The sequence below is a fragment of the Amblyomma mixtum genome, chromosome 9 (genome assembly GCF_055824585.1).
Source record: "Amblyomma mixtum isolate Tamu chromosome 9, ASM5582458v1, whole genome shotgun sequence".
Lineage (NCBI taxonomy): Eukaryota > Metazoa > Arthropoda > Arachnida > Ixodida > Ixodidae > Amblyomma > Amblyomma mixtum.
The window spans coordinates 18,698,413-18,770,501 of NC_143020.1; the positions used below are offsets into that span (position 1 = coordinate 18,698,413).

Here is a 72,089-nt window from a genome sequence, read left to right on the forward strand (position 1 = left end):
TCAGTCGCTATAATGATACACTTATTTCGAGATGTTGACTTCGGGAAAGGGCCAAGAGAGTCCATGCCGATCTGCTGAAAGGGCCTTGATGGGGGTTCAATGGGATTCAGAAATCCGGCTGGTCGGCTTGGAGTGGTCTTTCGTAGCTGACAATCTCGGCTGGTTTTCACATAATGTGCGGCATCGGCAAACACTCGTGGCCAGTAATACTTGCCTTGAATTCGGCGGAGGGTACGAGAAAACCCGAGTTGTCTAGCTGTCGCCTCGTCGTATGAAGCCTGAAGAAATTATTCGAGCAGATTGCAGGTACAACAAGGAGGTAGGCGGTTTTGTTCGCTGTGAAGTTCTTCTTCACGAGGACATTATTCTGTACACAGAACGAAGACAATCCTCGCTTTAACGATACGGGAGCTTAAGAAAGCTTGCCTTCCAATTATTCGATAAGGCGTTTCACGTTGGGGCCCCAGCCTAGCTGCTGCACAAAAGCGCTGGATCTGATGGGTCCCAGGATAGCGTTCTCATTGTCGTCCGGCGGTGGTGCATATAGGGGTGCTCGTGACAGGCAATCGTCGTCAGAGGGCTTGCGTCCGGACTTGTAAACGATGGTGACGTCAAACTCCTGGGGGCACAGGCTCCATCTAGCGAGGCGGTCGGAGGGGTCCTACAAATTTACAAGCCAGCACAGGGCACGGCGCTCGCTCACCACCTTGAACGGCCGTCCGCACAGGTATGGGCGGAATTTCCACGTAGCCCAAAAGATGGCGAGGCACTCCTTTTCAGTTGTCTTATAGTTAGCCTTTGCATTGGACAGGGAACGGATAGCGCATGCGATCACCTTCTCCAGACCTTCAGTTTTTTTAAACGATGAAGGCGCTGTAGTGCACGCTGCTTGCGTCGCTATGAACTTCAGTCTCGGCGTTTTCTTCAAAGTGAGCGTGGATCGGTGGGGACTGTAAACGGCACTAAGTTCCTTGAAGGCTTCTTCTTGTGGCGCTTCCTATTTAAATGGCAGGTCTGCCTGTGTCAGGGAAATCAGAGGCTCGGTGAAGTGTGAAAAGGTCTTTGCAAATCGTCGGTAATACGCGCACAGTGCACAGAATCTGCGCACAGCTTTCTTATTGGCCGGTGGTGGAAACAGTCGTTCTGGAACATATGGTTAACTCCAAAAAGGCCGCCTTAGTGTGTGTTGTTGGGTCTGAGAACCGCGTACTGCAGCGGCGTAGGTCAAGGCTCGAGCTTCAGCTGGAAGCGTCAATGACGGGGAGCCAAGGACATGCTGGACTTCTTCGCGGACGATTTCCTCATGTGCCGCTACTTGAGGCTGGTTGGAAGATAGCAGCAGGCGATGCAGCTCTTCCTGTACAGTTTCGCGTATGACACCCCGCAGGTTGCCTCCAAATTCTGTTCCATCCGAGAGGGCAGACGAGTTCACTTGGAACTGTCGAGGGAAATGGCGGGCTCTTGCTTCCAAAACTTTCTGAATGGTGACTGCTTCGCTGCTACATTCACCGACCGTCTCCGGTGGATTTCGGGTCAGACAACCGATAAACGCCTCTTGAGCCCCACGCATCAAAAGCAGCACCTTTTTGTCCTCCGTGATGTCAGGATCGACACGCCGAAAATGGCACTGCTTGTGAATGGGATGCTTGTGAATGCCTTCAGGAACTCTCGCTTGAACGATTACCACGTCATCAGATAAGCTTTGTGGTTCTCGAATCAAATTCTGCCTGGGTCTTCCCTTAACGAAGAAAACATGGCTCACTTGTGGTCATCCCAACTGTAGAATACGGTGACAGGGTGAAACTGTTCCAGCAATTCTTCCGAATCTTCGCCTGGAGAGCCGTCGAAAGTGGGAAGCAGTCGGGGCTTGTGCAAATTAAGGAAAGCTGGGGGGGGGGGGGGGGATATGGCTCCAAACATCATTTTTCTTGTAATTGCAAAAGTGGTAATTTTACCCTTCTTAGATGAGCTATTTTTTCTCTTGAGAAATGCAGTCTTTCTTGAAAATTACGATCCATTCCACTATGCCGAAAAATTTGCTGATATTGTATCAAAATTTAATTCAAAACGAAAAATAGTTCTTGGATCTCGATGGCTCTCGTTCTTTAAGCAGCCGCCACGTTTGTTCGGTGGTTATTTTTCTCGGCTGCTGACCGAACTACGGGGGTTGATCCCGGGCGCGGCGACCGCTATTCCTTGCAAAGAAATTTCTTGGGACCACTGTACTCTGCGATGTAAGTGCACTTTGAAGAAGGCGGTGCCGTTGAAATTATCCGGAGCCCTCCCTCCACTACGGTGCCCCTCACGACTTATGTCAGTTTAGAACGTTTAACACCTTAAAACAAGAGGTTCTTTGAACAAACCATGAGAAACTTTTATCTTTCCCGTTCTCACATATGTTACAGAGACCTGGCTCCTTGAACCGTAGCTGAGACCTAGCTTAGACCAAGTAGATTATATGGATATTGACGAGCCATATCTATAACTGACGGGTAAAGCAAGGGTTTCCAAGAAACGTCAAGGGTAACAGTGGCCTGCCAACACTCACGTGGGCCAAAGATATTTCAAAGCCTTTTGAACGAGAGTGGCCGCAGGTAGGCCAGATCGGGAATTGCAGATGAATGAAGGGGCGTAAGAAATTTCACGCCGTTGCGCAAGTACACGAATTGCAGCTCATTTAATAGCCCTTAATCATTATAGCGGTAGCTTAAAAGTGAGGTTTCCTGGAGCTGTAAACGTCATCACTGTCAAAGTGTTATCCATGTGTGGCATCAGGAACCTCATCGTTCTAAGCCCTCTGGATTCGGATGATTCCATTCAGCCAAAGGCGTCTCACCAGCTTGCGCCTGTAGAAAATGCGCCACCCCAACGACCACAGTCGTCAGCCTGAATGGTCAGTTTTCAGCAACCTGCGCTAAGGAAATGAGACCTCTGGAGTTCCCCCGATTAGCACCGACCGGTAAGCTTCCACTGCGATGTGCCCGGTCACATTATCCCGCACTGCGGTTACAGAAGAAAAGATCCGGGCTTTCGCCTAGGACGGACCGCAAAAACCCGGCCAGAGGCATCGGGGTATAGACGAATTGTTGCGTCACGCCGACTACACGCAGAGCCGCTAGATGACATCTCTGTCGCCGTCTTCTGCGTGATTTCCATAAACACGTTGCAGCTGCACAATGACAGCTCGAGGACGGTCTCCCAGACACCGCAGGGCACACTAAAGACAGAAACCTCTGGAAGTAACGCTGCTTACGAGCGAAACGCCGAAGATCCGCCACTAGCCAAGTCGCATGAAGGTGCAGTACCCACTCCGCCAACGTCGCACTCAAAGACAAGCTGGACCATTACGTCATCTGGCTAGAATGACGCTGATACCCAGTGAAAACACCGCGAAGTATCCCAGCGAAGATCACAGCACCCGAGGAAACCGATACCGGACTCTAAAGACAACCGGTAATGCGAGGACACGAACCTTCAACCTTGAAGTGGCTGTCGACAGCCGCTCGGTAACTACGTTAGTCGACACAGGAATGGACTATTACGACATCAGTGGAGCATTGGCTGCTCAGTCTTTTGTGCTTGTTCGTTCGCACTGTTTATTCAAGATGCTTAGCCAACTAGCCCACAAAAACGTGTTAACGCTCAGCTGAATAAAGTTACGACCACTTGGGCTGGCTCACAGTCCTGAACTTCTGGAGGCCGCTTATTTTCAACATCAGTACAATGCACCGCACGACCTGCGGTCAGGAGGCATATCTACCCTACGACCTTCGCAGTCGTGCAGTAGTGTTCTTGAGATGTGATCTTAGGGACTGATGTTTTGACTGAGCATTCAGTGATCAACGGCCTCCAATCCGAAACCACCACGAATGCACGAATGTGAAGGGGGCAGCCCTCCTTCGAAGAAAACATCGGAGAATCTCGCCACCTTGAGCATGCTCGATGAAAGACTGAGCATTATACCTCACTGAGCCGTCATCGGCCTAGTAGATGGCGGGCTTACCGAGAACATGCTGGGCACCATCAAGAGAAACACTGAGTTGCTATGCGATTGACGGCATCTCCCGTACCCGAAATGGAGCCGCGGAGCTAGCGACAACCTTAGGCGAAGAATACAAACAAACAGATGCATGAAGACTGCTTTCTAGATGAACTATCCGACGTTCGTGACGCCTTTGCCCCTTCTGACTGGTCCACCGAAGACTGGTGCAACTAAGAGAACTCGTCCACGCTCGACGTCCAATTAATCCAGCCCAGGAGCAGGCAAGACCAGATACGCAGTCTTCTTCATATTCACAGTGAGTCCTTCTCGCCGTCGTAAAAGGTCCCACAAACGCCCAATTCTATACATTCGCCTTGAACCCGATGGACGTACCCGACCTCTCCAAAGCCTCTGCCCTGTGTGCCCAGTCATCCCGCACCAAGTGGAAGAAATCCTCCACGATGTCATAGGCCATCGAAGAGCACGTGGGCGGCACCGCATGTTCTGGTGAGGAAGAAAAATGGCACACTGGATTTTCTCGATTGCCGCAGCTGGAACAACATAATGAAGCGCAATGTCTACCCCATCCCCCCATCGACGACACACTCTACAGGCTCTGTAATCCGAGTACTCTTCGCTGGTCCTCAAGAGAGAGCGACTACTAACAAATCGAAGTCAATTAAGCAGTCTGTGAGAAGACCGCATTCATCACGCCGAATCAAAAATCAAATCAAATCAAAATTTTATTCGTCTGTATAGGTACACATTCATAAATTCTGATCTGCCTAAGCTCATTTTGCTTGTTGGCTGATCAGACAGCAGGTGGAGAAATACCTCCATATGCGTACATTATTTGTCTAAACACTCATACTAACATAGAAAAACAAAAACAAAGAAACTACAAACAAAAAATTTTGAACACAAAATTGCACATACGAAAGAACTCAAGAATGTCCGCTTCGAGTTTAAGATAATGCCACTTGGAATCTCTTCTTTGCTAAAGATGTTCCAACGGGCAGTGCATAGAATACTGGCACGTCTGATAATGCAGATCTGTCCAGTACATATAGATGATGTCGTATCCTTCGCCTGAACCTTTGATGACCACCTGAATTGCCTTCAAACTGGGCTGGAAGCAATCAAGTCCTCCGGACCACACTTCAAGATAGAGAAGGACCACTTCAACTATGAAGAGATGCTTTTTCTCGGCCACATCGTAAGCCAGAACGAAGTGTGGCCGGACCCGCAGAAAACAGCTGCTATCGCAAGGTTTTCGGCGCCGGCCGATAAGAAAGTAGCGCGCAGATTACACGGACAGTGCGCCAAACACCAAGTGTTCTCAAGAATATTTTGCGCAATGCTCGACTTCTAAATTCCGACAATTGCAGACGTGCCAATTCAATGTCATCATCTCATCATCATCGTCAGCCTGACTATACCCACTGCAGGTCGAAGAACACACCAATGCTTCTCCAATTAATCCTGTCGTTTGTCAGTAGCGGCAACCCTATTATCATCAAAATTCTTAATCTCATCGGCCAACTAACTTTCTGCCGGCTCATGCTACGCTTGCCTTTTCTTGGAACCCCTGTGTTATCCATAAGGTCCAGCGGTCATCTTGCCTTCGCATTACATACCCTGCCCAAGCCCATTTCTTTCTCTTGGTTTCGACTATGATGTACTTAACCCGCGTTTATTACCTCACCCATTCTGCCCTCTTCAGATCTCTTAACGTTACACATATTATTTTCATTTCCATAGCTCGCTGCGTGGTCCTTAACTTAAACTGAACCCTTTTAAGTAGCCTCCACGCTTCTTAGCCATAGGTGAGTACCGGTAAGATACAAGTTGTATACTTTGCTCTTCGGGGGTAATGGCAAATTGCTATTCATGCCAATTTGCTATGCGGTATGCGCTATGCACTCCACTCCATCCTTATTCTTCTAGTCATTTCCCTCTCATCATCCAGATGAGCTGTCATTACCTGCCTTAAGTAGACGTAATCCCTTACCACTCCCATCATCTCGCTACCAATGGCGACCTGATGTTCCCTTCCTAGACTGTTGAACATAACTTTGGTTTTCTGCATGTCAACTTTGAAGCCCACCGTTCTCCTCTGCAACTATCAATGTCTTTAGCAAAATGGATAAAATAGCTAAAATAGCCGAACAGTTAGACATTTATTGATTACAAACATCTTTATTTCTTCAATATGCTCAGAACATGTGGGTTGGCCGCCTAGTCCGGTAGTCCACTGGCTGCTGCTGCTGCTGCGCTGGCCCTCCCTACCAGCCAGTGCTGACGGTCAGGATCATCGCTGAGCAGAATAGCCTTCCACTGCTCCTCCGAGGGGTTGGGAATGGGGTCAGCTAAGGAATTACATCGGCATGCCCACACCATATGGTAGAGGTTAGCTACCTCTCCACAATGTGGACACGGCGGAGAGTATAGTGTAGGGTATCACTGGTGTAATTTAGCTGGTGTTGGGTATGTGTTGGTTTGTAGTCTCCTAAGGGTGTTCTCTTCTAACTTATTGAGGGATTTGTGTGGTGTTGGGTACTCCTTTCTGGCTGTTCTGTATGGCGCGAGATTGTCAGCATACACTGCTAAACCTATTAGGTCGCGGCACTCTTCATGGTCATCAGGGGGAGACGCCGGGTATAGAAGAGCTTGGGCATGCCTGTGGGCGGCTTCGTTTCCTCCTGGTAGTTCCGTGTGACCGGGGAACAAGATGACTGAGACTTGGTTGGATGGATGCTTAGTCAGCAATGACAACCCTGACTTGTGAATTATTCCGTTATTGAAGTTGCGACAGGCGTTCTGGGAATCAGTGAGTACAACGGCGTTGGGGTTAGATGCTACAGCTAATGCAATAGCTGCCTCCTCTGCGTGAGTGGGGTTAGATGTTTTCACCGAGGCGCAGTTCACCATCGACCCTGAAGGCGTTGAGACCACAATAGTCATGGCTCCATTCTTTGGTCCTGCTGCGACCACGTAAAGGGTGTTAATTTGCTTGTCCCAATTCTTCTGCAGTGCTTCACCTCTTGCTTTCGTCCTCTCGATGTTATATGCGGGATGCATATTCCGCAGAATGGGGTGCACGTTTATGCGTCTTCTCACATAGCGTGGGACCTCTTCCCTTTGGTCAATTGTATAGGGCTGATTAACATGGATTTTTTCGAGCGGTTCTCTGCCGGGTTTTGTAAGTGCGAGCCTGTTCAGTTGTGAGAACCATTGTGATTCTCACATCTCTTTGAGGGTATTATGTACTCCTAGAGCCATGAGCTTTGCCGTTGGAGTGGAGTTCGCACATTGTATGCGGATGTTATCACTGCCTGGTGCAACTCGGGGAGCGACACCAAGATCGAGGAGCGTCTTCAAGCAGCAGCCGACACGGTGGACCGGTACGCCAGGGAGAGAGGCCTCCAGTGTGCGCCGGAAAAGTCCGAGTTGCTCATCCTGAAGAACCCGAGGACACCCCTAGCGCAGAACATCTCGGTGTATATACAGAACCACCCAGTACAGAAACCCACGAAGATCAAGATCCTAGGGCAGTATATCCCGCAGGGGCGACAGAACACCACAACTATCAAGAAGCGTACAACATCCACCGAGAAAATCCTCCGCATGATAAATCGTATCCGAAATAAACACCATGGTATGAAGGAAAGGGACACCATCCGCTTAGTGCAAGCTTTCGTGATCTCTCGGATAATGTACGGGACGGCATTCCTTAACCTCTCCAGGACGGAAATTGAAAAGTTGGAGGTACTCATCAGGAAAGCCTACAAGACGGCACTGGGGCTACCGAAAGAGTTAGACAAAAATCAATACATACCCAATGCAATCAGAACGTTAATAAAAGAGACAGTAGCGCACAGCAATGGTACATCCCGCCAGTAATGAAAAAGAATGCAAAAGGATGCCGTAGGAGTATTGAAAAGGGGGAAAGCAGTTGGTGACGATCAGGTAGCAACAGTTTTCTTAAAGGAAGGAGGGGAGACTGTACTAGAGAAGCCAGCCATCCTGCATACAAAATGCCAGGTGACCTCGAGCTCCAGATACAACTCTCACAATTTGATGCATACTATTGGAACAAAGACCCATTCTCCAGATAGTTTCATAAACGTCGTTACTACGGTTCTAATGCTGCTAGCCTGGCTAGCCCAATGCGAGCACTTAGCTTTCCAGTAGTCCTCCCGTCTTTGGTATCGGCGATTGGTATCGTGTCGGTTACGCAAGCATTCCATGTAGCAAAGATATAAACCTCTTCGACAGCTCTTAGTTCAGGGGTTCTAATACATACCAACATGTTTTGTTGACTGTTTTATTGACACTAAACTTTGAATTATTTTTCATTAAATTTGAAGTAGTGCAAGTAGCAGTTGTAGAGTCATAACTCTTGGCCCAGTCCATAGTACGATCATGCCAGGTTACAGACGCCAGTGCTTGGATTTGGCCGTCTGTACATAATGGTATTCTGTCTTCACGTGAAGACTGCAGGGGAAGCCTGGAAGTGTCATCAGCTGCCCAACTAGCAGTATTTTTAGTCCAGAGTTCAACAAAAACTCGTCTGCTCAGGCATAGATTAGAGAAAAAAATGAATTGCAGTCACTGACCAAGTCAAGCAATGAAGAATGACGCTGAGAAATCGCTACGGGTTCCTTGTTTACAATGAGGCGGACAAAGCAAGTACGTGTAATTGAAGCGGAAACTTTTTTTACGTAATGACTGGAAATAGATTAATGGCAAGCTTCCGGCAGTGCGGCTCATGGTCCCAGTTGTCGAATGGACGAATGATGATTGAAGGAAAGGCCGCGTTGTCATGTTTCGTTCTTTGGCTAAAACTGCTGCGTTTCCCCAGTCGATCTGACGTCCTGACTCGTGTGCGTGCTCAGCAAGCGCACTAGAAGTGATATCTTTGTTTTCGATGTCACGCTGGTGCTTTTTGAGTCACCGTGTGAACTTGGCTGTCTCGCTGACGTAGACCTGGCGGCAGCCGCCACAAGAAATCCGATGAACAACTCCAGGGAAGTTGATATCCGGTAGCTGGTCCTTAACGTTGACGAGCATATTCCGTAGCTTGCGGGTTGGCATGTGCCCAATACGCAAATCAAACTGCAGATACGCGGGACAGAGCTTCGCTTATCCCGCGAACATATGGAATGCCTGCACTGGTGGAAACTTTTTTGGAATAGCTGCCCTCGGTTGCAATGCTTTCTTTTCAATTCTTGCAATAAAATGGGGAGGGTAACCATTTCCAGAATGTTCCCGCCACACAACTTTAAGCTCGGATTGCAGGCGCTCTTTCTCAGTGCAGATCCGCGTGGCACGTGTCAATAAGGACGAAGCAATGGAGTTCTTGTGAGCCACAGGATGATTTGATTGAAAGTCAAGGTAACGGCCAGTGTGTGTAGGCTTGCGGTACACTGTGAAGTACTACCTTTTCAGTGCACGAGGACGTCAAGAAACGGCAGGCAGTCGTCTTTTTCAACCTCCACAGTGAATTGCAAACTGGGGTTTGCCGCATTCTGTTCTTGTAGAAGCTTAGATGTGTCTTCTCTTTGTAAAATACAAAAAATACATCCACATACCGGCAGAATTTCTAGGGTCTTGGTGTGAAACTCGCGATGACTTTCGCTTCCAGAGCCGCTATTACCAAGTTGGCAGTTGTGACCGATATGAACGCACCCATATCGGTACCGTGTATCTGCTTATAAATCATAGAATGGTAGGAAAAATAAATGTTGCAGAGGGAAAATTCCACCAATGTGCAGACGTCACCAACGTCAAACGGCGTGAGTTCAATGAGAGCAGGGTCCTTTTTTAAGACGTCTTCATATGTGCTGATGGCAAGATGGATGGGAACACTGGTGAACAGCAACACGTCTTCCAACGACATCATCACGTCTCCTGCGTCCAATTTCAAGTTGCGCAGCTTTTCAACAAAGTCCGAAAATTTTGCAACATATGCGTATTCGATTTTCCGGTTAAGGGGCTCAGTACTCCGTGCAGATATTCTGATAGCTTTTGTGGCAGAGACCTGGTGAAGTCCACTATGGGTCGCAAGGGGACGCTGGTCTTATGGATCTCGGGTAAGCCGTAAATTGCGGGGGCTGACCCGTTGGTGGAGACAAGGTGGTAGTACAACTTTTTAATTTCTGGGGGTACGAACTTGAACAGGTCGGCCAGAAGTTCTTGGAGCCTCTTTTGTAGCCTGCTTTTCGGATTGTAAAACAAAGCAACGTCGGTTTTCCGGTCGTAGTAACCTCTGTCAAGTAGCACAGTTGCAGTGCCTTTGTCGGCAGGTAGAACCACGTCTTCCTACCACTTTTCCTACCGCTTTCGCTTCCAGACGAATTTATTAGAGTATTTCAAGTGTGCAGCCAACGCGAGTTCAACTTCTTCGTCGCCGTAAACTGTTGTCCGAAAGAAAAGTCAGGCGGCATTATCAGTAGCAGTAAGAGAAAACTTCGCCCTGTAGACAATTCGTACCACTCTGTGAAGATATTAACGGCGGAGAGGCGCGGCTCGAAGCCTCATTTTATTGTGCGGCGCTTCCAAGCTAACCGCAGCTAAGTAGATGTCAGAAATAGGTGCTCCGTACGAAATGCGAACTAGGCATGCGAACCTGTGTATTAACTTTCTATGACAGCCTGAAAACAGGGCAGAGGTGAGGTCAAAAAAATGCGTTATTTTTGTTAATATTGAATCCTTGCTACTTTGTCCTAAGCTGAAAGCTCTAGCCTGTGAAAAACAAAGTGACTTGCGTCCAAATATATTCGTTCAACTCGCCCTACCCTTTATGTTTACGGTTATGTGATAGTAACTCGCCCTGACATTGTGCACCTACGCGTATGTCATTTAGAGCTGTTTACCTTGCTCTGAAGTGTCCTCGCTCGTCGCTACAAACTTCCACAACAGCCTACAACAAGAGAAACGCAGCTGTAGTCTGCATTCAATTCTGGACGATCACAATTATCTGAGTGGCATGGAGTTCCAAACACAGCACTATGCTCACAAAATGTGGGTGCTTTTTTTATGTTATGCTTTATGGCGCAGCAAAGAAATTCTACAATACAAACAAAACTGCACACCACTGGATGGCCTTCTTTGAAAGCGAATATTTTGTTACATATTCTCATTGTTAATGAGCACACAACTTTGCGAATAAAGCCCCCTTTTAGTTTGAACCCTTTCAAGCATGCGCATATGTTACCTGCAACAAGCGTTAGCCTCACTGCCAGCGTAGTGTTGTATGCGAGCGTGATGCAATGGGGAGAGTGCTAGCCCCTCCAGTGGGACTGGCAGCTACTGTAAATATTAATTTGAATACAAGCCAGCCCGTGGGAGCACTACTGTAAGTGAGCATTTCGCAGCATCATCTAAGCATTTACTCAAGTTCCGGCCTAGCATTTACACAAACCGATTGCGAGACAAAAAACATCACGCCTATAGAAACTCAAACTGGCGTCCTAATGGGGCCTCCTGCCGTTTATTTTGCAGAAATCTCGTGTCCGCAGTGTTTTTCCTTTAGATTTATACCATTGTCTTCAATCTGAATCAGTTAACCATGTGATTATAAAATTCAAAGCCTAGCTATCACATTGTTGCTGGCCTTTTCTGCCTTTACGTCGAGATCGTGAAATTTCTAGTAACATTTTTTTAAGGCCCGGCTGCTGTCGACTGTGCTCATCGAAGGCCATCATAACTTGGCATCAGTCTTCACTCGTTATGAGAAAAGCTTGTCTTTTCCTCTTCAGACTGTACAAGCATGGGTCATTTGTCATCGTTGTCAAACCATACGACTCGGACTCCCCAGGCTCTCTGGCTACGATCAGGTTATTAGCTGGGCGAGCTTGTTGGATAAAATTGCAGGGCTGCAACAAGAACATCGGCGCAGTTAGGAAACAGAGCACGAAAGCGCCGCCTCTCTAATGAACTTTTGGTCGAAAAACAAGAGTCGCAAAATACTCTCACAAAAAAACTCGATTATCAACATTAGTAGATCCAAAGAACGGAAAAACCCCTACACCGAAAAACCACTAGACGACTACACGAAAAACCACTGCACTACACGACAAAACCACTACATGACAGTAAATTCCACGGCCCACAAAAAAAAATGTGAGTGCATGCAGAGTAATATATTTTTGTAAATCTGCCCAGTGCAGTTGTTGCGTTGCTTATCAAACTGTCCGCGCCTTTAGATACCGCCTGCACAACCAAAACAGTCAGTTCCCCAACACCTCTGAAAGAATCGAGGCTGTCAGTCCGTCCCCAACTCTGCCCTTCTCGCTTGTCATCGCATTACGATGCCTGCAGACGCAAGGGTGAATTGCGAATCAAAACTATTTGTTTCAACAACGTCGGCCCCTGGCTGGAGTGACCACTGAAACATTGGATGCTGTTCCGAAAGGAGGGAGACTGTGTAGCCGTCCTTGCTACAACACAACAGTCCAAGTATGGACACGTGTGTCCATACGTTTTTGTCTGCATGCGTGCGTGTATTACTTTGCAGTGACATTTTTCTATATGCCTCTCCTCTCTTTGATGCTGACCTTCTGAAGGCATAATAAGTGTGCACGCATTGATGCATACACGCTTATTAAACTCAACCGCACCTCTCGTGGGGCGATATAAAAGGTCAATATACTTGCGCCCCCAAGATACGAGTAGTAAAGGCATGCCCGTGTGCGCTCAAAGCAGCGTGACATTCGAATGACGCGCAAGATGAACATTCTCTACAGCGCCGCAGTGGCGAGAACAATCGCATTTGCGAAACTTTAAAGCCTCATATGGCTGTTACTGCCCCGCAGCTGCAAATCTCTTATCGGAACCAGGCGTTCAACTATAGTACTTGTAAAGTGAATTATTCTAATTTTCATACTACCTTAATAGCTTAAAAGATTCACATTTTTTTCTGACGTGCTGCACGACTGTTATTATTCTGCCTCAAATCAATTTCTATTACCGAAATCTAACTTGAACAGTTATTCATGGTATAATCTGTCATGGGCAGCATAAAAAATCCGATAGAGTGCACTTTTTCAAGTCACAAGCTCTCTTTCAATCTCGCAGTGTGAATTGGTGCAAGACTTCGGCTACTCCTGCGAGACACTCACGGCCACTACGGACGACGGCTACGTACTAGAAGTGGACAGGGTGGGTGCGAAAACCCAGGACAACGGAACCACGTCGACACAAGGTGCCACACGTGGAAGGCCCATTCTTCTGGTGCCAGCAATACTTGCCGACTCTGGCATATGGTTCCTCAACTTCCCGTCCCAGTCCCCAGGTGAGAAAATAGTGGAATATAGAGGAAGTAGCGCCTCTACGAATCTTAAGATTTCTCAAAACTCATGGGCGAAAACCTAATGGTTCATTAGCCTAAATGGCGCCCATTCATTCACCATTCAAATGCGAAATCTGTGGAGTGCCTCTTTTGCCTCTTTGTGCAGTTTGCTTCCTGCGTTTTCAGAACCCAATTCAGCCTGCTTCAGGCGTGTTCATGTCTGTTGTTCGAATGCCGAGAGTGAATGGATATATCATGAACAAGTCTTGGCTATTTTGTCATAGGAAGTAGGTTTTGTATGCTCGCTCATTTATAGACCTACACTAAGTTAGCATCAGATAACAAAAACACTTCTTTTCTGAACCGGCTGTCTTTCATTGTTAAATGGGACACATAAGACCAATTTTTTAAATGCGTTCACAAGGCAATGGGACGCATGTGTCCCAGTTTTCTCAAGAGAACCCTTAACACTAGAGAGCTCAAATTTTGCATGCCGCCGATTAGAGGTGGCATGACCATGCCGTCTTTAATAGGCGGTGTGCATCACTAAGAACCTCTTATCCACTAATTTATATATTAATTATAGTGCATCATAAAGGTCACGAAACTAGATATGTATTCAATATATACATGATTTTAGTTTCGATACCTGGGTGCCGCCATGTTTGTTTTACTCGAGCGCCGCCTACCGCCGACGCCATCGTGGGCTGATAATTTTCAGCCCATGGGCTGCAGACGAAGCAGTGTGTGGTCTCTGGAAGTGTCATTCGCCCGTTTTATTCCTTCCAAGCCTAGAAATTGTGCGTGGGGGTTCGCCTCGTGTTCATCCACGTGTGTGCTATGCTATTAGCGACTGAAACAACCAACCGGGAGCAGGCGGCCATTCCTCGACGGAGCGATCAGCATCGGTGAGTGCCATGCTCGCAGTTCACGCGTGTAGTTTCTGCCGGTTGCCTTTAGGGCGAATGTGGTATGATGTTGCATGCTGGAAAAACGAAAGAAAAATGTGTTCAAACTAAAGATCGCGGAGAGCAATTGAATATCTAGTTTTTCGTGAAGGAGTTTCTTATGAACGCTTTCGTTGTCTGCTTGGCCATGGTGAGTGTGACAATTTAGATTCAGAGCTTGCGACAGAGTACCCCGCTCACAAACTGAACATTACGGAAACAACATCGAGTACAGCACCGGGACGAGTCCACGTCTGATCACTGTAATGTTTGTTTGTGGAGAAACGCGCAATGAAACTGAAAGTTTTTTCCCCCCTGTCGCTCGCGCGCGGTGGACTGTTCGTACTACCAGCGATACAAGCCAGATCACTGAAAGCAATTAGCCTTTTCGCCTACTGCGCTCCCGCCAGTACTCGCTGGTTTTCAAATACCAGAAAATGTGCAGTTGTACTGTCTGATAGGTTGGTACACTAATGGAACGCTATTACCGCTTACCGACAGGCTGAATCGCCGCACCTGTGTTGAGAATTCCGATCTCAATCGGGTAGGGGCACTGCTCAAGTCGTTGCGTTTGTTGTATCTCTGGTACGGTTACGCATAGTGGACTTTTTTACTGTACATTCTATTTGATTTCAGTCGAATAAATTAGTACAATGCATGACAGAGTTTACCGTCACGTGCATACCGTGTTTTGTTTTTCTTACGTTGCCGTAGCTGCATTTTTGCTCACTTTGCAGTTGGGTAAAATTTCCCGTCGCCGCTTCCATTCATGCCATGCTCTGAAAATTAAATTACTATTTTGGTACTAACGACATGTTTTTTTTTTTTTTTCAGGTGGCGATGCCCACACGCTACCGACATTGGCGATCATGTGGGGTGGCAAAACGAAGTTGTGGGAAATTTGTGCTGTCCTTGCATCGTGTACTGTTGAATTAAAACAGCTTTGCCAAGAACTTCAAAAAGCTTCATCTCTTAAAATTATACGCAGAGTATAGTTTTGGCAAGCCAGGCTCAGCGCTTCGTTCCGCGCCCGATATTAAGCACTGGCAGTGAGTTTGTTTCTGTATGCATTTCATTCACAAAGTGCGCTGATGCGTAAGCTTGTTGTTCGCGCAGGTATTTTTTGTTCAACTACGTCCACTGCCAATGCAACTCGAGACCGGCGAGAAAGCGGTGAAGAAATAGACGTCGCAGACGCGCTCAGACCTTTCCTTCGCATAGCATGCTGCGCGTACATACTGGGGGCGTTTTTTTGTCTACTTTCGTTGACAAATGTCGCTACCGGCAATAAAACAGTGATGCCTAGAGGACGTTGGCGTTCCGTACAACATTGCTGCTTTTGTTGTACAGACGGAAACACGGGCTTGACCGGTGGCTAAGCGGCCGGATGTCGCTACGCGCGCCGGGTTATCAGCCCAGGAGAGGACGGCAACAGTGGGGTGTCGCGCAGCGCACGTGTTTGAGAGTGTTGCTCCCTCCCCTGCCCGCTCCTCGTAAAATGGTGTATAGCTTAACTTTATTTTGTTAAAATAACGGTGGTGTGCCACCTTACCACAAACAAGCGCCACACTAACAGGCTGGTCTAATGTTTTCATTTGGCTTGCTCGGCCGTGGCTTATACTATTAATACACATGACAACTCAAAAACGCAGTGATTCGTGGAATTGTGCAGTAAAGAAAAAATCAAGAAATAGAGAACGCCACGATAAAAATTGGTAAGCGTGCATAGAAAAACAGGAATGAAAAAGCTAAACAAAAAGACGGCAAACAAAATTTCTAAATGGTAACTGCATTTAACTATTCGTCCTTCAAAAAGTGTTTCACGTTCCCTTTAAAAGTCATGAAAAAATGTCTTTCGGTAACATTTTGAAAAACATCCCACAGCCACATTATACCCACAGCTCCTAACCGCACCACGCTATGGCTGAACGATGCACAACATAACAAAGCTGCTTTCTAAGTTCCCGCGTGAATATAGTTTCGTGTTTAAGCTCGGATTTCCAGAAATGTTTAATTACATCAGTTCCAGTCACGAAGAATTCGAAAGCCGCAGCTGGTGGAATAGAATTGAAGCAAGTGTTACCTGAAGAACTGTAGCAAACATATTTAGGAAAACTTTTCGGAGACACTTAATTACAGTACGCAGAGCACGATTCATTAATGCTTGTTATGCAGCTTAATATGTGTCATTGCATTCTCATAATATTGTTTATTTTCTCATCCTGCTGATTTCTTGTCTTCTTTTAATTGCATGACACCACAGCTGCGCCGCCTCATTTAACCCTCGTTTGCTCGCTCGTTCGCGTGTATAAGGGTGGCACGCGATGGTTTCACTTAAATCGCGTCTGGCAACCCCTCGCTCTCGTTTCGCGCATTCATGACGACACTTAGTTTGATTATGTTATACTCTGGAGACGGAGCAGCAATTTCTATGGCACGCACTACCGGACGCTGTGGTTTTTTTCTCATGGGGCTTTTATTGTTCCCGCTTTACTATGTTTATACTTCTCTCTGCTCAGCACTTCCAATGATCCTAACAGAATCATCAGACAGTAATACCGTATCTCAACACACTCTGTGCAAAAACGTGCACAATCATTTTCTTTACTGGTATTCGCACAACATATTTGATGGTGAACAACACCTATGCCACTTCAGTTCTGAGCAAACAAAAAGTACTCGGTGTTTGCCAAGATAGGTTGCTGTCGAAAGAAACTCCTTCATATTTAACTAATTCGCTTATTCAGAAGGTGTACATGTATGAGAAACCGAGTCTAACTTCTGTAAGCAGAGAGGCATGTTAATTACAATATGTTTTAGCGGACAGCGAAAATCGGAAGTTATGTTTTTAGGCACTGACAGCAATTTCGTATCAGTGAGCCAACGCACTGCATTTTAGGTGTCCTTTTCCGGCATGGCCGTGGCCGTTTTAGAATAAAGAGGTAACAAGCTGTAGTAACACAGTATCGTCAGCATAGTGGAACACCGAACGCTCAGAAATTGCCATAGCCAAGTCATTAATGAGAATGTTACGCAACACTGCGACAAAATTAACTCCCCAAGTACACCGACATTCAGCGGTAACTTATAACTGAAAACCCCCTTATCATCGAAGCGACCATATGATGTTCATTTCTCATGTAGTTCTCTGAACTTTGTAATAGGACCTGCAACTTTGTAATAGGAGCGATGGCACAGTGGTACCGCATACACCTCTTGCGCAAAAGGACCGGGTTTCGAATAACGGCGTCGCAAATGACTTATTAAGAAAAGCCAATTCATGAAGGCGTCTAACCCCAGAGACAAAATATAACAGGCAAAGCTATAAAAGTAATCATTAAGCACAAGGTAGCCGACATATGGAAGTTTATTATGGAGAGAATCTAGCATGCCCAAAAAAAGGACGTAGCCTAAAAGCGGTGAACCTGCAGGAAACTACGCGTAGGCAAAAACATGACATAGCCGTTATGAGACAACGAGGGCCATGTCATTAGACATATGGATAGGATAGTTAATGTAGCCGCTCTGTACATTTCTATACAATAGCCATTGAAATGAGGACTTTAAGGAGAGAGGCAGTAGAGCACAGCACTGGGGCCAGTAACAAAAAAGGAAGTAAAGAAAGTTTTAGGAGTAGTGAAAAGGGCGAAAGCAGCTGCTGAGCGTCAGGTAGCAGCAGATCTTTTAAACAACAAAAGGAAGATTTCGCTAGAGAAATCTCAGCCACCCTGTACACGTAGTGCCTTGTTATCTCGAGTATACCACAAGCTTGTAAGATTGCTGACGTCAACGTAATCCATAAGAAACGAGATGTCAAGGGCTCGAAAAATTACAGACCGATCAGACTACTGCCCGTTGCCTTTAAATGATTTACTAAGGTAATCACTTAAGTAGTGCGGATAACCTTAGACTTCATTCAACCAAATGATCAGGCAGGCTTTAATCAATTGTACTCGACAATAAACAGTATTCACACTATCAATCAGGTGATGGAGAATTAAGCAGAATGTAAGCAACCCCTATACAGAGTTTTTATTGATTACTAGAAAGCTTCTGACTCAGTGGAATCTCCAGCAGTCACGCAGACAACGCGAATCCAAGGTGCAGAAGACTTATGTGAAATTACTGAAAGATATGTATACCGACTACACAGCTACTAATGTTTAGGAGGGTAGATGTGTAGGCCGGTTGGCGAGACATGAAGGAGCTAGACACCGCAGCGGACACGGGACAGAGAAAGAAGACGACACAGGGCGGTACTTGCAACTAAAATTTTATTTGAAACTTCATGGCTTTATAAAGACAGAGGCACGTGTGATCTTGCAATCGGGTAAAAAAGGATGAATGAAAAGCAACAGATAACAACACCTAACTGACAACAATGCACAGGAAAGATATGCGAGTCACAATGTACAGAAATCAGACTTTAAAACGTTATGCAATGCTCATCATGCGAGTCACAATCTACATATACCAGAAGTGTTAAAAACCGTCGACCGCATGTGGAAGCATGAAAACCACAAGACAAAGGAAGAAAAAGAACGTCAAAAGGAAACCACCCAACCTGTTACCTGTCAAGGAAACCCAGTTCTTTTTGGAGGATGGAAACCGAAGGCGAACTAACGCATTCATCCGGTTGCGAGCGCAAGATGGCAATGGCCTCTACAATCTCTCTCTCAAGCTGCCCCTTCCTTCTTCCAACAATCTGGGTCTGGCTGAACTGAGGGCAACAACCCCGACACTTGCGGCAATGAACAGGCAGATTCGAACCCCCCGCCTCCCGCAAGGAACGCGCATGTTCTCTCAAGCGATCATTTAAGCACCTACCGGTTTGTCCAATATAAAAACGCCCACAACTGAGGGGGATCTTGTAGATTACCCCTGTTGCACATGCGACACGCTTATTTTCTTCCAAATGTTTCTTGCCGCAAGTTCCTCGAATCGAGTCCCCTTTTCCCACTAGATTGCATAATCTAGAGAGCTTACAGGGTGCCGAAAATACAATGTCGATGCCATATTTGCCTGAAATATTTTTGAGATTATGTGAAACCCTGTGCAGATAGGGAATGACTTCCACTTTTTTCTGGCCGGCTGGTTCTTGGGAAGCAACTTTTTTCTTTTTACTGAGCTTATTGGCCAATGTTTCAGCAACCGCAGTTAACAGAAACCTCGGGTACCCTGCCTTTTCCAGCCGCTCTACTTGAAGGGAAAAACTGGACTTCAACATATGAGTGCATGATTTTAAAACTGCGGATCTAAAACAGGAGGAGGCAATACCCCGCTTTACCACCTTGGAGTGGGAGGAATCAAAAGGCAGCAATGCTTTCTTTGACCTAGGTTGGAAGGCCCAGCACACATGATCACTTCTGTTAAAAGATAACTTTAAATCCAGGAACTGAATAGATCCGTTTTGTGGAAATTCTAGAGTGAATTTAAGAAATTGTGAACAGTTTGAGAATACACTTAAGATCTTGCCAGCTACTTCTGTCAAAGAGTCATGAGAAGAAAGTTTCAAAATAATTAAAAAGTCGTCTACATATCTGATGATCTTTGCTATGAAAGGTTGGGTTAGCTTGAGCTCGAGCACTCGACATAGACGCGCAAGAAATATTTCACACAGCACTGGCGCGACACTGGAACCTATACAAATTCCTTTTTTCTGCACATACAATTTCTCGCCAAAGGAAACAAAAGTAGAATCAAGATAAAAAGCGAGCAGCTCCATAAAAGAATCAGGAGACACACCACAGGTATCCTGGAATCCAACCACGCCGGTAACGTCAATCAGTTCTCTTACTGCACTGAAAAGTTCATCGTGCGGAATCGAGTAAAACAACTCTTCCACGTCGACGGACAACGCACAGTTGGCACTTGGAACACCAGAATTCAATGCTGCAACCAAGGTGTCAGACCCAGCTATCTTGAAAGGATCCTCAGGCTTTAGTTGTCCCAAATGTGTTTTAAGGAACTTGCTGACTTGGGCCTGCCAGCTTCCTCTTTCTGTAACTGCACAGGGTTTCACATAATCTCAAAAAGATTTCAGGCAAATATGGCATCGACATTGTATTTTCGGCACCCTGTAAGCTCTCTAGATTATGCAATCTAGTGGGAAAAGGGGACTCGATTCGAGGAACTTGCGGCAAGAAACATTTGGAAGAAAATAAGCGTGTCGCATGTGCAACAGGGGTAATCTACAAGATCCCCCTCAGTTGTGGGCGTTTTTATATTGGACAAACCGGTAGGTGCTTAAATGATCGCTTGAGAGAACATGCGTGTTCCTTGGGGGAGGCGGGGGGTTCGAATCTGCCTGTTCATTGCCGCAGGTGTCGGGGTTGTTGCCCTCAGTTCAGCCAGACCCAGATTGTTGGAAGAAGGAAGGGGCAGCTTGAGAGAGAGATTGTAGAGGCCATTGCCATCTTGCGCTCGCAACCGGATGAATGCGTTAGTTCGCCTTCGGTTTCCATCCTCCAAAAAGAACTGGGTTTCCTTGACAGGTAACAGGTTGGGTGGCTTCCTTTTGACGTTCTTTTTCTTCCTTTGTCTTGTGGTTTTCATGCTTCCACATGCGGTCGACGGTTTTTAACACTTCTGGTATATGTAGATTGTGACTCGCATGATGAGCATTGCATAATGTTTTAAAGTCTGATTTCTGTACATTGGGACTCACATATCTTTCCTGTGCATTGTTGTCAGTTAGGTGTTGTTATCTGTTGCTTTTCATTCATCCTTTTTTACCCGATTGTAAGATCACACGTGCCTCGGTCTTTATAAAGCCATGAAGTTTCAAATAAAATTTTAGTTGCAAGTACCGCCCTGTGTCGTCTTCTTTCTCTGTCCCGTGTGCGCTGCGGTGTCTAGCTCCTTCAGCTACTATTGTCCTCCATAAAGTCAACAATGCAATTCCATGAGGGAAGGGCGTCAGGCCGAGACGCACGATCTCACCAATGATATTCGCCGCCTGTTTACACAAGTTTTTCAGAGGCCTGGACTTGGATCAATCGCTGATAACAGTTAATGGACAATACCTTAGTACTCTTTGATTCGCTGAAGAGTTTGCCTTGCTGAGCCACTCAAGAGATGAAGTGCAAATCGTGATCAGTGAGTTAAGCAGGCAGATCAGAACAGTGGGTCTAAAAATTAACATGCAGATAACCCAAATAATGTTCAACCGTCTCAGAAGGAAACAGCAGCTTACAATTGGTAGCGGGATGTTGTAAGTGTTATGAAAATACGGTTACTTAGGGCAAGGAGTGACCGCAGATTCGGTTAACTAAAAGTATATGCCATATTTACATTGCGGGAGACAAAACAAGAGAGGACGACAGAACGTAGCACTGTGTAACGATGGAAAATCATCAACAAATCGCCCAGCAGCTTGCTCTATTGAACTTCATTGCTGGTACAAAGGGCCCTTTTGCATGTGATATAAAAATAGCGCTGTGTTCTATCATCCTTCGTTGTTCTGTGTTTCGCGCTATAACTATGGACCGTCGTCACCAACTCACCCAACAGCTAGCTTTATAGAAGTATATGAATGGGACGGTTGCCGCTCGATGTTATCGGTACTGCTATATAGTGCAGAAGCGTGGAGGCTAACAAAAAGAGTTAAACGTAAGCTAAGGGCAGCACAGCCAGCTGTGGAAAGAAAAGTGATAGGTGTAAAGTTAAGAGTCAGGAAGAGGGCAAAGTAAGGAATAAAACACGCGTTAATCACATCCTAGTCCATATCAAGCGGAAGAAATGGGCTTGGTCAAGGCATGCAATGGGAGGACGAGGTAACCATGGTACTCAGGGGTAACAGACTGGATTTCAAGGGAAGGCAAGCTTACCAGGGGGTGGCAGAAAGTTATGCGGGTGGATGTGATTGCGAAGTGTGCTGGGTTGAGGTGACCGCAGGTGGCACAGGACAGGCTGGTGATGACGATGAATATGCTGCGACATGCTTTCTCTAGACCTAGGAAGAGGGCTTATGTGAAAAGATGTTAATGAAATGGTGAGAGCAGTTAATCCGAGAATTCCTCATGGAATGAATTCGGGCCTCGGCCTATAATAAAGCCAAACTTGTGACCAGTCACAACATAAAATTTATATGAAAGAAAGATGACAGTTTTAAAAATCTTAGTTTTCGATTTTTTAGTTTAGCTATGTGTATATATAAGCATGCCGTTCCGTATTTATCTGTCCAGGTCGTACAAAATTATCCTGCCCAAACCACTGGTCTATTTCGGCTCAAGCACATACAGCAGGCTAGCTCATCATAGCCTGCCTTTTGAAGCGAAAAGCTTCACTAGGCTAGTCAACACCGAGGCTAGCGCGGGCCCCGTTGTCAGAAAAAGCCACAGGTACGCATGCGCGAACTGTGTGACATCACGGTGGACACCCGAACTGCGCCGTAAGGGAAGGAAGATGAAAAGAAAATTGGTTTTAAGGAAAGGAAACGACGCCTGTCTCTCTCATATCTCGGTGGATACCTTGAACCGCGCCGTAAGGGCCTTAAGGAAAATGAAATGAAATAAAAATTTGTTTTAAGGAAAGGAAATGCCTGTCTCTCCTATCTTGGTGCACACCCGAGAGTTATGCACGCCACAGTACATGTCTCTAAAGCAACCTTCTAAGACAGCACCGTATTCACTACACCCGCGGCTCCTCCTCCACCTTGCCGCAGCTTTTCGCTTCGAGATATCCAGGCTTAACCTTAGCTAAGCCACAGCCAATTTTTCGATTAGAAGCTAAACATTGCAACTTGCCTCAATTGTCCGGAATCGGCGAGAAAATGCAGTCGTCTGCTCGGAGAATTTTACTCTGAGCGAGCGGAGCAGCAGCTTTGACAGGCTGCGCCATCTGGGGCACTGCAACACCTACCCCAGCTCCTCGCAGTTCGCCTGGTGGCTCAGCCTGTCAAATCGGCTAATCAATTCACTAAGAAGTGCCGCTAATGAAGTGCTCATATTTCCGAAAGACTGCACATTTGCAATAAATACCTTGAAAGACAATTTAAAATCAGTGCCAATGAGCCCCACTCTTCCAGCTTCATTTGGCGGTAACTGTGATCAGCCACAGTAGACCGCAACGCACACAAGACTGGGCGCTCTCCAGGGTTTCCTTCTCCCCAGTTTTATGGCACGCGCTGGCCAGACCGCACCGCGCGGCGCTAGTTTTTTTTTCTAAAATGCGCGGAATTTGGTGACAAGCAACGAGGCAGCAAATTTATTTTGGCGACAACACTCAGTTTCTGATCGTTGACGCTGCCAGCGGTCATTGCCACTTCTTCCTCCTAGAACAGAATGAGAAATCGGGAGCTCTCTTCTACTTCGCCTCCAAACGAGGGCAAAATTTCCACGTAATTGGAAAACGTTACTGTGTTCCGCTCACAAGGCTGCAAATTTATCTCACCGAAAGCACCCACTTTCTGATCTACAAAGATGCCAGCGGTCATTTCCAATTCTTCTCCTTAGAAATGGACGAGAAACAGGGATCTCTCTCCTACTTCTGGTCCAAATACGGTAAAATTGCCATGTAATTGAAAAGCGTTGCTGTGTTCCTCTCCTCTTTTCACAGGTTTCCTTCTGGCCGACGCTGGGTACGACGTCTGGGCTATGAACACAAGGGATATTGCATTCCGTTCCAGCCACCTCAAGCTGAAGCAGGAAGACGACCGGTACTGGCAATGGAGGCAAGAGTTCTTACGCACAACTCTCATGCTCGCTAATGCCGTGCGAGTCGCTGTCCAGATAATTTTACTGAGAATGTGGGTATCATTCTGTTCTTGTTAAAATAACTGCTTATGCCTAACATTTTCCTACCAGCCAATATCCAATGCGGTATAATATGCTGATAAGCTGAACCAGTAGTGGAGCATGTCATTCACGGTAACCAAAGATCGATGTTCATTTCGCTGAACTAGAATACAACCCTGATAAGCTAGGCTGCTTTCGTATGAGGCATAGTGGAAGTATTGTAGCATCTCTCGAAATTAATTTCCAATAATATATTAACTTTGACAATGCTGTGGTATTTTATGGACCAACGGCTTATGATTATTTTGTCCATGTTGTACTTTTTGGCTTTTAACACGCGGCCTATAACAGGAGAATTACAGCGAAGGACTTTTGTGTTTCACATTTACAAACAGCTTCATGCAACGAATCTGTCGTAGAAAGCTGTGCTAACCATTGCGCACATAGATCTGTTTTATGATATATGCATAAAGTGCCCTCATAACAACAATAAGGACTTTCGATAGGTTGGGGCAACCAAAAGGAAATAAAAATAATAAGCCCCTGCCTGCACCACGTACGTACAACAGGCTTAACAATAAGGATTGCCGGAACTCGAGCCCTCAGCTCTTCTCTCCAACTTTACCTCGTGACATTAAATTACCTTGCACGCTAGCCCGACCTAATTTCTCGCCTCTTCTAGAGGGACAAGCTATTGACGTGTTGTCCGTGCAACGTACGGTAGTGTAAGGAAAGTGGCAGATCACGTGGCATCAGACGTCATCATTAGCTGGCGGGTTATAATCCTATGACCACTACAACCTAGCCACAATCCCTGCATGACGCCATCCACAGACCCCGTGCAGTTTGTAGCTTATGAGAAGAACGCGAGCTGAGGTGAAAACATCCTAGTGACTGAGCTGAAGAAGCTATTTTGGTGAAGTATCATCATCTCTAGAATTAACTGATAAGTGAAAAAGCACAGTTGCACTCCTTATCCTGTACTAAAATAACAACTGTTAATACTTTCTGCTTGGTCGGCCACCGCGGTAGCAGGGGTGAAAAAAAAGTTTCCACAATTTGTTTTGCGTTATTTTTTTGTGCGGAAAAAAAGTACCACTGACTACTGGAAATCGCTACTCTTAACTGCGCGTAGGATTGTCATAGAATTAAAATATTCCGCACCTATACCACAAGTTTTCCCCACAGCACACGAAGGTTTATTTTCTTTTCAGGGTTTATTAGCAGCAGAAGAATGTCACTAAGCAGTAATATGCCCTAAAAACTTGAAGCCACATTGATAAAAGGAGTGACTGTAAAACGCAGAGTAGTTGCGTTCCCAAATGGACAATCACTGCACTTTTATTTGAAACAGTTTCTGTTGTGTAACTCTCTCACGCACTTGTTGCATTATAGGTAAAATCACTGCAGCAGGTTGGCACAGCGGGGAGCAGGAGTGCTGTAAGAAAAATGTTAGCTTGAAATTTTAAACCTCATTCCTACAATATAAAGCAGAGACTGGGGTTGATTGGCTTATACAGCTGTGGCATGTAATGTTGTGTTTCGGGTTTAGTCACGTTAGACAGTAATGGTTTGGTGTTCCGTCAATCTTTGTGAGCATATCGACACTTAATGAACGTCTCACCCTGTCGCCATTTGCGACAGGGTGCTATCAACTGCTACAGGCACGTGGCTTCTTTGACACAAATATTTTACGCATTTTATATTTCTCCTTTATCCACAGTCACCTTTCTTACTGCCTAGATTCTTGGGGATGGACCTACAACAGTTATATCGAGCCAATCTGAAGATTACAGAAACGATCATTAAGAGTCATAACTCATTCTAAACCGGATCATCCCAGCAAATCATTATTCGAAGACTTACAGATACTACCTTCCGATTCACTACGCCTACTGAAAACAGCTACTACCGTAAACAGCATCGTAAGATACAACCATCCTTTCCATATATCCCTATTTCAGACCTCATCACGTCCCACCAGGAATGTAACGCTTGGAAACTTTAATCTGCCACCCACCCACAACGTATATGGAGAACGACAGCTTGCTTTCATTGGTGCAAAAATATGGAATACCCTTTCCCACGAAGTAAAATACGCTCAAAATTTCACTCCTACAGCAAAAAAATTCTTTCGGCACATACATACTAAGAACTAACGCTTACTCAACCTGCTGCGCATATTCGTTTTTATTATTATTTCTTTTTTGGACATAGACGATGTTTTTCATATTATAGAGTTGTTCCGTGTAATGTTTTTTTTTATTTCTGCACTTGTATTCATACACATGTATCTACCCCGCTGTTACAAGTTCTATTTGCATTGTACTGGAGTGTCTGTATGATTGTATTTCATTTTTTGGACCCATGACTAGCCTACGGCTACGGGTCCAGACAGTGTTGGACACATCTTTGTGTACTTTTATATGTACATAAAGAATTTGAATTTGAATTTGAAGACGCAGGTATTCCCCCGGAAAGTGAGACGGTCGAAGGCGCTTTCACTCACGTGCGATAATGTACGCCCTTTCTCAGGCGTCAATAACTTAAATGTCCTAATAACGCCTTCATCGGTCGTTCCGCTTGTTTTGATCGCTTCGTGCAGTTTTGACGAGATCGGCCGCTTCGATGTAGCTGCGTTCATCGACCTCGTCCTCAACGCCACCGGTGTGGCCAAGCTGCCTCTGCTGGCCTACTCGCAGGGATTCGCAGCTACCCTTGTCCTCCTCTCCACGAGGCCCGAGTACAACGACAAGGTACGTACATCATAGGAAGAATGTACTTGAGTACATTCTTCTGAGAACGCATGAGCGTTCGTCCGTGTGTTTTTTGCGTGTTCCTTCTCTGTGTGGTTGTGCTTCTTCGCTGCAATATGCTTCAAAAACGCAGGAAGAATGCTGAGCGCCGTAAGGAAGCAGTGACCGTATGTTCATTATTTGCATTTCAGCTGTAGGGCTGCCTATTGGACGCTTTGTTCTCGTTCTTCAGACTACAAAAAACGCCATTGTGACCGTTGGTTCCCACAATGACTGCAAGTGTAATTTTAAGCTGCATATTTTACTCTTCATTCAGTTTAACTTTCCCGTTTTCTATTTATTTACATTTATTTTTTTATCCATATCGCCTCACAGGCTCCAAGAACGGAGTATTGTGTGAGGGGGATCACATATATAAGGTTAATGACAAGAGCATGAGCAACACGTTTATACAAAACTTATTGACTGTAGTGCCGGTCACTGAAAAGTAGGAACGTCATTATACAATGTTTAATAACACGTTGCTAACTTGAAAAATGGCTGCCATTTCGGCCCTAAAACGAGCTGGGTCACGAATATTCAGAACATTACCTGGACGACCGTTCCAGTGGATGATAGCCTGTGGCAGGGCAGATGAATTAAATGCAACGGATCGACCAGAATTGCGATGGAAGCTTAAAGGGTTGTTTAAAAGACGTGAGGTGTGGTTTGATACTACAAGAGGCAGCGTTCAAAGATAGGCACTGTAGACTATTCTGTGAAGTAGGCAGATTAGGGCGATGAATCTCAGTGACTTCAGTGTAGAGAGAGAGAGAGAGACCGATAATTTAATGTTTGTTATGCTTGAGTGATGGTTGTAGTTTCTGAAAATGAAACGCGCGGAACGATTCTGAATAGATTCAAGAAAATTAACTAAGTAAGCCTGATGAGGTGACCAGACGGGAGATGCGATTTCGAGTTGTGGACGAACAAATGTTTGGTAGGCGAGCCTGCGGATAGGGGCAGGAGTTTCATGAAGATTACGTTTGCGATTTCCTAATGTGCGTGATGCTTTAGCTGTTACGTTCCGTATGTGAGAGGACCAGCAGAGGTTACTCGACAAATTCACGCCGATGTATATGTATAAACACGCGTGGGACACTCCAGTATTATTCAATAAGTAACTGAAAGAAGAGTTTTTTGCAGCTGAGTATCATTAACTGCACTTTTCGCTGATAAGTGACATTTGCCATGATGTGCACCAAGTGGTTATCCGATCGAGGTCTCTGAAGTTCTAGGTGATCGGCAGATGGGCATATTTTGCAGTCATCTGCGAACAAGCGAATAGTGGAAATAATGTTTGATGGCACGTCGTTTATGTAAATGAGGAAGAGCAATCGGCCGAGGGCGCTACCGTGAGGTACGCAAGACCGGACGTCGCTAAATGAAGATCGGTGACCGTTAACAACTATCTTGCGACATGACAAGAAATTTCTTGTCCGTGAGATCGCTAATGCGTCTAGGTTAAGGCAGGTGATTTTAGCCATTATACGTGAACGCGCGACGCGGTCAAAGGCTTTGGAAAAGTCTAAGAATACGTGGTTAGTTTGAAAGTTCGCTCCTATATTATGTAGCAGTTTATCAATAAATTCCAATAGTTGAGTCTCAGATGAGAAGCCTTTTCTGAACCTATGGTGGTTAGTAAAAGATAATTTGTTATTATCGAGATGCTGCGCCACGCATGATACGATGATGTGTTCGAGGATTTTGCATGGCACAGATGTCAGTGATGTGGGGCGGTAATTGCGTGGCTGCTCAGGATGGCATATTGGTCGAACCCAGTTTCGCTTTCTGGAGCTGTGATACTGTTTAGTCATTATTTTTAAAACACATTTAGCGCAACTTAGATTGAGGGAGGAGGGGCATATCCTCCGCCGTTGCCCTTTAACGCCTGTCGGAACTGTGGCACTCGACCCCTTTTCCATTTCGCCTACATAGAAAGCCCCTCCAGTAGTTGGTACCCTATTAACATCCTCGCGGGCAATGCCAAAACGCCACAAACTCTGACCCACCGCGGCTGGCTTTAGTGCCTTTCGAGAAATCTCTACAACGGTCGGGACAAGTAGGTCGCTACGTGAAATCTGCTTCTTATCAGAACGTGACGGCAAATTTAACACAGATTAAATTACTACGACTCTGATGCTCTCGTTAAACGTACTTGGATAGTGTTGAGAAGTGTCACTGTCAACAGCATGTCTCCATTTCCGTAGTTTTTATTTCTTTCAAGCAAGCTAATTTTGATTAGTTTTCTTCTAGGCACATAATTTTTAAATATACTCACTACTCATTAATAACTATCGCTCTCTATCTGGGCTGTACTTGAAATCAAAAGAAATTCTTTCAGAGGTTAACTGTATCAATTTCTTTGTTCCCGGAAGGCTTCAAAGCTGAGCGTTGTGTATTGGGGTGAAAATTGATAGCCGCAATTCTTGCATTACATGCCATAAGAAGCCATTTGTGCAATACATTAATGGCAAAATTCTCAACCAGTCTATCCTCATAACACATCTGAGGGGTACATCTAACTAGAACAAAGAAAGTGGGCGCTTTCCTTTCACACGAGCATCCTGACCTATTTATCTTTTCGGCTTCAATGATTTCGCGCGTTACCCTTTCTATGCTTTTTCCTATTACCAGACATTTATCAAAGAAAGGCTTGCAGGTTTTTGACTTGCATGCGAGAATGTGGTCAACCAGCGATCCGTCTAGCCCGTTTCTGACGTTGCGAACGTGTTTCATTAGGCGCTCGTTCAGACATCTCCCCGTTTGGCCGATATAGTGTTTCCCACATGAAAAGGGAATCTTATACACAACACCTTCATCGCACGTGACGTAGGATTCTGGTGCCTAGTTGTGCATCCGCGCGCTTTGTTGGTGTTGGTTTTTTCCAGTTTGCACAACGTTGCAAGTTTTTTCGGCGCCGAGAACACGACGGTCGCATTCGCTCGTTGACCAATTCTTTTCAAATTGTGGGAAATCTTCTGAAGATAAGGCAATACAACAAGGTTTTTCGTTCACGAGGAACCGGGTTTGGGTGACATTGATTTTCTAGTTTCATTCTCTTAACAAGTTTTTCGGCAACAGAAACTTCAACATGGGAGGGGTACCCGGCACTACCCGGCACATGATGACGGATAGTTTTCAAGAGCAGTCCAAGAGGCTGACTAATGCCGGGTACCCCTCCCATGTTCAAGTTTCTGCTGCCGAAAAACTTGTTAAGAGAATGAAACTAAAAAATCAATTTCACCCAAACCCGGTTCCTCGTGAACGAAAAAACCTTGTTGTATTGCCTTATCTTCACAACATTTCCCACAATTTGAAAAGAATTGGTCAACGAGCGAATGCGACCGTCGTGTTCTCGGCGCCGAAAAAACTTGGAACGTTGTGCAAACTGGGAAAAACCAACACCAACAAAGCGCACGGATGCAGAACTAGGCACCAGAAGCCCTACGTCACGTGCGATGAAGGTGTTGTGTATAAGATTCCCTTGTCATGTGGGAAACACTATATCGGCCAAACGGGGAGATGTCTGAACGAGCGCCTAATGGAACACGCTCGCAACGTCACAAACGGGCAAGGCGGATCGCTGGTTGACCACATTCTCGCATGCAAGTCAAAAACCTGTAGGCCTTTCTTTGATAAATGTCTTGTAATAGGAAAAATCAGAGAAAGGGTAACGCGCGAAATCATTGAAGCCGAAAAGATAAATAGGTCAGGATGCTTGTGTGTAAGCACACCTTCCATTCTCCTCTCAGATAAAGAGCTCGTTTTTCTAAGGAACTGATCCTGATCGCACATGTGATTACTGTTTTCTGGCGTATAAATGTGATGCTTCAGGAGAATAAAATTTGTTGGAAGTTAGCGCTCGTGCTGTTCGTGTCTCGTCTCTTGTGTCCTCGTCTTTTGCTGCGCTACAGTGTATTGGAACTACGTACCAACAAGCCCAAAAAGCCACGCTACTGTACATTTCGAAGTCGAAGAGGATGTGAAACAACGAATCTCTTCTGACCGACTTTTTGATATGGCTGCAATTTCTCTTATACCCCTAATGAAAAGGACCATCGTCCGATTGAATGACATAGCAGCATTTTCAGTGAAGTAACATCATGCGGAACGCTCTTTCTTTTGCAGGTCGATATCTTCCTCGGCTATGGTCCAGTAGCGAACATCACTCATGCGAAGTTTCCTTTTCCACAACTGATCGGTGTCTCCGATCCATTATTTGTGAGTACCGTTTATTGAACGCCTATATTGCCATGATTATGGCATCCACTATGGCATAGGCGGGCTTAAAAACCTTATGAAAATGCAGCAGGAAAGCTTTGGACGTGTACCTGAAAGATGCTCTGATACGGTCAACTGACCGATTCTGTTTTGTGTTCCAGTAAATAATGCTGGAAATTCTTATTTCATTTTCGAAGTTTAAGCGCCCCAGACACGTTCTTCTTTCCGCTGCCTAAATGCAGACAGCGATCGCCTGACCGACCAAAAGCGGTCACCGAATTAAACGGTTCTTGTGACTTCATGTACCGATTGACGCAGTGATGTCTTCCACGTCGGACCCGATAAGTTGCCGCCACAAGGCACTATCAACTCTTGTAACTCGGACTGTAAATGGCACCTTCAGTGGAACCCATGAAACTCGCCACGTTTGTCAGAACAGCTTGCATACTGTTGAGCAGGAAATGTCTCCTCCTTTCGGTACGTTGATGTACGATTCGACCACCGGAATTCCCTGCGACGACGACAAGAGAATGGCTGAAACATAGTCAAAGTCACATCCACGAGGATACATTGGAAATGTTTTGTGGAACCGTTTCCCGGCTAAAGGGTGTACGTGAAAGTCTCGTAATTAAGGAACTCAAATTCACTTTATGAGAGGCTTTCAAGATTTGCAAATGTGGCTGGGTTTGAAAGCACTGCGAAGTTAGCTGCACCGCACAGCTGAATTTGCTCTGGTGCGCATTACTCAGTGCAACTCCGTAAAAACGCGCATGGTAAAACGCTTACGGCTTTGCTCATGCTTGTGTCGTCATTGTCATCTTGTTTATTTGCGAACAGGCTTCCGAACCGAGCTATACTTGCGCGTTCGCTTACTGTGTTTCATTAAAGAAACACTATCGACAACTTCTTGCAATATTTGTTCTCAGCAAAACTCTATCCTATGGGTATTTCATCTAGGTTGATGTTTTTCCGGGAGCAAAAAGAAAGGAATTAATTGTTGCGAAAATTAAATTTAAAAGTTATCCTGCCATTATATTCAAAGTCATGATGCCTACACTAAAAGGGGCTCTCTGATCGCCGTTTGCAAGTTAAAGGCGGTATAGCCTGTAGGCTCAGGGATATGCGCTAAAATTGTGGTGTGGGCGCAACGCTGCTTGCTTACGAAATATGGCGGTAATGGCAACACAGATTTTTCGTATTTTGATTGTTTCTATCTTATAACAGCTCACAGAAAGTGACACCTTTGGCATGAGAACTTGGAATGTATCAATAAAGCCCACTTAATTTGCTCTCATAGGCCCTCTGCAGTCGCACAGAGTACGCGTGTGCATGGCTTGCTAGATCAACTCCTGATGCTTAGCAAAACTCGCAGCTGCAGGAACAGCTGCCTTGTAATTTCTTTGCAAGAACCATCGCACCACTAAGAGCAATCGAAACAGCTTTCTCCTTTCCTGGCCATGATATATTTCAACTGCACTCGTTCATCTGACATCGTGGCAACTGTAGAAATCAGGAAGCACGAGGCATAGCCATTGAAATAGGTTAGATAATGCCTCCCTTAAAAAAGCTGGAAAGGAGCAGTTCAAGAGGAGACTTTGTAATCTCCATGAGCTTGAATGTAATGGTCCTGGCTCGCACCTGGAGGAAGTCGCTGGTGGGAAGTGCCATCTTCAACAGTTTGGCGCGGAACACTGGAGGGCTGCCCGCATTTGGTCTTGCACTAATTGAAATTTGCGCTCGGTGTGTATCCCCAGTTTCCTAGTCCGCCTGTTTCGAGCTGCTTTAAGGTAAGATCTGAAACTACTCCGCAGGCCTTGCTTTAAGAGTGCAAGGCGAACGCGAGCACTTCTTTAGTCTCGATGCCATGAAATTACGTCACAATCGAGAAGTACTGCGCGTCCCGCACCAGGACGAATTATTCTTAACTTGCGAAGAATACGGAGAAGTTGTATAGCTTTACTTTGTAGCTGTACGGCTGCGCCTGCGTGGATGCGAATGAGTAATTAGTCCGCTATCGAATATTGCTCTACCTGCTTGATTGTCAATGGCTGTCTTTCACAATAGGTGACCACCTGTTCTTGTGCCAAAAAGAGGGGCTTCGTTCTCGCCCCTTCTGTTCACCCTTTTCTTAGAGCCGCCATGTATAATTATACTGAAGAGTAATGCAGTCCAAGATTTTCGTTTTTTTTTGTATTCTGTATAATGAGCTCAAGGTACTAGCATAAGCAGATAATCCAATATCTTTCTGCGCAGACCCGCCCAGTAGGGATCAGTTTGTTCGTTTGTCTAAACAGCTTGGCTCAGTATATGGCGTTCAGATCAGCTGTTCAAAGCGTTCCGTACTGCAGTTTGGCTTGGAGACATATTCAGTCTACCATTCAATGTAGTTGTTTGGGTTGCCGCGGCATAATGCATTTGCACGGGTAATATCAATATCGCATGAACGTACAAGCTTCGCACGAATTTCCCGTCAAGACATAGCTTCAGAAAACAGGCATTTTTGTGCCGTGGGTTAATTGCTCTCTTTTCGTGTTCCAGAAACAATTGGGCAGTGCTTGACATTTTTAAAGATGCAGTGTTGTTCCGGGATGTCCTACACAGAACCTCGACGGAGCAAATAATTCTTATTTCTGTGAAATGTTGAACGCCTAGAGGGAGAGAAAACCACTTCTTCAATCAGCGGCAGATTAAGCGCTGAATGCACCCTGGACATTTGATCATTCTGATTAATGTGCACATCTTCTGCAAAGCTCCTATGATAGGCCGAAATTGTGAACCTAGCCTTAACGAAATCGCACTATACAGAACCAATACTGCTCATATTAGAAAGGTAAACAACCACAGAGACGTCGAACCGGCGTGGAACTCTCCGTTAGCCACATGTTGAGCCCTGCCTACCTTCTAGCTTTGGTACCGCTCCTCAACGGTTTCGTAAAATTTTCATATAACTAAAACGTTATTTCACTGTCACAAGCGCCACGCACAGGAACACTGCTTAGGAAAAATGCGTAAATGTGCTCTGTGTTCATGCGCTTTTAATGAGCTCCTATCCAGCCTCAGGCAGTAGTTTTTCCTTGGAGTCCCACTTTCCTTCTAAAATCCGTTCCTTTCGACTAAGTCTGAGCACTAACCATACAGAAAATACGTGTTAACCAGCTGCGTCTTCGCTTTGCGAAAAATGTTCTTATGTACTCCTATACATTAGTACATAGCAGTCTGCTTGAACCTGCAGCGACTTCAGGGCTAGGCAATAACATACTTATTTGGCACGAGATGACTAGCTTCCTCTATATCTTTAGGTGCAAGAATTTAGGCAACTGAAGCAGCTCGTTCATCTGTACGTAAAGTTGCTGTTTCTGGCTACCAAGGAATTTTTTGTTTAATCCGTATGGCCAGTTCATGGATCCTCGAACACTGAAAATCCTTCAACACCACAGGCTGTCTCTGCCACAAATGACGTAATTAGGTAATTATAGTTCTGTGTGTTAACCCTCTTCCGTCTGCGGTGAACTGCTGTCTCATAAACCGCCCAGAACATTCGTCACGACAGTATTTTTATTTGGGTGGCTTAAAGTGGGACTGTAGATATTTTTACCAAATATATATTTTTTGCGAGAGTCGAAAGTTTTTTGGCCTAATATTCGAATACCCGGCTGTGGCACTGAGATACACGGCAAATCTTTTGAAAACCTAATATTTACAAATGGTATTCTCCCTTTCTTGTGCAAGTCGGTGCCTGCATATCTTTACATTGAGAAGACCATGCAGTTATTAGTATCCTGCCTCTAACTCTACGCCCGACGACTGCAGCGCCTCCTAGAAGGCTTGCAGTGGCAGCAGTGAAAGTGATTTTAATAGAGGATGCATAGGTTTTATAAAAGCTGAACTTTAAAGCACTGAGGTTATTTTAAAAATGTTCTCACCGACATAATACTAATGATATTTCTCTCAACATCAGCAACCGCTTTTCCCGATAGCAGCCCTGCTGGAGGTAATGCCCAGTGGCAATCTTCCTTTTCTAAAACATTAGACGCGCTGACGAGGGAACATGTTCAATTCGTGCAAGAAGCAATGACTAGTTTAGAAGTGAGAAAATTAAGCGGCCTTAAGTTCTTCAAGCGAAAATGCCCAAAATAATACGATGTATTGCGCTCAGTCTTATCAATAAAGTGTAATTTATAAACTCCAGGCGACGTTGCCCGACCGCTTCAGGAGCCGCGAATTTCTAAAAGAGCACGGCGCAACTGTTTGCTGTGGGACTATGTTAGAGGTTATTCAATTTGTAGCCTAAAGCTGCTACACTTACGTTTATCAAGACTGAATTGAGGGACTGGGGTGTCGTGTCTGCTCTAGGCTTCAGTGCCATCAACTGCACCTGCTCATGACCGCTTGTCTCGTTCTTCGCCGCCTGATGGCGTTGTTGGAATCTCAATGTTGACTGGCGCGTCGATCGGCGGCTTCTGTTAATGTGCTTCTACCTGGCCGACCGCGTGGCGCCGCTTCTGTGGGCAGCTGAATGTGCGAAGGAGGCGGCAGAGTAGCACCACGTCATCGCATGGCGGTGCGCAGGTAGATATCTCGGGCCGCTGCGTATGCACGTGACGCTGTCACGGCGCAGCTACGAACGTCAACTTTGTCGTGGACGTGTGCGTGCTTACCGAGAAAAGTAGCAACGTCTCATGTGAGCTCCAGGGGGTTGTAGGGCTCCCTCATCGAGCGAGCATTCAATCGCCTCTCTGCTGCACCAAGTGCATCACCGGCTGGGTCGGCTAAATAACTTACCTGTGCCACAGTTGATCACACTCGCTGTGAGAACTGAGACTTAATCCAATTTTTGTTACTTCGGTCTCTGCTATCGGGTTTCCCACGCTCATGAGTTCACGCTTAACGCAAAAGGCATGATTTTTAAATGAGTAGGTTTTTTAAATAACACACTTGAGTGCGCAGCCCAAGATTGCATGTCCTCGAATACCCTGAAGTCATTGTCCTCCGCGGACACTGCAGCGTCCTTCTCCTAAATTTTGTTTTAGTATATTACGATAATGGATCAGTTCCTTCTGCCTCGAATTTGTAGTAATTTTAATCATCAGAGATTTTTTTATTTTGTTACACATCCTTTTTTTTCTTTTTTTCTATGAAGTGTTCCTCAGCCCTCCTATTTCTTCCTGCGATGCATGCTCGTCTGTTTCTCCCGGAATAATTCTGCTGCTACGCTCTTTTCGTCTTTCGCAATTCCTCGGTCCTTAGGCGCTAACACGTCTCTGTGTATATGTCTGCCAGCTAAAAGAATCTTTTCTTCATCAGCAGAGGAGTGGCCCCTTCAAGTGCCATCGGCCACAGCTCTGGCACCCTTTACCGACCTCTTAGTTTCCTATAATTCCTCAGCACTTTGCACTGTTTGTTCTCAAATGTTTCCTTTCTTTTCAGTTTTGCCCTCTGTGATCTCTTGATAGTGTCGTTTTGACTATTGGTTTCGTGGCGTTTGATGCTGGCCGCTGTTCTGATCAATTGCTTGCCTTCAAATGCAGGTACCGTTGTAAATTTTGTTTTATACAATAAAGCTTGCGCTCAGTCGTTAGTATTCAGCCGCCGCGGTGGCTAAGTGGTTATGGTGCTCGGCTGCTGACCCGAAAGACGCGGGTTCGATCCCGGCCGCGGCGGCTGAATTTCTTTGGAGGAGAAATTCTAGAGGCCCGTGTACTGTGCGATGTCAGTGCGCGTTAAAGAACCCCAGGTGGTCGAAATTTCCGGAGCCCTCCACTACGGCGTCCCTCATAGCCTTAGTCGCTTTGGGACGTTAAACCCTATAAAATAACCAAACCAAACCGTTAGTATTAAATTCAACGGCTGAATTTGTTCTCTCGCAGTTTCTCGTCGATCCACTGGGAGACAGCGGGTACCTGCACCTACCCAGTGCCCCCAGAAAAGTCACACAGCTTCTCTGCAGGGTCTTGCAAGGACAGCCGTGCTCTTTGATCCTCGCCATCACGCTGCTGACGAGTCCAGAGCAACTGAACAGGGTAAGGCGCTTACCATTTCCACAAATTCGTGACAACCAGCAAATCTACGCGTGAGTAGATGCCTAACACAGACAATGCCGCTCTGTAACTTACAAAAGGCTCCAAAAGGAGTCCTCGAAGTAAAAATCACAGCGATGTTCTCTACCATGTCATCGAGACTACAAGAGATGCGACATAATTCTTTTATTCAGTCTAAACTTTTCCTCAGTGTGCAATGCAGTGTGATTCATCTTCATCTTTTGTGATATTTTCTATTTCTCTTCATATTTTTTCCTCCTTTCATACCTTCTTCTGCCTTTGTGATTTCGGTTCGTCAGTATATTACACGGCAAGCAGAAGGAAGCCAGGATTCTAAAGTTTCTTAATGCTAGAAAAGTCCTTCCGAACTGTATAAAAAAGAAACATTCAGCAAACTGTTATGGCTTCTTCAGTGTAACAAAGAGCAGGTAAATTACTATATAGAGTGGTGCACAGGGCTCGCTGACTCCAACATCAAAACTAAGCAAATGGATGCCGAACAATTCAAAATTCATTTTTGTGGGCATTACCGCAATGTATGCGAGGAAATGTAACCATAAATAATGAATAAAAACAGTTTAATGCGCTCTAGAATGTCGCCAGACTATCCATCGTATCAGCGATGCCACTTGCAGTCAGAAGTTTTCTATCCCAGTTTCTTTCTTTCAGACAAGGACGCCGGTAGGCTTCGCCCACTATCCAATAGGAACCTCATACCACAACCTTCGCCACTTCGTCCAGGTGAGGACTACAATAGAGTACCATGTGCTAAAGTTCACGCAGTTCTATAATCCGAGGACATACACTCATAGTCATTTCTGGCTACAGGAGTATATATGACTGCGGGGTCTTGACTAGTATATATGACATGAAGCACCAAATGCTGCAAAAACCGACGTATAAATGTTTTATTTTAATTCAAATAAAACACGGTGCTCACTATCGCACATGATAGAAAACTAAACCTCTGATCTCACCATAAAGATAACCAAAGCTCCTAATTTTCTTTCCGTAAAAACGGCAGCTTAGAAGACGTTATTATGTAGAGTGTATCATTTCTTATTAAACGCCGTAGTGAGAGCGGGAGGCTAAACTGCTTAGTATTTCGACTCAGAGGGATAATAACTAGTGCATTCTAAAAGAGACTAAGCGAGGGAGAAAGATACCACTAATATTCGATGTAAACTAATTTCATTCACGAAATAATGTTCACCTTATAGGCAGAGAAAATGTGCGTAGAGTATGAAACATAAAACCACATTCGCAACGGTAGAAAGTGATAAAGTGTGTTTAATCACACACGACTCTCTTTCATTTGAATAAGAAAAACTTCCAGCACTTCTCTTTTGGAGCTTATTCAAAGAAAGTACACGTGTATCTTCATATAGTGGAGCGAAATCATCCCTACGGCGTTTGCATTGTGAAGCTGAGGGCCCTGATCCGGATAGTGCCTCCACGGTCACCCTGTGCTTCATTGCCATTTTTACCCTTTTATTGGTCCTTTCAAAAAAAGGTAGAAAAGAACATAAAAGAAAGAGAGAGGATGCTTGGACCAGCAATGCTTTGCCAGGCTTAACGCCAATTCAAAATAAATGAAAAATAACTAAATGTTCCAAAGCAGAAAAAGAAATTTAAGCGAAAAACAGAGCATTAAAAAAACTCAAAAGAAAAGAAAACAAAAGGCTCGTCACAAAAAAAGTTAGTCGCAGGCAGATAGCCAAAGCGCAGCGTGCACTCCCCGGAATAAATAACAGTAATAAAAAGAGAAAACACAAGTCACTGCAAAGTCATGGAAGACAGTTGGGCTAGTTGGTGTGTATTCGTTAGTGACTGCGAAGTCATGGTCACCGTAACCTTCTAAGTAAGCACTGAGCGCCGGCCACAAAATAAAAATCAGGAAAATGAAAACATAATCAAGACAAAAGAAAAAACCGAAGTCACAGTCACACAGTCAAGGACACAGTCACACAGTCAAGACAGAGTCACAGTCACACAGTCGAGGACGCAGTCAAAGTCACACTCACGCCACGACAAAGCCGCATATGCTCAATAAAGCAGCACGGGGCGCTCCTCTGTGCAAAGCTTGCGGAAGAGAGATTAGAGGAAAGAGAGAAATCAGCGTGAATAATTTGGAATTGTACCACTTATAAGGTGAACCATTTAATGATTTGGTTTATTGGTTTATTGGGGTTTAACGTCCCAAAGCGACTGGGGCTATGAGAGACGCCGTAGTGAAGGGCTCCGGAAATTTCGACCACCTGGGGTTCCTTAACGTGCACTGACATCGCACAGTACACGGCCCTCTAGAATTTCGCCTTCAAGAAATTCAGCCGCCGCGGCCGGGATCGAACCCGCGTCTTTCGGGTCAGCAGCCGAGCGCCGTAACCACTTAGCCAACGCGGCGGGGCTGAACCATTTGAAGGAGAACAGCACAAGCAGCAGGGTCTCGGAGAAGGGGGGGTAAACAGATGGTGTGCTGTCCGATGAGCAGAGAGATTTTAAACGAGAAACTAAAGAAGCACTAACGGAACAATCCCGGAAGTAAGGACGGATATTTTCACATAACAATCCACAGAAACAAGTTGAAGACGGAGACAGGCCAAATGTTTTAACATAGAACGGAAATCTACCTTGCCCAGTAACTAAAGTTATTAGAGAATTCCTGGGTAGACGAATAGGGGGAATATTAAGTGTATCAGGGATCCAACTGAATAATTCGATGCCACCATTATTCTCGCACCAAAAAATGCTGCATAGAAGAAGTGAAGATGATGCAAACGGGAACGCACACAACGACGTGAAAGGGTAGAAATATGTAAACTTCCAAACTGCCCGGCACTATCAGCAGCTTGGTCGGCTAACTCGTTACCGAAAATTCCGGAATGACCCCGGATATGAAATAAAAGAAATGGGGCTAAAGAAGACAAACGATAGAGATCTTTCTTAATTGCAATAATAGTGGGATTGTAAGCATTAACTGAAGACAGGGCAGAAAGCAGAGATAGAGAATCAGTGTAAAAATGAACAGGCGTAGAGGGAGGGTTGTGAATAGCATAAACAACAGCAGAATGAAAGGCTACAAGCTCAGCGGCATAGGCGCTAGATGGTGGTTCTAAAGAGAGACGGTGTACATGGACAATATTTTGTGTTGAGCTAAGAACAACAAATCCTGCACCAGCTAAGCGAGGAGTGAAAGACCCATCAGTGTAAATATGCAGGGCACGTTGACAAGAAAAGAATACAGCTTCTTGAGAACTAAGTTGAACGAAAGAAAATTTTAATTTTAATGAGGGATGGTCTGACTAGGGATCAAATAAAGGTTGAATGTGAGAGGGATCATAAAAAGTATTGCCGTACACTACGGATTGACGTAACGTGAAAAGCATAAACTCTGCACATAACTGGTCCAGATAGACAGGCAGAGGAAGAACGTTTGCAAGAACATGAAGAGCAGCGGTTCGCGTAGTATGATAGGCACCAGTAAGAGCCAGAAGGGGAATTCGTTGAAGCGATAAAACACGATCTCTTAGCCGAGAAAGGGGGCAATGAAACCACCAAGCTGGGGCGGCATAGGTAATTGTAGGGAGAAGAACCTGATGATAAATTTGGCGCAAATGGGAAGGAGAAACACGAAAATGGAAATGGAACCAATTAAGGAGCTTGGTGGTAGATGCAAGAATTTTTGTTTGAAAATAATTAACATGGGGAATAAAGCTTAAGTGAGAGTCAAAGACAACACCTAATAATTTAATACTCGGTTCACACTTGAGACTGTGTCTAGTCGAATAGTCGGCTTAAGCTTGTGTAACGCCGGGGCTCCATTAAAAAACAAAACATAAGAACACTTTTCTGGGTTTAACTGAACGCGGGATGTGGTACACCAGTTTTGGATTAAAGTTAAAACGCTTGAGCCCAGGGTTGACAACTCGCGGCTAGTTTTGCCAGGGGCGAGTATAATGGTATCATCTGCATATGCCTGAATGTGGATAGGTGATGGGACAGGAAGGTTTAGGAGATCATATAGCAAAATGTTCCAAAGCAATGGCGAAAGTGGTGAACCCTGCGGACTGCCGAGGGAAGAAGGTACAGAAAGAGTACAAGAACGAGATTGATAGGTCAAATAGTGGTTATGAACCAAAGGCTCCAGAATGGGATATAGATTTCGAGGGCAACGATGTTTTCGTAAAAAATGTAAAACCAGAGGGTGCCAAACACTATCAAATGCTCCTCTGAAGTCCAGACAAATTAGAACCACAGGAATTATTTGTTATTTATAACTATGTAAGAACTCCCGCAAATGATATCGAGCCTGAACAGAACTGCGGCCATGCGTGAAACCATACTGATTTCTATGAAGTAATTTATTTTGACGCAGGAATTAATACAGTCGACCATATAGTAAACGCTCGAGCACCTTACCGAAAGACGAATTAATACCGATCAGTCGGTAAGAATTCGGAAGGTGCTTTGGTCTATTCGGTTAGGGAATAAAAGTAATTCTGCCAATTCTCCAGGTCTGAAAAAACATGCAGAAAAAACAGCCAGTTTAGGCAATGTAGCGATTTCCGCATGACAGCTGTAGCTTGTAGACCACATTGATTCTGCAGGCCACTCGAGGCTTCTGGTGTTTTATTGAGCAAGGCAATTTTCCCTGTTGGTATGAATAACAACTTTGCAAAGTTCGCCGGCTTAATCCGATGCAGCAAGTTCAACTTGAACACACATTGTGTTCCTCCATCGCCTTTATACGGCGGTGTGTTAAATAACGCATGTAGGGCAGTGCCACGCATCTGGGCAGCTTTTGAACTCCTCGCTCAGACGAATTCCGGAGGCACTTCATGGGCAGGAGTTACAACAAATGTTTTATTTTAAGAACTAGGTTCTGATCCCGTTAAACAATATAGTCATATTATATGAGCTCCACGCGGTTTCCTGAGTTTTGTTTTGTTTATGAGGGTTTTTAGGGTAAAATTTAGTAAATACCTATGTACCGCTTTCAGCGAAACTAAACTGTAGGTCCCATTTATAGGTATTCTGATGTATTATAACTCGTCCAGAAGCACAGTGCTCCTGTGTGGTGGACATAAAAACAGGTTTATTTGGTTTATGGGGGTTTAACGGCCCAAAGCGACTCGGGCTACGAGGGACGCTCAAAAACAGAGGAATAATGGAAGTCATAATCTAGAACTCTAGTTTTCAACGTAAAACTACTGCAGTCACACGCAAGCCTGTACTGAGACATTTCTGGTCGACGTTACTGAGAGCAATGTTTATCTCTAAAATTTTAAAAACCCGTTTACACTCCTCTTTGGGCACGGCGACTTTTGATCTGCACAGCACACCAAATCGAGCGTGCACCCGCGCTGAGCCTACGCAGTGACGCTCAAATGCTCACCTTACTCCGGGGCACACGTGACCGAGGCCGTGCAGGATAGGCTGCGGCAGCGAGCAGCGGTCAGGATCTCATGGGGACAGAGAATGTGATGTGACTCGTAGGGCAGGAACTGATATTTGCTTGCGAGTGTGGCTGAGCCAGTAAGGTCTGTGGTGATTCTATTTAACTAGCCGGGCGGCCGAGTCCATTGTAACGCTGCAAAAATCAGAATATTGTTTTCGAAATTCTTAGCACTGATTGGACAGGTGATTGTTAATACCGGTCAGGAGCTAGTTTCTTATTACATCCAGGCATGTAACTGCCTTACTTCAGTAGTTGGCTATTAAAATATAGGTATTCGGTTTGCAGTAAACACGATTCACTTTTTTTTTCTGACGTCTGCCTCAAACGGTATTACCAGGCCTCAGGAGTCAATATTCCTAGGGCATCACTTTTAATAGGGAGGTAACTGCGGAACACTGTACTGTTATGAGCATATTCATTGAAATGTTCAAACCTTCGTATGCGCTGCAAAATCTTGCTTTTAAAGTGTGCCTTGCGATCGCACCGAGTTGTTAAGACTGCTATTGGAAACCAATCGGGTCCTTTTTCGAAGGTAATTGTGAGGCAACTGCGGAATTTTGTAATATTGCAACGTATCATTGTAGTGTCCGTTCGTTCGCGCAAGGCCGCAGGAAAGGGGTGTTATCATTTGTGTTCGTGACGCGACAAGCGACTGGACTAATTTCGATTGATCACAGCCATGCCGAGTTGCATCTACGTGTTTCCAGATTACTCTAGATGATCTCGACCTGTTATCTCGAAGTTTCCTTGCCGGCTTTAAATTTAACGATGCCGTGAGCGGCGGGCATTCGTAGTTCGACGATTGACAAGCACGCTTGTTGCTTACGCCGCTACCGAGGGATTCAGTTCTTTTGCGGGTGCAAGTCAGCCCAAATAAAGAGCTTCTTTTACAACATTTTTTGTGTCTTCCTGACCGCTGGACTGCCGTCACTACAACGTGACAATATACTGTGCTGCCATACAGATGGGAATGGTCTAATCTTCCCATGCCTAGCGAAATCTTGCTAAAAATGTTCGTCCTGCTCACGTATCCATAAGTTAAGGCTGTAATAGAAAACAAACTGAGTGTGCTTGCTTCATTAAGTACTGAAATGTACAAGCTGCCCCCCTATCTGCGCATATATTGGCTGTTACGGCGTAATCTTACACCGTGCAAAAATATCCGTTCATGAACGACTTCCAGATGAAAAAGTGTGGTTGTCCAGAATTTAAGGGCATGCTGGGACCTTCAAGATGCAATAGCGCGATTGAATATGCCCTCGCTGATAATACTGCTTCGTGGACAGATCGAGCATTTTTTTGCACTAATTTAGCGATTGACATGTGTTCCAAATGATGTTTTTGTCCGTACCAAATAATGAGACCTTGTGCTACTATCACTTCTCATAATTTTTTGCTTTGTTTCGTTCCTTTGCTTTTTATGTTTTTCTTATTGTTGAACTGGTTTTACTAGGATGTTATGCACTATTTTGCTCCCGTATTCTGAAATGAGCACGGCCCGTTAAAGCTTGCATAAATTAAAGTGAAAGTCAGTCTGATGGGCATCATTGAGAGACCGTGTACAAATCGTAATAGCCTCAACTGCCCTTTTAAACATTTCTCAGAATTCCCCCATAAAACTGCATGTTTTATGCACATGCAGTTTTATGGGGGAATTCATTCATTCATAGCCGCCGCGGTGGCTCAGTGGCTATGGTTCTCGGCTGCTGTCGCGAAAGACGCGGGTTCGATCCCGGCCGCGGCGGTTGAATTTCTTTGGAGGAGAAATTCGAGGCCCGTGTACTGTGCGATGTCAGTGCACGTTAAAGAACCCCAGGTGGTCGAAATTTCCGGAGCCCTCCACTATGGCGTCTCTCATAGCCTTAGTCGCTTTGGGACGTTAAACCCCATAAAACCATCATTCATTCATTCATTAATGCGCTCATTGTGTAACCGATCGCTGGACGGGCAAAAATGATTCAGGAAATTGAAGGCCAATTTTCAGCCTCACCAGGGACGAAACAAATGACATCATGCATGACCGGCTGTACCCCTCAGGTTTTTCATTCCTCTTTGAAGGTAATATTTGCCTTTTAGTCAAAAACATCATCTCTATCTACTCACGTTAAGATAAATCTAAGAGAGGGTTACCACTGAATGTCTTTCAAGTATGACACTTTTGCAAATTCCGGTTGTAAACACCCAATAAAAAATATATGCTTAGCCATACCTGCAGATAATACACTTCCTCAAGAAGTCTTTCCCTCAATTTTAAAAGGGTGCTTAATGTGTAGGACCTCAAGTGTTGGTTTTGTGGTTTTGTGGTTTGTGGAAAATTAACAGGAAATATTTTCAGGTCTACAGAACCAAGAACTTGGTCATGTATGACTACGGGGACATGGAAAATAAGAAGCGCTATGGTCAGGTGAGGAAATATATTTTGCCCTAGTTTACTGCAGCTCTTACCAATCCTGAAGGCAACTAATCTTCAATAAACCTTCCGCTATGGTCGTATCATAGGTTTCAGTAAACGTATCCTATTGCTTAGTTACAGACAGTATCATAATGGGTACGTAAGCATTTTTGAAACATTACTTCAAATTATGTATTTGGTAACAGAAGGACTTGCATTTAGCTGAAACACATTGTTACATAATATTTCAGTTTTTGTTGAAGGCTATCGATAGGAACAACTTGTGTAAGCACAAATAGCGCGATGACAACGCAGACTGGCGATTCGGTCTAGTTGGTTCATGGCTTACAAGGAACAACGGCAGCACAGCCAGAAAAATGGACGAACACGAGCACTGACTTGTCACCGCTTGTGTTCGTTCATTTTGTGATGACAACGCACTTGCTATGATGGCCGAAGGCTGACATGCAGTTCGACACCTGCTCGTTAGTAATTATAAGAACGTCGGCACCACATCAAGCTCCTCATGTACCGGGTACCTGCAAATACCGAAAGGAAAAACGAACAGCCTGAAACCATCATCTGTACCCGAAAGCCGTATTGCGTGTGTTCTTCCCAAGCAAGCTCGCACTTTAAGAGGTAATTGTACCTAGTGCCTCATCAGTCCGTTGAAATTTCTTGAAGGACACCATGAAATCTAATCTACTTTCTCTTTAGCAGCTGCTCTCCAGCCGTGAAAACCTATGTTAGGGCTGAAAGTTTTGTAGCTACTCCATATCTTTCTTTAAGGAGTCCAACTACTCAGAGTGCGCTCGTATTCGGCACCGTAAGTATAGTCGTGAATGCACTGACCTCATCAATTCGGTTGCAGAAATCACTAGTCAAACCCCGATATATTCATATCGAATAGGTTCGCGAAATATTTCGATATATGTACAAATCGATCTTTAAAGAATGCCTATTATCCACAACGTGGAACCTAGAGTACACAGCACCGACGCCACTGGCGCGCTTCTTGCAGCGACGTGCTCTCAGATGACGGTGCTTTGGAGAACTTGCGACTGCCTAGCGTAAAATATCTGATAATCGTAACGGTACACTATCACCATGCTCGGCCTGTAAATTATCGCCGAATTAAGGTCTACTACTACTACTCATACTATTATAATATAGTTAAAATTAAACCACAGTTGCCTTCCGCACTTATTCGCCAAGCAAGCGAGTAAAGCACGCCAGGCGAAGGTGGCGGCTATTCTTTATTTAGTAGGTCCGCTACATTGCATGGCAGTGATGTGGCATGGAAAATGAGCGGCACAGACAGCAAGCCTTTCTCAATCACACCTCACTTCCACCTCGTTAAGCAGTTTCAAGCACCATCTCTGCCAGCAGGTGCTCAAGGCCGCCCACCGGACGTTCTCCACGGGCTGAAAATTATCGATGAGCGCCATTAGAGAAAGTGTCAATTGCGGGAGCACGGCGCGCCGTTCGAAATATCGATAGTTCCTTCAAATGCAAGCTCCATAAGCGTGAACAATAGCGTAATACCTTCCAAAGAAATTTCCAAGAGTGTGTTCTGACTACACAATATACAAAATAATCCCATCTATCCGTGATTGATTTTACTGGCCAATTAACTCGTCCTTGCTGTCCTTGTTGACAAATGTGGCCTTGAAGCTTCGTGAGTTACGCAAACAAGGCTAATTATGATACCACGTAAATGGCGTGAACAACAGGACAAGAAGACAAGAAGCGACATACAGAGCGCAGAACTTACACCTGACAGTATTTCACGCGATATCGCAATCAATAAAAAGGCATACAACAAAAGCAAAGAGAGCATCAATCCGATATAGTCACACTTACTGGTCCTTGTCTAAGAACCGTATCTGTTTCTACGATCAGCGAAGCGAAGGCGCACTCGCTTTCGCTTTCGTTGACTTGCGTACGTGCCAAGCAGTTATAATTGTTCGCACTGAGGAATGCATTTGCATGCGTCATATGCGTGGCTAGTGTAATTCCGGACATTGTTTACGTTCTCTCTTCATCCGTTATTTAAGCAACGACAGTCTGGGAGATATAAGTGGCCCCACACGACAGATATTTCGCGAAGAAAGAGATAGGCTTCTTAGATATGGACCAGTAAGTGTGACAGTATTGCATTGATGATGTTTTGCTTGTTTGGTTTGGTTTGGTTTATGGGGTTTAACGTCCCAAAGCGACTAAGGCTATGAGAGACGCCGTAGTGGAGGGCTCCGGAAATTTCGACCACCTGGGGTCCTTTAACGTGCACTGACATCGCACTGCACACGGGCCTCTAGAATTTCTCCTCCAAAGAAATTCGGCCGCCGCGACCGGGATCGAACCCACCTCTTTCGGGTCAGCAGCCGAGCACCATAGCCACTGAGCCACCGCGGCGGCTGTTTTGCTTGTGTTGCTTGTCTTAAGCGTTCAGTTGGTTCATGAACTCTCTTTTCTCTTCGTAGGCAATGACTGTGGTTAATGTTTACACTTTGGGCTTGGTGATTTTTACAGACGAGGCCTCCTGCTTACCCTCTGGAGCGCATCACCGTTCCCGTGGCACTGTTTTCGTCCAAAGGAGACACACTCGCTGCCCCAGGCGACGTAGAAAGTCTCGCAGAGAGGCTGGGCTCCAGGCTGCTCTTCAACAAGGTCTTACCGCAAGCTGACTTCCGGCACATAGACTTTGCCTTGGGCTACCGAGCGACAAATTTCCTCCACCAGCCAATGATCGACACTCTTAAAAATCGCACTGAAGGAGGGTCCTGAAAAGGAACAGTAAAGTTCCGCCAGTGCGCTCGGAGAATTTACCGTTTACAAGTGAGTCGCCAAGCGTTCGCTGAAGTTGATGCAAGTTGCAGCTAATAATAAAACATTATGCTTAATCCTCTCCAACTGCGTCCATTCACAAATCCCCGATATCTAGTCGCCTGCACTGTAAAAAAAAATGCTCCGCTGTACAGTGAAACCAGCTGGTAATGCGTTGCCGGAGAGTCTTAAACAACCTGAGCTACGGAATAATTGTGAGTAATGGCGACTCCGTATGACGATTGTCACATTCTTGGTGACGGAAAGTTACGCCATGCTATGCACGAGAACGAAATCACTTTTTTCGCAACGAATGCTTCTGTTGTGTTCTTATAAAAGGTTGTTTATTTGTATGCGTACTTCCTCCGTTCACTTGGAAGTCATCCGATCTAGAATGGAAATAGTCTTTATCGTAATTATGTACTATCGAAAGCAAAAATAACAGACCCCTGCCAGTGCGTGCCGATCCGCGCCAAACTGCATGCGAGCGCCGCCTGACGAAGCATTCCTGGGGCCGAGACCAGTGCAGTGGTGCGTGCCTATCTCGAGGAGCGCTACGCATTGCGCGCCACAGCGCTGGTCTGGGCGCCAGGAGTGCTTCGTCAGGCGGCGTTCGCATGCAGTTTGGCGCGGATTGGCACGCACTGCCAGCGGTTTGTTATTTTTGCTCTCGATAGTACTTTCGGTAGTACATGTACAAGCGTCTGTGTGTAGCTTCTGCCCAGAATGTTCACTGCAGATATAGCAGTCCAGAGGCCGAAGAAACAAGTACTATGTACAAGACTTTCCTTTACTAATATTACGTATTGCATACGTACAAAGAATGCAGCTTAGAATGAAAAAGTGGTAAGTGTTTGCGTCAGTACAGGTACACCCATTTTATTTTCATGAAAAACTGCACACATCGTACCTCTAAAGATTGCTATCGGATTCTTCTGAAAAGCATAAAAAAATCCTCATTTAGTAGCCACACTGCACCAATTATAAAGTTCACAAATACATTTGAACCATCCGCTGTTGAACAATCGTCTTTCGTAGAAGCTTGCAAGAGCCATTTCCTGAGAACAAAACCATTATGATTCATTGCCCAAAATTCATTTCTCATAAGAGTAAACAGTAAAAACCACCGGACCACCAAGAAGCACACAAAATGCGCTGACTCGGACGCCACTGTGTGCTTGAAAGTCTTTACGGTTGTCTACCATTTTGTACAAATAGAAAGTAGCTCAAGATGGGTGCCAAATACAATTCGATGCAGATGCCTTTCATTACATATTCAATGCACAACTTAGCGAGCAAAGAACATTGGTAAACTTGCCCACAAACATGATGATAATTGTGATTGTTTGTGGCGCAAGTGCATCTGAGGCCAAATAACGCCATAGCAAAAGCTATTTTCTTCAGCTCAAGATGGGGCGAAACAACCATTTCGCAAGCATTTCACCCTAAAGAAGCCAAGCATCAGGCGAGGGGAAAGCTTGTACCCATTGGATCACCGGTGGATACCTAGCACTTGCCCACTTGCCCACAAGCAATCAGGAAGCGAACTTCCCTCAAAGCTTATACTTTCACTCACAGTTTTCATTATCTCAGCATGTGCAATAAAATGTACTAATCTCTGAAGTCAGTGAAAATGCAGTCACAAGTACCGGTAGCAGGTCACCAAGGTATTCAATATCTCTGCAGTGTGCCTCACGAGGAACGGATGCTGAGGTTCCCAGAAAGGTCTCTTTGCAGAAATTTAACCAAAGGCCGTTGCCATGTTAACCTTTTCAAAATCATGACCGAGAAAGACTAAGTGTCCTCATGTGTTTAATGCACAAAAAGGATGAAGTCATGGGTCTTTCTGCTTCCTCAACAGCTGTGATGCGTTTGTCACTTGTATTGCTTCACGCAGCTTCAGTCTCCTTTTTGACATTTTGTGAAATCTTTCCATATCTGCGAAAGATTTCGCTCGCAAACATTTTGGTACTAATGAAAGAGCAAAAAGACCCATGTCCTAGGCCTTTTTTTGGGGACACTGAAGGAAGGCGCGCCCTTTGGGGTCATCATTACGAAAAGGTCCATGTGGCACAAATTTTGAGACAATTTATGCAAGGAGTCAATGTTCTGAAGCCTAAAAATTTCTCATGAGGTGCCCTGTAGATGTATCAGAACACCTCAGTGAGTCGTTACCAGGTATTGGGAGTGCACTGTCAGTTGACATCAGGGGAATGTACTTTTCTTTGCCACATGCTGTAGTGATGTATATGTCGAGCGAAAGCATAACAGATTTCTAAGTGCGCTTCCAGAATAGTTGCGGAGGAAAGCACAAGAGTCTGGCCATGCTCAGCTGTTATGTTTGGTTGTTGCTTGTTGAGTTCTGCAGTGAGTTCTACGGGATGACAGAAGGTGTCTGCATCGACTCGTGTTGAACACCCGTCCTGTGCCACCTCCATCTTGCACAACATGACAGGCAACTCCATAGTGCCCTTCATGCACCGAGTGTCAGCGTGTTCTCTCAGCTTTCTGGTCCTGTGGTTTGTGCTGTGTTTTCTATTCTTAAAGTAATTACTGCCTTCATTCTCCCCTCCATGAAGCCTGAATGTGCTACACTGGGCTGCTCCACACGTCATGCAGTAACCTGGCCATTTTTTTCGCAGATTGGAGGTACTCAGCTCACAAGCCATGCTTACCATATTCAGCAGATAAGTGTGCATGTGAGACACATCATTAATAACCGAGTTTAACCATGATATTTCGGGCAAGAATATCTAAATGCTACTCAGTTTTTGCTCAAATTTTCACATACAAACTTTGTTGGACTAAAAACATAATTTGGCTACTATGTTCTCGTGAGGCCACGTCTCGAGTTTGCATCAATAGTTGGGAACACTGTCTCCGTTACTTCTGGTAGTTAAATCTAAAATCTTCAGCGCAAGTTTGTACGCATCCTTTATGATAGATATTGTTACGTAGCTTTTGGGTCTCATAACCGAAAGGCTTTAATGGGGGGTGGACCTTTAATGGGTGGCCTTGTGGTAGAGCATCCGCCTCACATTCGGGAGGTGCTGGGTTCGATCCCCAGTGCCGCCGGTCACCCACCGGTTTCTTTAATGGGTACAAGATTTCCCCTGGCCTGGTGCTCGGCTCTTCTAGGGTGAAATGCTTGGGAAAAGGGTCGTAGACCAAACAGTTGTCTTGACGGATGAGAGATAAGTTCCCCCGTCAAGCAACCTTAAATCCACCTCGTGCGGTAGAAGCCCAACTTGTGGCCCTTTTTGTGGCCCTTGTGGCCACAAAAACTTGTGGCTCTGGGGGGCGCGTGTATAGGTGACAAAATAAATGAAAATTTCACGACAACTGCATGTGCAACACATCTCATACCTGGTCCAGAAAAAACTAGATGCCAATCAGTGAACCAAAGCAGCTGCGGGTAAAAATAGAAAATACTTTCGATAAACGGTGGGCAACCAGGAGAAAAAAACATCAAAATCAAAATTGCCCTCTCCGCACCACCTATGGCAAAACGGGCTTGATCCAGTTTGAAATAAGAAATTAGGAGGTCAAAAAAACTTTTTCATCGCACGAAAAAATAAGAATGGAAAGGTAATTTCTTATAGTTTAGCTGCCAAGTAAGGGCCAGGCTCGACGGCGTCTACAGAAATGTTTAACTTATACCCGTAAGAGAAGTGCCGTCAGCAATCGGTGGTCTCACAGGTGGTCTCTTTCTATAGTACTTACGGCGCCCAGCGATGGTCAGCTCGGTGTTCGTCGAGAGCTGGCCTATACAGCATGTTACGGCCGATGGCATGCTGTCGCAGTTCGCGCCATTGTAAAGGTAGGACGTTTATTTCCAAGTCCTTGCATTACCGTCGACTGGAAAGACGTGTTAAAACCGGTGTCGCTGAATGCTAGAGTTTGCAAGCCATCGATAATAAACAGTGGCCTGTACGTAGGCCTGTATTCAATGCGCAGGCACCACTATTCTCACTGTGATGTTTTGGGGGTCAGTCTTGTTGAATGAGCCTGTGAGCTTATAAGTGGAACTATTCTCTAGATTCTCCGTTCACTTGAACTCCAGGAAGAGTCGTGCTCTAAGAAGAAGGTCTCCTCCCTCGCTGATTCACGAAATCTAAAAAACAACGCTCGTGTTCGCGAGTATCAGCTGTCTTGCCACGGCTATGCATGATCCATGCCACTTTCCCGTCTTTCATAATGTAGTTCTGCCAGTGGCTGAGGTGCGTTTACGACAGTTGCATTGAGTGCCATCTGCGTTAGTGAAAAATTCTTAACTCCTTTCAAAGGCAAAAAGACAAGTGTAAACGTCCAATCCTATTCCATGCAAATATATTCTAATATTCACTTTTCGTTACGCCCGCTGCAATGAAAATCTGTGAAGAATGTAAAAAGCAATATTTTAATGGATCATAATTATTTCAGACCCCTTTTTTACCTATAATATTCTTTTCTAAGAGCCTCCCACGATTTATCAGTTCTATCTCCAAGGCGCAAACAACGCGCAGTCAGATAACAAACATGTATCAAAACGTCTCAAATTTCATAAAAAACAGCGTGCACCCAAGTTCAACCCAATATACAAAGCGTGCCTTGGGATCTGAGCAAGCTCATTACGATGGTTCAAACCGGTTGGGCCCTCCTATTCTAAAACACTACAGTGCACATTAAATAACCAGACTGTTTTCATGCGTATCACAAACAAAAAGTCTCATCTTGCTTACCAGTACACTATCAAGCAGATCCCCATAACTCGAACTGACTGTTTTAAATATTTGGGCGTAACGATTACAGAACATTTAAGCTGGTCCGCTCATGTTGACAATATCTGCTCCTCGGCACGCCGCAAACTCGGCCAGTTAAGACACAGGCTCAAATACTGCCCCTCCCATGTAAAGCTTCTGGCCTACAACACTCTGATCAAATCTAGATTGCAGTACGCATGCGAGGTTTGGGACCCTTTCACTAAAAAAAACATTAGCATACTTGAATAGATTCAAAGATCAGCAGTTCGCTTCATATATAACCGGTACAGTCGACATGACTCCCCATCTGAATTAATGAGAATCAACAACCTCAAACCTTTAGAGTACTGAAGAAAGCTAGCAAGAATTCAATTCCTCTTTAAACTCTACCATTCTCAGTTCCGTCTTGACCCTCCATTGTATATGAAACCTTCAACAACTAGAGTAACAAGGCATTGTCATCCGCATAAATTATCTCCTTTGTTTGCCCGCACCAATAACTATAAATATTCTTTCTTTCCTCGAATTATAGAAGATTGGAACAACCTACCCCCTAATGTGTTTGTATCCGAAAATGTGCTTTCCGCCATTGAACAAGTACTTGACCGTAAAATATTGTCTGTTGTTTGTTGCGACTGGTTTTATTTTCATGCTCCGTATTTACTACATTCCATGTACTGAATTCTGCTGTTGGCGTCGTCTTCTGCTGGTCGTCGGAGCTCTCTGTATGTTTATCCCACTCCTGCTTGGGCCTTAACGGCCTGCAGTATTGTATAAATAAATAAATAAATAAATAAATAAATAAATAAATAAATAAGTAAATAAAAAAATAAATAAATAAATAAATAAATAAATAAATAAATAAATAAATAAATAAAATAACCCGGAGCCATCCACTAAGCAATCTTCTTTCCTTCTTCTTCTTCTTTACCATATGCTCTCTTCCTTCACTTCTTCCTTCATCCCGTGCACTGCTCCCTGATTCAGGCGCCCTCCGTGAATGGGACAGCAATTCAGCATTTCCTTTCCACTCCGTAAAAGCGAATAATACTTCATTTTTCTTTTTGATCCTGGTCCCACGTTTCGCACAATCGAAAGTAACCTTTATGAAAAATTTGCTAATTATTTGTTTCTCAATCCCAACGGGCTGCTGGGGCAGTTATTTTATTGTGTCATTTTTTTTTTACTTGGTGCCAGACCGATTTCTCCGGAAAATGGTTTTGTGCGGATAGTTTTTCCTGGGCTATTTCGTCCTGATATTTTGCACCGAATCTTAACTGAAACATTCATCAAAGATTAATACTCCTCATTTTTCTCTTCCTTTCAAAACAAAATATTGCGCTCAAATTTTACAGACTAGAAAAAGCATTCCTCCCGCATATGTATGCCAGTTTCGCTTTATGCTAACGGCGCCACTATATCGGTCAAAGCAAATTGTGTCGATGTTGAACGCCTTTAGTAAAATGCGATAAGTCGTCAAATTCCTTGTAGCTGAAAAGTAAAGTGTTCGTCATATTCATGAACATATATGTGCTGCCTGTGGCATACCTGTGCACTCGATAAGGACACATTTGGACGCTGGGTCAAGTTATGGAAAGCTTCATAAAGTTGGTTTCGTATGGCGGGTTTAGCGTCCCAAAGCAACTCAGGCTATTAGGGCCGCCGTAGTGAAGGAGTACGCAAGTTTCGACCACCTGGGGCTCTTTAACATGCCGAAACAGATCGGGGCGATCAGGCACGGCCTGGTCGACCTGCCGTTTAAAAAGTCCGTAGCCGCTGGACCATTCCGACCCCATCATTCCTGCAGACCTGAGCATTACGATTCTCGAATTAGCTGAAGCGCCGTCCGCAAGTAGAGGAAATTCGACGGGAATCATCGCGACTATAGAATACTCCAAGGTATGCGCATTTTCTCCGAGCAGCTAAAGCGTTTCACTTTTTAACACCAGAATTTCATGTCTATGATAGTAACCAGTCATGAAATCTGGGCTCATAACTTACAGCACTAAACAAAAAAAAACAATGGATGGAATGGCGATATCCAAGCTCGCAAAGAACAAGAAAGCTCAAAGTGGTGAGTTGATAGAAAAGTCATGATCATTGTTTTTTGGGAGACTGATGTAGCTATCATGTTAGAAGCGCTGCCTAAGAGCTGGACAGTGAATTCCGACGCTTACATGACAACTTTGCAGAAACTAAACCAAGCGCTGCCAGCATGTCCGAAAGAACCAGAGTGCGAGAGAGATTCCTGATAACGACAATGCTGGCCCTCACACCTGCCTGAACACAAAAGCCTGAGAGCTGGACAATGAATTCCGACGCTTACATGACGACTGTGCAGAAACTAAACCAGCGCTGCCAGCATGTCCGAAGGAACCAGAGTGCGAGAGAGATTCTCGATAACGACAATGCTGGCCCTCACACCTGCCTGAACACAAAAGCCTAAGAGCTGGACAGTGAATTCCGACGCTTAAATGACGACTGTGCAGAAACTAAACCAAGCGCTGCCAGCATGTCCGAAAGAACCAGAGTGCGAGAGAGATTCTCGATAACGACAATGCTGGCCCTCACACCTGCCTGAACACAAAAGCCTGAGAGCTGGACAATGAATTCCGACGCTTACATGACGACTGTGCAGAAACTAAACCAGCGCTGCCAGCATGTCCGAAGGAACCAGAGTGCGAGAGAGATTCTCGATAACGACAATGCTGGCCCTCACACCTGCCTGAACACAAAAGCCGCGCTTGCCAAATATTGATAAAATGCGTGGGTGGACTCTAGTGCCCCATCCTCCTTAAAGTATTGATTTAGCACCGTCTGATTTTCCCTTTTTCGGGCCGCTAAAGGATGCGCTTCATGGATCCAGATTTCTGGACGACTACAGCTTCATTCGCGGCATGCAGACATGGTTTCCCCAGAAGGAAAAACGCTGGTACAAAGCAGGCATGCATGACCTTGTTCACCGGTGGCTTAAAGGTAACGGAGATTACACTGAAATGTAGTGTAGATCCGGCTGCCTTGCGGCTGTAGTTGTTGTGAATTTCGTAAATATTTATTAAAAGATTTTCAAGCAAAAAATGAAGGCCATTACTTTTTGAACGACTTTAGTACTTTCAGCGTGCAACAGTGATAAAGCGCAGGTCTTGGTACAATGCAATGAATGTAGCACTGGAAGGAGCTTTAGGCTGCACCTATGAACACTGCTTTTTTATTGAAAAGGTCTCCAAAAAAGCATAAAACATCTGCCGCTGGCATTTCGCCCAATATGCGCATGTTCAAATATCGATCTCTCTTTATCTTGCATCCACGTGAGTACGTATTCTTTCATATAAAATCCGGCACCGAGACAGTGCGACGTGAGATGCGCACCACGTCAAGTAGAAATCAAATTTATTCGGCAACAAAAGGTTACGAAGAGGAACGGTAAAAGATATGAGAGTAGCTTAAGGAGCCCTGACCCGCTAGCACGTGGGACAGCATAGAAGCGTACGGCTAAGGAAGTGCAATACACATAAGTTATGCAGCATCGCTCGCACAGAGAATTAATTATAAGGCAAAGAAAAAAAACAAGTCGCTGTATCGCATCATTATACAATTACTGCAAGCAGTTCGGTTTGCCATATATCCGATATGTCAGGGCTAGTTTCATTTAACATGTGTTTTAGAAGTGTGGACAATATGAATTTCAACTTTTAATGTCCATAATTTGTTCTGCATTTAGAGATATATCACATTTCATGATAACGAAAATCATAAACAGGGAAGTCTTCCACTAGCCGTGCTAAGCTTGTTAAGGCATCATTATTTTTTAGTAAACCGAGTTTATACATACGGCATTTCAATATGCTTCCCAATTGTGCAAGCGATTCATTAGAATATTTTTCATCTGGGCCACATTATACCTAACGCTACTGAAGTAAATTTTTTAGAGAAGGCAACGAAAGTTTGTTGTCTAGACGCCATACTAAGGGGAGTGTTTATAGCTATAAGAACTACACTGTTCGCGTCCGTCTACAGTGAGAGTTCTCTTTGTCGTCCGCCAATTGTTCGATTCAAATTAACGAATGGAGATGATCTTTAAACCGCCAAAAATAGCTTGTCTTAACTTTTAATCCGACTATTACAAGTTTTAAACAAAAGCGGGCCTCGATGTTCATCATGGAAGCTGAGAGCTGTTGTTCGCGCTTTGGCTTTTCCTTCGTCCCTGCGCGCAATTACCACAGTGCAGACTGCCATCATTAAAGGTCACATGTAATTCGTAGGAGACAAAGACTCAAATGCGGTCTTAAAATAGTGCTCGCGCCTTGGAATATGAAACATGGCTTCTTAACGGATTTGCGTTTTCTCCAGCAAAAGGGACGCAGGTTTGAAGAGTTGAACACCTTACGATATCGTGAACAGATAGCATCAGAGGCTACACAAGAAGCACAGGCAGCAGACAAAAGGTCAGAACTCCAGCTCACGAATTGAAAAGAGCCATACATTTCTTTCACCGGTTCCCAGTAGTAGCAACGCGAGGCGAGCATAATCCTTAAGGTGCAGCAATACGTTATGCAGGGCCAGATGACTCCATGTCGCCCTGCAATATCGCCGAAGAAGTTCAACGATTGCTGTGCTTTGCGAAAACACAACTAAAGCGTTGGAAAAATTGATGTCTATTCTCGAGGGGAGTGCTGCTTCTAATTCGTGGAAGGAGTTAATGAAAGAAATTTTACAGAATTGAAGATGTAAACTTACTCCAGCAAAAACCAGGCGCAAATGGTTCAGCAGGGTTTCGTGAGAAGTATCATTTGGGAATGAAGCCGCGAGGTCACGGCTAACCACGACGCCCGTTTCAATAGTGCCTTGTGTAGGAGCTGCGCAACAAGAAACGTCATACAGAAAGCTATCTTTAACCTTCTCTTTGAGAAAAGAAAGCATGATCGAATATTGTGCCGCGGCTAAATTGTTCTAAAAAGGCCGCGACTGAACTTTCTGTTTGCACCTAACTGCGTGAAAATGAATACGATAAACATGCGGCAAAAACACTCCGATTTCAAAGCATAAAAAACTCGGGCTATAAAATATTCTCATGAAAAAAAAATTCCGGCTTGTATTAGTGCGATCCTGACCCATTTTCGACTATCAATTAGCAGGAAAATAGCCGTGCCGAGTTTTCTCTGGTTGCACTGTATATAGCGGAAACATTAGTAAAGAGACGAGCGGAAATTACTGCTTTTGAAACAATGAAAGTGAAAAGACACACAGGTTTTCTGTACTGTCTAAGATCCCCATAAAAAAATAGCAGTGCATTGGACAAGTTAAGTCATTAAATTTTTCAGGTATAAAATCATCAAAACAATTCGCGCTTAGAGTTTCATCACACTTTGCATCTTTACAACACTGCTTTCTCCAATGCTTCCTTCAAAGTGCTCGATATATTTTCAAGATGATCTTCTGTACTGTTAATCCTGAAATCAACATCAAGGCTTACCGAAATTCCGTCAACATCGAGGAGAGTTCTCGGAGTGTCGCGTATAGTTTCCCAATATAACCGAGATTGATAACAGCCACCATCTTCTATGGGAGTTCTTAAGAAAACGGTTCGCCCACTGTGGGAATGCCAGATGGTGCAAATAAAATTCGGTTTTCCTAGTTTTAGGCTGAAGGCGACAATTGTGCAGCGTAATAATACTGCGCTGTGGTTCTCTCCAAAGAGTGGATGTTGTTGTGTAATACTAAGCTTTTACGTCTTTCGTAAATTACCACCATGTGGTGCTGTGATATTAGTCCCATGTGGAAAATAGCAAGCCATTTCTTAGACGTCTGCCACGTGAACCTACTAGTTTTACAACTGAAACCACGTCGTTCGGCAAAACACTAGCCAACCCTAACGGAATTTTTCTGAATACTCATATTTTCTTCGTTGTTCAACGACCGAAAGTAATGGAAGAAGAAGGTGAATACAAATCCTCTTGCCGAAACTTTGGCTGATCACCCAGAGGCGCCGCCTCCCGTGTTCACTTGAGGGTGCCGAGAAACCCATCTACCTGCTCTCTCTGTTCCCCTTTTTTACCATCTTCTTCTTACAACTAATTTTGAGAATGTTTATGGAGAGCGCCTATTCCACGGTCCTGTTGATTCTTGTGAGCCACGTGAACCTGGATGCTGTTAGTTTTGAGTGGAAGCACTGAGAGCGAAAATGAAACTGCTGTGTTTTGCCTCATCAAAGTCATTCATTACACAATAACAGAGTGCGTAAAACTACTATGCGTTTAGGCATATTAAAAACTGATGGTTGCTTTGGTTTCGTAGCGACTCAGGCTATCAGAGACGCCGTAGTAATGTGCTGCGGAAATTTCGACCACTTGGGGTTCTTTACCGTGCACTGACATTGCACAGAACACGGGCCTCTAGAATTTCGCCTCCATCAAGATTCGATCGGCAAGCTAGGATCGAACCCGCGTCTTTTGGGACAGCAGCCGAGCACCATAATCACTGAGTCACCACGGCGGACATATTAAAAGCTCAAACGAGATAACTAGTTTTATTTGACAAGTTTGGTCTTGCTGACTGGTATGAACTAAGTGAAGGACAAAAGAACGAAATTCCGCTGGGCAGGACGGCGATTACTATACAACGAAATTTCAGTTTGAGAGGTAAACATGTTTTTTTTTTCGCATTTTGACAACAATCTTTTCTAGGATACTTTTAAGCAGAAACAATACTTCAGTGTAGGTGGTGACATGCTTAAAATTCTGGCTTTAAGGACATGTATCCCCAAACCAAATTCATCATAACAAATCAAGAAAAAACAAAAACATACGCATCAAATACTGGCATTAGACTTGTTTTCTTGAGCCTGCCTGTTGTGCTACTATGAAGTCACATATCTCCCTCTACTATTTTATCGGTAATGGATGGATGGAAAAACTTATTCATGCATTTAGGACGAAATGATGATGTGGGATTAAACAAGGATCTTATAAAAACAGCTTTTTGTCCAAATGACGACGAAGGGGGAATTTCAGCACCTCTACTTTCTGCAGTTTTTCAGCGCTTCGTGTTATTTGAATATAATAAAATACGTGCATATGTAATACGCTACAGCACCAGCACTGTTAATCTGCCTCCGGTATAAGCAATCTTCATGTTGAAGGAAGTGGAAATGCTCCAGTGATATTAACACAGCGCAGTTCACAGCCGTAAACTGCGAACAAGAACACGTATGCACATCTTATTTTAATCGTAAAAATTAAACATAGTTAACAGAACACCTTTTTTCACTATACCGTCATTTGTGTATCAGAAAACCTTTACAGAAGTAGAACTCAGTACTTCAATCAGTAAATCATTGATTATTTTCACTTTGCGTACCTACAAACAGGGGGTTGCGAGCAAACAGCAGCCGATCATCCACTGCTTGACGAGCCTCACTAACTTACAAGTCAGCAGCAGCTACAGGGCGAAAAACAAAACAAAGAAGCGCTCAAGAAAAGCCTACAATTCTAAATGCGCTTACGATGAGCAAAATTTTGAGGAACGCACGTAATGACACTTCATGGTGTCAAGGGTTGTTGTATGTTGGGACATACGCGGCAGGTAGCATTACAGGAGTACTCACCAGAATTCTCCAACGCTCGCTCACTTAACTGAGCATGACTCCACGAAACATTTGTTTCAGGTTCCCGCTCGGCAAAAATGTAATCTGAAAGACGGAGAAGTTGTATCTTTTATACAATATATTCCTACTAATAATCGCTTGCGATTACGACATTCGCCTAAAATTTTGCATCCTTAGGTTGAAACAAAGGTGATCAAAATTAGAAACCACCCACCTACCCTAGCTTCTCTGTTCCACCGCTGTTGACAGCGGTGCAAGTACGAGTTACGGTCGTTGTCACTATAAAATCACAACCGACTATCAGTTTTGTCTGTATTAGGGCATTTTAATTTCTAAAACGAGCTTTGTCCTGTTGCTTAAGCGGAAGAACAAACTGTAAGCTTTTTGGTGCGTCGCACTAAATGCATTTGGACCAGTTGACCGTGAGCAGCCATGTCCCCAACAATCTTCTCGTGACTATTAACGCCTCACTTTACCTACTAAGCCAAATGCGCACCGCTGCTGGTTGATCGAATAACCCAACCCGAGTGAGATATTCAACGTGCATTATCGGCATTGTGAAGTCGAATCTCAAAAAAGAGAGTCCCAAGACACAAGGTGGGCCTAGAAGAAAACACCTTTAATCCACACTGACCAGAGAGCGAAATTTGCAGGGTCATTCATTTCGCACAATTGTTTCAATTATACATATACTGTTTTGTAAACGCGATAGAAAATCAGTGCCTACCGAAAGATGCAACCAAATGATGCCAATTACGTAGACAGAAAACGACTAAGGAATCAGAAGCTACAACTGTTAAGTCCCCGTTAAGTTGAAGTGAGTGCAGTGGCTTGAGCAAATAAAAACAAGAAGGTAAGCTCTCCTCTGTCTGCTACCGTCACAAATTTTGGATATTGACACTCCCCATCAGGACAGTATGTGCAACAAAAAGAACTCGCAGCTTTGTTTCCAAGTCTGTGCGCTCTGGAGATGAAGCTGAACGAAACAAACGTAGCTGTCGAACTCTAGTCCCAGCGGGAAACGCTGAGAAGCTTATATGTCTTTTGAGTTGTACATTATCAATATATGTAGCATGGAAGAAAAATAGGAGACAAGAAAAGTTGAAGCTGCTAGAGAGAGAGAGAAGCCCTTTAATAAAAAACAGAATTTAGCCGGTTTTTAAAAATAGCTGGCACATTACTATGAGGAGGGAAGGAAATTTAGGAGAAAAAGGTGGTAGTAGAGCGGTGCGGAAAAGTATAAAATAGAGCAAAAAGGTTAGAAGATAAAAATGCAGCCATTAAATGCGTGCTAAGGTGCATCGGCGAGTAATGATGTTACATATGCAGTGATTAGTACGAGATATGAGCTAAAACATTTCACTCCGCGAACAATGCATGAGGATAACATGGAAGGTGAAATTAAGCTTGCCAAAATGTCACATGTCATTTCAATTTGCAAGCAGAAGGTTCATTGCATCTCTCGATTGTTTAGGGCAGGTCAAAGGGCCTAAAACGCTGTCCATTGTTAGAGGCACTGGGAACAGCTTCTGCACATAATGTAATCATAGTGCGCACGCTCGTCAGCATACTTGTAGGCAAGGCACTCAAGCAGGATATTTTAGTTTTGATCGAGCTTCTGTTTATTAATTTGACCGAAACGATAACGCAGGCCGTTTGTAAATGCAGCGTTCAGGCGAAGTCGGTGATAAAGTGTTTTCAGATGGCAAGGAATTCTGTGTGGCAGTCTCGATCTGAGATGCGGGTCGTCTGAGTAAGAAATTGGCTCTGATGTGTCGGCAAGCTCAAGACCCGCTACGTTTCTTTGAAAAAAAATCTTTTAGCTATTTGGGATAGGTCAGATTTCGTGAAAAGAGTTTGAATGTATCTCCGATGTTGGCGGCCTTTAAGGGCCGCTTCTTCAGCTTTTTCATTGGCCAGAATGTCACAGTGTGCTGGTATCCACTAAAATGTTATGCGATGGCCTGCGACAGTACCTAAATGATGTAGGTGCCCGGTGTCAGTGGAAATGGGCCGATGATTGGTGCTCTTCAGCAGGTTGGGCAGGATCTGGAGAGAGGCTATAGAGTTTGTAAAAATAACCCATCGGCCGGGAGTTCGCCGCAGGGTATAGGAAAGAGCTTCCTTAATATTGCCATGTATCATTCCAGTGTCCGTTCGTTCTCGCTCAAGGCCGCAGGAAAAAGGGTTATCATTTTTGTTCGTGACGCGATGGGCGGCTGGACTAAATTCGATTCATCACAGCCATGAAGAGCTGCATCTACGTTTTTCCAGATTACTGTAGATGATCTTTACCTGTAATCTCGAAGTTTCCTTGCCGGCTTTAAAATGAGCGATGCCGCGAGCGGCGGGCATTCGTCGTTGGACGACTGACGAGAACATTTGTTGATTACGCCGCTACCGTGCTGTTCAGTTCTTTTGCGGGAGCAAGTCAGCCCAAATAAAAAGCTTCGTTTGCAAGTCTTCTTCCTGTCTTTTCCTGACCGCTGGACTGTCGTCACTACCACGAGACAATATCTTGATGCTGAGCTGTCGTACAGTATGTCCTCCGCTGTAGCCGATAAGAAAGGAAATGGCTCGTTGAGGGCACATAAAGCCCACAGGAAGAGGTTTCTTGAGTAACTGAATCATCGGTGAAGATATGGGTATGCTGGGCACATTTCTCGGTTAAGTAGGCTAGCGTAGCTTGCAGAAGCGCTGCCTCTGGAAAGTGGCTCTTTGCATTCACACCTCGAATAATTTGCTTCACCTTTAGAGGCAAGAGTGTCCAGGGGGGAAGAGGTAGAGGTAGCAGTTTCTGCGGCTGATTAATAGTGGAGAGCGAGAGGGGCTGCACGGCATCGTCAAAGCCAGGGTTGCAGTGAATTAGGTGAACAGGGCGTAGGGAGTGCTTCTTCTCTTGTATGACATGGCGGAGGTCGGTACGCATAGTTTTGTGACCCGCAATAACATCTGCCGGAAGACGGCCTGCTGCCGCTACTGTTCCTGACCCAGAGTAACCATTTTGGACGCCGAAGCATATCCGCGGGAAGTTGTTCTGCGCGGCCTCAAGGATCGTCTTCCTTGTTGGTGCAAGAAAAATTAGAATATTTCATTAATTTCCAGACACAGCTATTATATATACTAAAAACCAGAAACATAGCCACGAATTCTCCTGCGGGGGAGGAGGGCTCGAGGTGATATATTTTACGTTGAGGTGGGGTTGGGGGCTCGCATGAGCTTTTTTCAAAATCGGTTATGCCTTGTGCACCCACCCTTTAAAGGAAAAAAAGCCTTCGCTTTTTTTCCCTTTTCAATCTACAATAGCGTAGCGCCTTATGTGTGATCCGCATTTCTGGTAGCTTCGCTCGTTTCTCCGCTAATGATTTTCTCCACTGCCGTAGTGATCATGAACTAATAAAACCAAACAGCAGCTTTGTTGGCTCACCCAATTTCCGCTCCTTCCTTAAAAGCCGAAGTTCACCCGCCACATAAGGTGAGTTGATGTGGTGTTTCAAAATAATTTCAGTGCCATTCAAAGCCCACTTCAACAATCCTCCCCCCACCCAGGATTCGCTAAATAGGTCTCCTCTAGTATCCAGTCCCGTACAATAAATCTTCCTTGTGGGACACTTTCCTTAAGTCCCTCAGACAGCAGTCTCTACTACACGTCACTGAGGACAAAGTGGGAACTCATGCTGGAGACGGAGAAGGGGGCTTGATTTCGGAAGGTGCGTGGGGAGGGAAGGAGGCCGGCCTACCCTCGGTCCACCTTGGCTACGCATCGGCTATTCAGGGTGTTTCACCTAAGACTTTACACAATTTTAACAACAGGCTTTTTGAGTTAGAAGAACTCTCTTTTCGGCATACCATTGTCAGCGGTGAAGTATTTCTCGCGCTGCCTTCGCGAGAGGTTCGCACGTTTTCGCGTCTTCGTTTTGGAGCACTATGCCTTGCTCCCATGAGCAGCAGCCCCAGAAGGGCGAAATCGGGAGGAAAAGGCAGCTGCAGCAAGCAACATAAACTACGCACGCTGCTCTGCGGCTGCAACTGGACCATATCCGAGGTCGATTCACCGACACCGCTACCGGTTTGTTTTAAAGAAGACGTTCCATGAACCGGCTGCCCAAGACGTTGGTTGGTTGGATGCAACAGCGGCTTACTAGGCTACGTGTGCCTGTTCACTTGGGAACCAATATTTGAGCGGATACGTTTTCAACCCTGCGCTGGATCTAGCGACAGGGTTGTAGCGCTGCAGCTGCTGTATATCGGTCACCATCGTTAAGATTTACCGCACTGAATTTCTTCGCATTTACTCGAGTTTGTCACTCACACCCGAATATCTGGCGTGCGAAGGTAGCATTGGGTCCCAACTTACTCTTGGAAGCCACAGCTAATAGCAAGTGTCTGCGACGGTTCCCTGCAGGCCACTGCCAGATCGGGTGACGCCTTATTCCGGCACTGAGCGCTAACCTGCAGCGGATGTTCAGCCTCTGCTCTTGGCCGCCTCATCAGCACCAGCTAGCTCATCGACCCCTCTCGAACATTGCATACACAGTCCTCCGGCAAGGTGCCTGCCACTGCTCTACCTCATGCAAATAATATGGGCAGCTCCATGGCGGTGCTCCTTTCGGTAGCTGTCACCTGACCCCTGCTCTTCGCAGTCATACGAGTCGGTCTGCCGGATTCCGCTAAACTCCAACCCGTTCTGCGCGGTCTATCCCCGTATGCGGTAATGATCGATGGACGCGCTCGCCAACCTGCTACAAGACCTCGGATTTATGGCGGGCGCGAGATCGTAGGTGTTGCAGGACATCGTCTGATAAAGAAATTACTCCCTCTCTCGTAATCGATGCAGGTGATGTAAGCATGAAATGGTTATTTGCAGATCACAGAGGCAAGCGGTCGTGGTCCGCAGCGGCCTCTTCACCTTCCTCAGCGGCCGCATAATCATGGCGCTGTCGGCACGGGCGAGCATTCTTGTGCTGTGGCGTATAACTCACAAAGAGATCGATTTCCGCAAGACGCATGCTACCACTCCTTACATCAGGCTTCATTGCTAGGCTGAAGCAGCTGTGACAGTGGCAGCACTGAAACGCAAAAAGATACAGAAGCGTACACGGCCACGACGCGACGCAGGGCTGACAAGAATGTAGGAGAAGCAGCGCGTTCGTGTGCTCCCTGAGCGTGTATACATCCGCTCGCCAAAGGGGGAAGTGGCATGAGCTAACGCCGCCGCACAGTGACCGGCTTCTTTCCAAATGCCCGAGCGCACTTTTGCTGCTGCCTCGACCACCAGCGTCGGGCGGTCTTCTATATGCGTGAGTATGTGGGACCGTCGCGCCGTTCTTAAGACCACACAGTAGCCGCTAATCCGCACACAGCCCCTTTCACAGCACCTAGCGTTTGTATGCTGCTCCTGTACGAGGCTTAGAAAGCGGACAACTCGTTAAATCTCGTTAGGTGCCCGCATGATCCTGTTTTCGCTCCCGGATGAGAGGAAATTAGTGCCCGGATGACTGGAAATATATGCCCAGATGTTCGCTTTCGGTTTTGGTTCTATGTCACCACAAGGTCCCCGAAAACGGGAACAAGAAACATTTAATGCTTAATAGCTGTTCGCAACAGCTGCATGCAGCGCCTTCACCATGGCAGACACGGGACCATCGGGCATCGGCAGTCGGCAGTCGAGACTCAGGTTGCTTGTGTGCATCAGAAAAAGTGCTATCAGCTACTAAACCCAGCCGTACGTGGAGCATAACTAGTACCCGAGAGGCTTCGAAATCAAACCGAGCACCGCAGCCAGTCGACAGCTCGTAGAGCTCGAGAGGCTTCGAAATCAAACCGAGCACCGCAGCCAGTCGACAGCTCGTAGAGCTCGAGAGGCTCGAAATCAAACCGAGCACCGCAGCCAGTCGACAGCTCGTAGAGCTCGAGAGGCTTAGAAATCAAACCGAGCACCGCAGCCAGTCGACAGCTCGTAGCAACGAAAAAAACTTCCGACCCAGCCGTGCTCTCATCATCGAAGCAGTCACCACTTGCTCTGGATGGGGTCACGCAACCGAAGCGTGCCGGTCGGACGCTGCGGTAGCCGAATTAAAGCATCAACTACAGATAATCTATTTAGTTGTGCGCGTTTACTGTGTAATCGTCTGTCTCAAAATAGACTTCAAGCGGCTGCGGGCAAGTCAGTGTGAAGTACACAAGGCTAATTTCCCGGATGCCTACCTGTCTATGTTTAAGCTCTGTACTTTTTGTATGGGCTCTCTGCGTAACAGATTGGCGCCACATCTGTCGACTTCCAAAAACGTAACGTCTTTTAGCGAATGCCACCTCGTCTGGTACACCTAAACAACGTTACTTTGATTGCATTGAGACTGCCGTTTATGCAGCCGCGCAAGCACTTGCACAGTGGTGGAGAGTACGGCATTCGCGAACCGGTAGTGAACGCGGCAGTTGATGTTGACAACAAGGTGACTTCCCTTCCCAGAAACATAGTTTGACCGTGCGTTTTAGGTACTATTGCGATCAAAATATTACTGGACGCGTGTTCTCTGAAAATTTTTTTGCACGTCTACCTCGTTATCTAGTCGCGCGGTATTGCTACCAGCTTATTGCGCTTATACGTGCCCTCATACCTTGATAGATTTCAAGCGACTGGATTTCGCGACTTCGCCGCAAAAACAATATTTCCGCAACGTCGCGTCCCGTAAACTTTTATCGCGATGATACACGTTACCTACCGCATGATCGCGAATCATTCGTAGCCTAATCGCAGCTTTTAGCCGAACTGTTCGTATTGGGGAAGATCTTATGTGCTGTATTTTTTGGCACCTGGAGTTATTACAGGCGCTGACATCGCACGACACACATGTTTGTATTTTTATTTTTGCATCCACTGAAGTACACCTTCATTGAACCTGCGACCTTGGGATCAGCTGTCGAACCCCAAAGCTACAGTCACCGAGGCCGCTAAGTATGTATGGCTTACTGCCCTAACAGACGTGATTGCATTGATCTCGTAAAGCTTGAATAGTCTTATGTGTTCGCATCGGGAACCATCTTGACGAGACCTGTCTCTGAAGGCACTCACCAGAAATATCATTTATGTTTACGTCGGAGGCAACGTCACCATCAATCTGCCCTGATAGATGGCGATCTGATAGAGTCAGCTGGTGGGGAATGAGGCCGTCATTGTTTGGCATAGCATCATCGCTGTATGTTACCCGCATGTTTTGGCCTGACATTCGTTTCTGAAAAGTAAAATAATTATAGTACTGCGTCTTTCTGGAAGTAGTCCGATCTGGAATTTTTTTGTCATTATCATTATCACCAGACAAGAGGCCTCTCCCATAATTATCTGATAACCCGATCCGTTCTCAGCTTCCACCAACAATTCCCTGCCGAAAACTTTGCGATGTTATACACCGAACTCACCCTGATACACTCGCCTCCTCTTATAATACACTGGAATATCTCAATACATCATCGGTTTTTGTGCCATCATATTGCATGCCATGGCCAGCCATGCCCATTTCTTCCTGATTTGAACTGCACCATTATAAGCTCGATTTTGTTCCCTTACCCACTTTCCTCTCTTCCGGTCTCAGCGTTACAACATTCATACCCACTCTCCTCTCTCCCTTTGTCAGCGTTACTTTAGTCATTTTCCTTTTCTTAGCCATAGGCGCTGTGCTCAATTTTGGGTCACCCGTTTCCTTAGCTTCCACGCTTTTATTCCAGAGATTAACAGGGGCAACAATCAGATGTAGTTTACCTTCCTCTAGAAAGATACCGGTCAACTACAATCATTATTCTGTGTGTTCCTCGCCAATGGACTCCAGCCCATTTTTGTTCTATGATTTGTATCTGCCCCAATTAGATCTGTTCTCTTCCTACTTTCTATGTTCGCTGAGTATGTTAAACTGCTGTTATTTTCTGAGGTTGTTGAACATTATTTTATATATCTTCATATTCATTCCTAAATAAATTTTTGTGTTCTTCCTGTCTGCACCATCGAGCATGTTTGGACTTAGTTCCCTGAGTTGCATACCAAGGCAGATCGAAGACTGCTCAGATGTAATTCTTTCACTATTATTTTTTATCTCTGTAGAACACTTACTGAAAACGCTCTGTAATCTTGAGCTAAACATCGCCTAGCCTGGCGCATATGTAGTGAGTTCCTCTTCTTAGGAGTTCTTATGAAAGTGGCTAGGATGCTTCATGATCTGTTTGCATTTTCCAAAGGTGCTGGTATTTCGCCACTTACAGCACAGCAAAATAGACATCTAACTGCAAAGGCAGTTAAGCGGTGAGCGCAGCCCCAGTACTTGACATCATGGGGGAACTTCTTCTGTAGTTGACCTTTGCTCAGCGAAATAGTACCGTTACCTGTTATAATCAGCTCCTTTGCAGGGCATTATTGCTAAGTTTATGCGAGCTTAATGGGGAAAAGATGGCACTTAGTGCCCACTTCCTTTATGCGAGCTTCACTTACCACCCGCACGCCATTGTCCTGAGAAATGACTACAACCACGTCCTTTTCGGGGTTGACGTATGTTTTTCCTCTTAGTTCACTGGTATTCACCTAGAATCCAACGTGTGAAGAGTATACTTCGTATTAAAAAGTGTAGGGCGCAAAGTTAAACAGTGCACTGCGTGCTGAAATGTCTGAGCAATAACAGACATCGTGGTATAATATCAGGATATCGGAACGTGCCTGGTATTTCTGAAATAAGAAAAGCATTTAAAAAGCTTACCAAGGAAGAGTGCATGGACATATTAGTTCAGCCGCTTAATGTTGGCCATTTTAAGCATGAAATGCTTTAGCTCCCGTTGTCGGCAGTGTGGTGACGTCACGCCGAGACCCAACATCCGGGCACTGAATCCCACTCATCCGAGCACTGAACTCCACTCATGCGGGCACTGAAACGAGAACATCCGGTCACCGTACGAGATTTAACGAGATTCAACGAGACTCTCTAAGCCCTCCTACGGGACCGGCATACAAGCGCCGGTTGCTCTCCAAACGAGTGACAAAAAATAACTGCTGCAAGTGTCTTCTCAATGTTCATCAAGATATCACTCGAGCTGTGCATTTGATAATGCACAGAATTATAATTTCTGATTTCTAATAACGCGTGCAAAAAGCACATACATGCCACGATACGCTTCGTTGTCATTAGTGATCTCTTAGTGGCTTTGAGAGAAGGCCGCTTAGAGTGCAAATGCTTCTTTTTGGAGTTCTGCATGCTTTTTGTATGTGTCCATGCAGTTTTCACATGCTTTTTACATGGCGCGCAAGTAGATTTCATAGCGAGTATGCATGCATTTAGGGAGCTCTATGGATCGTCAATGTAATCGGCGAAGACTTCTTGTCGTCTCTATGTCTACTAGATGATCTCTAAGTTAATCTAGGAAATAATAAGAGCCGCTAGAACAAACGTTTCAGCGTCTCTGGCCCCGGAATTCAAGCTACCCATCCTGGTGAGGGGAGTGTCCGTACAGATCTACGACCTTAACTTAAGAACACAAGATCTTAACTTCATGTCTCTTGAAAATATATCACGAATGCATAGTTGCCAATAATTTGGCACGTCGTGACGTGAACATAGCACCTACTGCTCATTCGATACCAGAGCAGCAGGCAATGTAGACAACTTAAAACAATCGCCATTCCACTTTATAATTTATCGTACTGTAGAGACCTAATAATTGTGTTCTTTTAGTACAGTATTCGAGCATAAATCGGGCTTGATCGACCGTTCTACTTCAGGCACCACTTAATCAGATAGGCAATGCCAAATGGCGAAAACTGTTTATAGGCGCCTGTGTCATGATCATACGTCGACTAAAACCTTTTGAGTGACTAACGTGGGGCATAGGCTAAGAAGAGAAAAACATGGCGATTCCCAATGCAATTAATGGTCCCTGAAAAGAGAGTTCAAGGTAGGCTACAAAATCCTTGCATTATGTGCAGTACACGCAACCGAGTGTTCCTGCCGGGTGCAAGACGTCTCAAGCGAACCGGAAATTTACAATGCATTTTTAAAAATTCCCGCTGCAGTGCCTCGCGGTAGAATTTTCGCCCTAATCGGCACGCTGTACGTAATGTAGAACTGGTTACGTCAGTAGCGGACTGCTATAATCGTGCGCATTTCTTCTTCAGTCTCGGACTGTCCGGGACTATTTGAGGTCCGGCATTTGTTTTTCTCGGGCAGCCCGAAAGCTCCGACCACCTGCCTGCATCGCCATAGCAACGCGTTCGCTTTTCGCCTATGGCTATCCGCGGGCTACTTGGGGCTGCGGGGAAGGCAGCAGAGGACAGCTGCACGCCGCGCTGGCAGCCATATTGTGTTAGACTCCGTGTGCATTTTTTGTACTTTTCGTGTTCCTGAAGGGCGATATAATGCGTTAAACCTGCACATGAGCTCCGTAGCTGCTCCTTGAGCCATCGTATGACTATTTTTTCTTATATCTTCGTTTATTTTCTTGAAATCCATCGCATACCAACACGCGTTCGGAGCTGCGAGCGCGTATTGTTTGCTCGTCTCGTCAAGAGGTTCTAGCTCGCTTGTTTTGCGACATGCTGTCTGTGAGCTTACCTAAAAGCATCCCAAGTGAACCACTCGTATACTGGTGCAGCTATAGCGCTTGTTGTGAACATCTTTGCGAAGGCTTTCGTATAAATGTCTATCCGCAACGAGTTGAGCTACTTTGTGCGAACTTCCCCGCAAGCAGTAGCGGCGAGCACACCTCCGAAGCTGAGTTCTGTAATGCACCTACGCTAAGCTGACAGTACGGTCTTCAAATCGACTCAGTATCTTGATCGAGCGCACGGCGTTGCTTCGGCGTCGTGGTGACCGTGGCTTTCTTCGTCTGCTAGCAGATGACAGCGTCCTGGTAAGGTAACCGAAGGGGAGCCCGGCGATGGCGGTAAGTTCGTAAGCAGCCCCTGGCATGCTGGTCATCTGACCATGACGCTTTTCCTGCCCTAGCGGAAGCCGAAACCTGTCAGCATGTAGTCCGGGACTGGAAAAACAAATGCGCCCATCGTGTCGCCGTGCCAACTGGGCGTCCCAAAAAATTCCTGCGTGAGTCGGCAGCCGGTGGAGCAACGCCGATATTTCAGTCTGCAAAATGTGGCGAGAGGAGAGGGAAAGGCGTAAAGCCGCGAAAATTTAAATTTTGACTAAAGGTAGCTCGGCGTCGACAAAACGCATTTTAAAAGTTCTTGCTGGAGGATATTTGTGAAGTGGCGCCCTTTAACGTTATACTTATACCGCAACGTTATTGAAAGCCCCTTTCAGAACGCTTTTAAGCGAGTTGTGCTCGCAGGAGAAGACCAAGCGAAAACGCTGCCAACACATGGAAATAGGCAATCCGAGTTCGAACTGTTCTCGCACCGGCATTGCTTCTTGCTGGCGGTGTGGTTCCGCTGCTGGTCCTCTTTTTTCCTTTTGCAGTTCGATCATGCTTACGCACAAACTTAAAAAGCGGAAAGTACAATAGCACGCACTTCTTTTCTCTTCTGATCCATGGCTTTGCAACGAAGGAAGTAACGAATGCGCCAGTTAATATTACCTGCGAAAAATTTTTGGAATCGCCTTTCTTCCAGAGAAAGAGGACCATCCAGCAAGAGATGAGTACCAGGGGCTGAAGAAGGGTTATGTTAAGCGTTTCATGTTTTTTTACGGTTGCAAAAGGCAAAAGATGCTTTACGTACGTGCTCCTCAATTTCGGTTTACTTCGGCATTTAGTGATTCCATGCTGCCAAACTATTCTATCAATGATTGCTTTTCAGGCGTTACTTACGCTTTCGTTTTTTCGTTTCAATCGAAGCATCGGTTCGCGGCTGCCAGTGCGCCTTAGCATCTAAAAAGTCCTCCAGCGCTGATGCTGGTCCCCTCATATATTCTATAAACTACACCAAACAGTTTCGTGCCGGTACTGAATTATACTAAAATGCTCTTTTTTAATGACATTAACCCGCTTTTAAGATTGTGCGCCATTTTCGGAAACGCGAGTTAATGACCAATAGTTTTCTTTTTCAAATAGATTCCTTTGCACAC

At 45.2% G+C, this 72,089-nt stretch overlaps 1 protein-coding gene across 1 annotated transcript; it reads left to right on the forward strand.

The window, feature by feature from the left end:
• Positions 1–10,040: 10,040 nt before the first annotated feature.
• Positions 10,041–47,655, forward strand: LOC149328424 (lipase lipl-1-like). The gene is made up of 9 exons (XM_089558996.1): positions 10,041–10,077; positions 13,038–13,280; positions 23,783–23,897; positions 26,567–26,717; positions 30,888–30,980; positions 36,848–37,000; positions 37,688–37,759; positions 44,812–44,880; positions 47,401–47,655. Exons 1-9 carry the CDS (start codon positions 10,041–10,043, stop codon positions 47,653–47,655), a joined length of 1,188 nt encoding a protein of 395 aa, XP_089415122.1.
• The last annotated feature ends 24,434 nt before the right edge of the window (positions 47,656–72,089 follow it).

Bases quoted from the DNA above. Each gene is read 5' to 3' on its own strand.
- LOC149328424 (XM_089558996.1), top strand. From the start codon at position 10,041: ATGGGTCGCAAGGGGACGCTGGTCTTATGGATCTCGG. The intron at 13,281-23,782 runs GTGAGAAAATAG...CTCTTTTCACAG, and splicing joins CTTCCCGTCCCAGTCCCCAG to GTTTCCTTCTGGCCGACGCT. The intron at 30,981-36,847 runs GTGAGTACCGTT...GTTCTCTCGCAG, and splicing joins GTGTCTCCGATCCATTATTT to TTTCTCGTCGATCCACTGGG.